General features: G+C 56.0%; 2 long non-coding RNA genes across 3 annotated transcripts; both read left to right on the top strand.

Moving 5' to 3' along the window:
* The first annotated feature begins 2,736 nt into the window (after positions 1–2,736).
* On the top strand, positions 2,737–8,165 carry LOC132426491 (uncharacterized). Its single transcript, XR_009519709.1, has 3 exons — positions 2,737–2,800; positions 5,967–6,031; positions 7,886–8,165. It is a non-coding gene; the product is annotated as an uncharacterized lncRNA (long non-coding RNA).
* An 11,519-nt stretch (positions 8,166–19,684) lies between these two features.
* LOC132426492 (uncharacterized) lies at positions 19,685–36,277 on the top strand. 2 transcript variants are annotated; one of them, XR_009519710.1, is made up of 4 exons: positions 19,685–19,712; positions 34,624–34,646; positions 35,394–35,623; positions 36,050–36,277. It is a non-coding gene; the product is annotated as an uncharacterized lncRNA (long non-coding RNA). The 2 variants fall into 2 exon arrangements; XR_009519711.1 differs by lacking the exon at positions 19,685–19,712 and adding an exon at positions 27,416–27,460.
* Positions 36,278–70,324: the final 34,047 nt, after the last annotated feature.

The raw sequence follows: 70,324 nt of genomic DNA on the forward strand, positions 1-70,324 counted from the left end.
TTCACTGGGCTCCACAGGTCAAGTAGGTGTTCGCCCTGTGAATGGTGGGGAGAAGGGAGGAGAGGCATCCCCGGCAGTGGGAATGGCTCAGAGCGATGGCTGAGGCCCCTCTTCCGGGAACCAGAGCAGGCCAAAGGCCCGAGATCTGGGGAGACCAGAGGGATAGATTTTCTCCTAAAGAGCTGGAGGCAGTACAGCCTAGTGGTCAGGACTCCCGGGTGAGCCCACCCTGGGTGAGACTCACACTACCGCCACCACTGTGAAGCTTGGGCAAGACTCTGAGCCCCATTTCCCCATCTGTCCAATGGGGAGAGCAACATATATATATATATATATATATATATATATATATATATATATATATATATATATATTTTTTTTTTTTTTTTTTGCTGGATTGTATTCAGATTAAGAGACACTTCCCGTAAAGCACCTAGCACAGTGCCTGGTGCTCCTACATGGGACAGTCTGTCCTCAAGGACAGAGGGAGGCCCCTGGGATAACTGTCCCCATATAGCCCAGAATGGGATTTAAGGCTCAGCCTGTGTCCCACAGTGGGGATGAGTTTGCTAAGGACAGTCTTCTGGGGCGAGTAGGGACAGGCTGAAGCCATCAGTCAGGGGAGGCTCAGGCTCTAGGTAACAGGAGGGTCTCCAAGCCCCACAGCCCCTGGCCTCACCTGTAGATCTCTGACAAGGTGCTGCCAGATGGCCCATCACTCAAATCGCCGGAAAGCCATGAGTCAGAGGTGGCCTGGACCCACCCATCCTGCCTCAGTCCGCTGCAGTCTTCTATGTCTCTGTCTCCCGGCTCTTTCCTTTGCAAATTTCTTTCTTTCTTTCTTTTTGGAATAGACATACCTGTACAGGCAAAAGAAAAATGTTTTTAAGGAAGTGCTGCAAAAGTTCACGCAGTACGTGCTCACTCGTCCTTCTAGTTTTTTTGCACGTATGTTTCCAGGACATTTCTCTGCCTACAGAACTGTCTTTCTCCAACTCCCGCAGGATCATACCCACCTCTGCTCAAAGACCTTCGGTGGCTCCCTACCTTTATACAGCAAAGGTAGCTTTTCTAAGGCTTTTAGCAACACCACCCCGAGTGTGTTACCTCCTCTCAGGCTGCCATGCCTTTGCCCTTGCAAAGAGCCTCCACCAAAATTCCTCTTCATTGCTGCAAACCAGGCTTCCCTGTTTCTGGGCCTCCTCCCCCAGCTCCTGCCCTCCCTGCCCCCGACCTCCCTCCTGGTGCCCTGCAGCCCCGGAGGTTCTTTTATGGTGGTGCTTTTCGCATTTAACTTTCACAAGGGTGTTATTGGAGTCGTGTGTTCTCACTCAACTATGAGTTTCTCGAAGGCTCTCCGGCCACCCCATTCTTAATTTTGTTGCCACCTACCTCGACATCTTACACATAGTAGGTGCTTCAAATGTTTTATCTTTGAAAACATTCAACTTGCTTTTTCTTTAGGGATTCAGGCTCCAAGCCAGCAGATCAGGGTTTGAATCCTGACTCTCTCATTTCCTAGCTGTGTGTCCTTGAGAAAGTGAATTGACCTCTCTGAGCCTCAGTTACTTCATCTGGAAAATAAAGTCAATAATAAAACCTCCCTCCAAGAGTAACAGTGAGATGACAATGTATGTAAAACACCCAACATCAGCCTGAAGCAGAGCGCTGCTGACACGTTCTACTCATTCGAGTTATTCAGTCTTATTCAGCCTCATTCAGACTTGCCCAAGGCCACCTGTCCAGTTGTGGGCAGCACAGGGACTCGACTCCCATCTCTTCCTACTGCAGTGCGCCCAACTTCCCGCTGATGAGTGAGGCTCACAGGCCACTGTCTGTTTTGCAGATAGAACAGGGTCCAGAGAGGCTGAATTGTGACCCCAGGTCACACAGCCCTGTGAGCAAAGCAAGGATCAGTCTGTCTGCCAGGTCCCTGGTGGGTTCCCCCGGCCACTTCCCCACAGCCCCAGCGAGACCCACCATCCTGATCAGAGCCTCTGGTCCTCCTGGTGGTCAAGGAATCAGCAAAGTGAGCCTCTTGGAGGCCCGGTGGCCCCTACAATTGGGACAGTCAATAAAGCAAAGAGCCCCCACTTGTGGGATGCTCACAGTGACCCCATTATCCCATCTTCCAGGGGCGCTCACTCAGACTCCTGCAGTACAGGGGCTTGCCAAAGGAGGGGTATGGCCAGCATTCTTCCTCCCCCAGCCCTCAGGACCAGCAGGACAGTGGGCTCTTGCCTGGGCTGTAACAGCACTGGGGCTGGAGCTGGGGGCCAGGCGCAGCCCAGGGTCGGGGGTGCTTCCCAGGTCTCGAAGATCATCTGGGGGCCCTTCCCCAGCCCTGGCCCCGCAGAGCCTGCCCAACTGCGTCTCTGAGCCGCACCCAAACTCTTCCCGGCTTTGCCAGGGAGACTGGAAATTTCTGCCCAGCAGCTTCTCTGGGAGGATTTCGACACGGCTCATGGGGGACGGGGAGGAGAAGCCAGGCTGCTGCGAGGCTCAGCATTCTCACGGCTCTGCTTAAGAGGACAGGGAGGGGGGCTTCGCTAGGCCTTGGTGAGTCCTTCAGAAATAACAGTAATAAACAACCAGCTCCAACAACAGCGACTGTGTATTGAGCGCTTACTGCCTGCCAGATCCTGTGCTAAGTCAAGACTGGCCTAACGGAACCTTCCAGAGCCCAGGCGAGGCTGGCACTGTTACTAACCCATCTCACAGGTGAGCGAGAGGATCCGAGTGGTGAAGGCGGCTGCCCCAGGCTACACAGCTGGAAGCTGAGGCCAAACTCTGGAACCCAGTAGGTGCAGGTCACTAACTGGCTGGGAGCGGGCAGGGCTGGAAGGGGCCCAGGGGAGGCTGGGGTGGGGGAAACACTAGGGCCCCCTAAAGGAAACTTCGATACACAGAAGTTAACCACGGCTCGACCGCGATCTGCAGTCCAGGGGAAGGCCTGCTTGGCCCTGGGGTCTCTGTTAGCACCTAAGAGTGTCCTCTTCCTACACTGAGTCCCCCTGGAGACCTCAAGGGGTCTGGAAACTTCTCCCTACAACCAGTCTTGGTAAACCAGTAATTCCAGACACCTCCCACCCCTGCCCGGCCCTGGAGCTGTGGGCGTCTGACACTGTGAGGTCAGATGCACGGGCCTGCTCACTGCGCTCCGGGGTCCCTGGAAAAGCACCCCAGTCAAATTCAGCCAGTGGCTAAGGTGCCCCTACAGTGTGCCTGGCCCTCAGACCCCAGGGCTGTCAGCAGACCCAAAGTCACAACCCGGGGAGAGGGGTGAAGGGAGAGTCTCAGGCCTTGGGCAAAGGAATGGGGCGGGGGGCGGGGGGCATCAGACACCCCGCAGTGATGACTCTCACTGGGCTCAGGTCCCCCACCCCTTAAATGGGCAAACCGATCCCTTCCCTCCCAGGCAGCTGAGGCTTCAGTGAGCTCCCAGGAACAGCGCAGGGAGGGAAAGGGGCCACCCCAGGCCTTGCTCCCCGCTCCCTCGTCTCCGCCACCACCACAACCCCCGCCCCCGGCCGGGCGCCGTTCCCCACCCGGGGCCAGGCCGCCGAGGGCGATGCGAGCAGGGCGCGGCAGCGGCGCGGGCCCAGGCGCCCAGTTCAGCGGAAAGGAATGTCTTGCTCGGCGGGGGAGGCCGCGGCCCCCGAGGCCGTGTAAACCCCGCCGCCCCTCCCCGGGCCTCATTTATTGCGGCTCTAAAGCCCGGCTCGTTCCGCCAGCCGGGCTGCTCCGCGGGTCCGCCGCATGACTCACCCCCGCGCCCCGCCGCCCACTCCCGCCCCCCTCCCGGCCGCCACCATCAGACCCTCTAACAACCTTTGCCCAAAGTAGGGGAGGGTCTCCCAATGGAGGTGCCCGCGCCCCTGCCCGGCGGAGCCCACCGCCCCGCCCCCACCCGCTGTGGCGCCCCCCCCACCTCCCCTCCCAGCACCGCCCGCCCGCTCCCTCCCCTCCCCTCCCCCCTCCATAACTCAAAAGCTTGTCAAGCTGGTTCCAGACTCCTGGCGCCGGGCTCCGCTCCAGGAAAGAAAAAAAGGAGAAAAGCAAAAGGGAAAAAGCCGGCGCGAGGGAGCGAGAGAGAAAGAGAAAGGCCCGCAGAGCGAAACCGTCCCCGGACCCGCTCAGCTCCGTGGTCCCCGTCCCCCCAGCCCACCCCGGCTCCCCTAATCCTGCTGGGGAACCCCCGCACCCTGGGGGCAGAGGGCGCGCCCGCAACACTGATCAATTATTTATGGGCGAATCAATTATTCAGCTGCCCCGGGAAGGGGAGGGGCGGGTAAGGCCGGGGAGGGGGAGAGCGGCTGCGGAGACCACCCCCCGGGAGGTCGCGGCTCTCCCGCTGGGCCTCGGGGATCGGCAGGCGTCCCCACGCCGGGGGTCCTGTTGTGAGAAAGCTGCCTCGGGGTGGGCTCCAGGAGGAGCGCGGGGGAATCCGCAGAAGCAAGATAGCTGAGATACCACCCAATTAGATTGGGGAGAGGGGTGGAGAGTGGGAGGCTTGGGTTGGAAAGAGCTGGCTGGGGATGGGGTGGGTGGCGTGGGAAGAGCCCGGCCTGTGAATTCTTTCCTTTCTTACTTCATTCATTCCCATGTTTATTGCGAGCCCACTGCATGCCACTGTGCCCAGAGCCTAGTGTGGCGGGTGGCAGGAGAGGGTTAAGGGCAGGAATTTGGAGTTAGAGCTGGGTCCAATTCCTGGTTTGTACTGTATTCTCTCCAACTGTGTGCCCTTTGGCAAGGGACTTGCCCTCTCTGCGTCTCCACTTCCTCATCTGCTGGATGGAGAAGAGCAGAATGAGGAATTGAAGGAGGTGGTGTGAGGTTTCAGTAAAATGGGGCACTTGGGCAGGGCCTGGCACAGAGTGGGGTCCTCTGTTCACATTGAGGGGAATATGCCAAGGCCCCCAATATCCTTCCCTCTCCCCTGTCCCCATCTGTGGGTCCTGGAGAACCTGCATCTTTCCCTGCTTTCAGACACTGAAAAGTTATTATCAAAGCCAAGGACTCTGCCCAGGGCTCTCACCTCTGGCAGGCTTCTTACTAGCCTGGCCCTTCGAAGGCTAGTGCATAAGGCAGCTAGAGGGGTCCGCGTGCGCCTCAGTGGAATCCGCTTTCTCCCCGCATCCTTCCCTCCTCCAAAGCCTCTTCCCTTCCCCATGTCCCCCATTCTCCTTCCGATCTGCTCCTCCCTGCTTCCCATCTGGGCTGGAAAGGTTTGGAGCCCTGAGGCCATGTGGACAAGGGACTGTCAGAATAGGCGTGGGGCTCAGACTCCCCTGTTCAGTGTGTCAGTATGTTTTCCGTCCAAGGCTCAGGAGCTAAGGAGGCTTCTGTTTTCAGACTCAGGCTTGCCAAGGGGTTTACTGTCTTCTCACCAAATCTTACAGCAGCTGTATCAGGTGGACCTGGATAGATTCCGGTTTTGTGGGGCCTGAAGCTTTTACAATCTTGGGGACCCTGTTTAAGAAACATAATGCAAAGTTATGAATACACAGTTAAACCCGGGGCCTTGACAAGAGTCCCTGAACCTGAAGCTTTATTAGCTTCTTGGTAAATTGCTACTGTAGGTGGGGGACACAATTATTCCTTCGCAGAGGTGGAAACAAAGCTTAAGAGAGGGAAGTCGCTGGCCCAAGGTCACACAGCTGAAAAGAACACCGCAGCTGGGATTCCAGCCCAGATCTTCTGCTACAGGCAACACCCTGAACTGCCTCAGTGCACTCACTTACCATCTTACTGCCTCATCCACTCTGTGTCATATCTCACCTGTCCCCACCATGGGTCCAGCCCAGGCAAGGTCAGGGAAAGCAGCCTTTGTCTCCAGACCAGCCCGTGCCCTCCGTCCCAAGGCCTTCATGCCCAGGGGCTCCAGCCTAGGAGACTTTCTGTCTTGTGACAACAACCACACAGTACCAGGAAGTAGGTCTCTTCTAACCTTTCCATTCCCACAGCTGTACCTGCTCATTCCAGAACCCAGGCTTCTCAACTGACGCCAAGGAACACCCGCTGTTAGGTGGTAAGCTCCCAGGGGCAGGGGCTGGTTCCTTCTCCTTCGGCAAAGTATTTCCAGCTCTCAGCACAGTGCAGGCTGTCAAAGTGAATTTAGTGGTAACGTCTATTCCCAGCTCAGGGAGGGGATGGGGTGTTAGGGACAGAGGAGAGTTTGTTAAATTGCAGATTCCTGGGTCCCTCCAGACCTACTGAATCAGGCTCTCTGAGCACACGGCCTGGCACTCTGCATTTTAAAACTCCCTCAGGTGCATCTCAAGCTCAGTAAAGTTTGAGACTCACTGACCCAGGGGCCAGAAAGCACAAAATGCTGTGTCTCGACCAAGCTCCTCTCACAAAGGGGATTCATCTTCCCTAATTCTGGACAGTTTTACCTGTGCACCAAGCTCACCTTCCAGCTGAGAGCTAATTGTTTCTAACACTTACTAAAGACCTATTGTGTGCCTGGGACTGGATCTTAGACTTCAGACAGTTGACCTGATTGGACACTCACAAAAGCCCTAAGAAGTAGGGACAATTATTGTCCCCATTTTACAGATGGAGAAACTGAGGCCAGGGAGGCAAAGTGACTTGCAGAGGGACAAAGCACTGGGGAACGAGGAGGTTGGAATAGGAGAGCCGTCTGCAGGACCACTGGCTTCAGTAATTTACAAGGGTCTCGTGAGAAAATCCTTAGATGAGAATTTATACACTGCCTATGAATGGCTTGGAGAAATCAAACACGCTACAGTCACTAAAGGGATCTCAGGCTAAGATGTGCAACAAAATTAGGTGACAGACCCCAAAGAAATCTAATCAAGTAGGCCTCTTCTCCCTGGTATCTTTGGAGTCAGTGTTCTGGGGAATGGGTGTTCGCAGAAGGATTTGCTTCAGGCAAATCTTTGCCTTTTCTCTGCTTGCAGTTCTGGTACAAAAGGGAAAGGGCCAGGCCAGCAAGAGGAGGGAACCAGGGCTGGTGGTAGGCAGGCAGGCTGGCACTGCAGGCCAGCATGGCTCCCTGGGCTATCTGTAGGACCGTATCATGTGATTCCCGCCCCCCCAACCCTGGGCCAGTGCTCTGTGCAAACACAGCCTAACCCTCTCCTGCTCCAGTAGGATGATCAAGGCACTGGGGAGGTGTCAGGTGGGGAGGAGCTGATTTAGTGGCCTCTGTTCCTGGTGCCTGAGGAGCTAGTTGGGGCAGAGGGTGTGGACTTATTCTGGGAAGACCCAGAAGGCAGAACTAAGGGAGGTCACCCAGAGGTCACCCAGAGGGGTCTGTTTTGCCTCACAAGATAAACTGTCTAATTGTCAGGGCAGACTTGTAGGTAGTGAGTGCCCCACCTGGGGAGGTATTCAAGGACAAGTAGGGCATATGTGTGTGTGTATGTACAGAGCCATGACTCAGGAAAAGGATTGGCTGAGGCAACCTTGAGATCTTTTTCAATGTTGAGACTTTGGGAATTTCCATTCTTAACATAACTGACCTGCCCAAGCGGGGCAGATGGGAAAAATTAACAGAGACAGAAGGTAGCCACAGGTTAAGGTGCCCAGAATGGGAACCCACAGATGCTGGAAAGGCACCCAGGGGCACGGAACCAAGCCCCCAGCCCTTGGCCTTCCAGCAGAGCTGCCATTTCTTTGACATTAAGGTGTGCTGCTTTCTCTTGCAGTCATCTGTAAATGCTCATTAGCTCTTCATGATAGTGATTAATAATAATAGTAGTGATAACTGACAATCAATAACCGTAATACCCATAGCATGAACTGAGCACTTACTGAGACAGACTCTATGCTAAGCACTTTCTATATAAACCTGTATAATTGACATGACAGTCATACACGCAATGTCCTTACTTTTACTATCATTCCCATTTTACAGATGAGGACACTGAGAGCTGACATGTGACCCAGGACTCAGAGCCAGGCTCAGGAAGTGAGCTGGGAAATGCCAGCAGAGGTCCAAGAAGAAACATGCTGCCCTCCCACTGTGGGGCTGCTTCTGCCCTCAGTGGCCAGGGACTCTGGCCTTTCCCAACCCCAGGGGTACACAGCAGCAGAAACTGGCATGGGAATAGGGAGAGGGGACCATCTCCTCCAATGCCCTCATTTTATACCAGGGGAAATGGGTATCGAAGAGAGGAAGAGACGTCTCAGTCCTCCACGTGGGCTTCTCCTGTGCACTCCCACCTCCTACTCCTCTTTAAAAGTGATATTTTAGAAGTTATTAGTGGTAGCTTATTAATAAGAAAACATTGTTAAAGGAATGAGAAGACCTGCCACGCGTCAAGTGGTTACCATGTGCAGGTGACGTGTGCGGGGATCGTTTGCTCACCTGTAATGGGGATGATAACGATGTTTCCCCGCTGACCTCACGGGAGGGGTTCACGGTTAAAGGTGACAGTGAACGTGACGCAGCTCTTTATAAACTGGAGGACACTGCCACCGTGACCATCTTTGGGCATAGAGATTAGAAGTAAGTGCTGAGGCTCCTATCAGGGAAACTGACCAGTATTTAGGGCCCAGAGCAATCAGTTCTTCCAGGGTTAGATCCTCCCTAGAAAGCCCCGCATTCATTTATGCATCTTTCTGCCTGAAAATCATGTACTGAGCACCTGCTATGTGCAACAGTATGTCCAGCCCAGCAGCTTTGAGCACAGGCTCAGGGTCAACCCTTTCCTGTCCTGAGTTCAGATCTCGGTTTCACCGCTCTCCAGCGCACGTGGCCCTCCCTCTGGGACCCTCCGTGTCTCCTGTTAGGATGCAACCCAGGGAACAGCAGCTGAAGGAGAGAGGAGCCTCACGTGTCAGTCTAGGGGGCTCTGTGCCGGGAGCCAGTCCAGGGTCTGGGCTCTCTCTGTCTCTTCCATCCCATCGGGGATTGCCTCCATCCACAAGGTAGAAGATGGCCACCACCTGCCCCTTCCCATTCTTTCCTGTGTGTGTTGGGGGGGACCCAGGAGGTGGAGATCAATCCTCCCTTTTAAGGGAGAGCTGGACAGTGCATAGATCACCTCTCTTGTATCCCATTGGCCATAACCGATCACATGACCGTGACTAGCTGCAAGGGAGACTGGGAAATGTAGTATTTAGCCTGGCAGCCCTGTGCCTCAGTAAACCCGGGAGAGGGTGTTCTGTTACTAAAGGGGAGATGGCAGAATGGGTACTGGGCAGCAGCCAGCAGCCGCTGCCACGTAGGATTCAGGGAGGTGCCCTGGGGGAAGCACTCAGCACAGGGCCAGGTACGTGGCTGGCGCTCAGGAAATGTGCGCTATCACTGGTGTCACAGGTGAGTGCTTTGCACTTTCCCAAGGGATACAGAGACCCGCTGAGAACCAAGCCCTGGAACTGCTCTGGCTGCCTCGTGGGGGCCTCCGTCCCATGCCCTGCATCCTCTAGGTGATGGAGAGAAGCACTGAGAGACAGCAATCCTCCACCCAACCCCTCAGGACCAGGCTGGGGAGTATCTCAGGCCTCCTCTTTCCTTTCAAAGAAAGAACAGGAACGTGGCCTTGTCTTCAGGGCTTGGGGACATGGAGAGATGGGTGACACTGGGGGCCTTGCAGCTCTGCTGCACGGCTGCCTCAACGGAGCATGGCAACCTCTGCCAGCCCAGGGCTGGAGGCTGGGGTCCGCCTTGCAACACTCAGGCTCTCAAAGCCTGGGCAGAAGACCTGGCAGGTGTCTTCGTTCCACACCCTCTGAATGCGGCACTGGCTGGTTTGAGCTTAGAGACATTTCCTGCCTAAATACTGCCCTCTGGACACGAAGCCCTTCTCAGCCCAAGGGGGGCTGGTAGGCGACACAGGAGGGGGAGCACGACCTCCGGTGGGCACTGTGCCCCCGCGGGTCCAGCTCACCCCTAGCCACGGATCAGGAGGCTGTCTTCTGCAGAGGCTGGGTCCACGCTCAGGAGCTGAGAGCCCCGGATCAGATCGGTCCTGGCTCTGCCTCTTAGCAGCTGCGTGAGCCTCTCTCTCCAATCAGTGGGGATGAGAAGGGCACCCATCTCTCCATCTTACTGTAAAGATGTATAAAGTAACCCATGCGAGGTGCTTGTGGAGAGGAGGAGCTCGATGAACGGTGCCTACCCCAGACCCGGATTATGACTATTATTTTCTTCCATCCGTTCCACACTTTGCCTGCCCCCCACCTGTCCACACCTCCCTGCTGGCGATGCCCTCCCATCCCGCAGTCTGCACGCTAAGCGTTTTCCGAGGCCCCCAGATTGGGCAGGTCCCCTGCGTGTCAGCTGGCTTTGCGTTGCATTCCAGCTTTCTCCTTCCCAGCACTTTCCAAATCATGATGCATTCATTGTTGGGTGAAGCACTGCCCTCCAGACGAGGAGTCCTGAGCCAGCAGGGAGTGTGCATATTTCATTCATTGGCATAGCCCTAGTGCCCAGCACAGGGTGTGGCAGCATGGTGAGGAGTCTAGTAATTGTTGGCGGAATGAGTGAATGAGTAAATGAATGAATGGCTGGATGAGCGAAGAGGGCGTTTTGCTGCCAGCCTAAGAATGTGTATTTAAGAGCAGAGTTCAGGGACTTCCCTGGCGGTGCAGTGGTTAAGAATCCACCTGCCAATGCCGGGGACACGGGTTCGATCCCTGGTCTGGGAAGGTCCCACATGCTGCGGAACAACTAAGCCCGTGCGCCACAAGTACTGAGGCTGCGTGCCATAACTACTGAAGCCCGCGCACCTAGATCCCGCGCTCTGCAACAAGAGAAGGTGGAATGCTTCTCATTCCAACGCAATGAGAAGTCCGTGCACCGCAACAAAGAGTAGCCCCGGCTCACCGCAACTAGAGAAGGCCCGCGTGCAGCAACGAAGACCCAGCGCAGCCATAAATAAATAAATAAAGAGCAGAGTTCAGAGACCTTGAAAGACTAATTTTAATTTCAGCTCTGTCACTGACTTGCTGGTGGCTCAGAACAGGATCCTGCGTCTTTTTTATTTTTTCCACTCCCACCTCCTCCCTGCTTCTTCTGGAGTTTCAGTTTCCTCATCTGGAAGCTAACAACACTTTATAGAGTATGGCAAAAGGAGTCACTGAGATCATGGGGAAATAATGCAGAGATACTGAGCTCCTAACATATAGTAACTGCTTGGTAAGCGCTGGCTGGAATAATAGCTATTGTTTTGTTTTTGTTTTTTTCTTGAAGTGTAGTTGATGTACAACATTATATAAAAGTGACAGATGTCCAGTACAGCGACTCACAATTTTTAAAAGTTATACTCCGGGCTTCCCTGGTGGCGCAGTGGTTGAGAGTCCGCCTGCCGATGCAGGGGACGCGGGTTCGTGCCCCGGTCCGGGAGGATCCCACATGCCGCGGAGCGGCTGGGCCCGTGAGCCGTGGCCGCTGAGCCTGCGCGTCCAGAGCCTGTGCTCCGCAGCAGGAGGGGCCACAGCAGTGAGAGGCCCGCGTACCGCAAAAAAAAAAAAAAAAAAGTTATACTCCATTTATAGTTATTTTAAAATATTGGCTAGTCATAACTACCGTTAATGTTCTTCTTGAAACAACAAGGGGTTTGCTCTGCACTTTTATGTCAAAATTCCCCGGACTGACCCACTCTCCTTGACTACTGGAAAGCTCAGGAAGAGCTGACAAAAACTTTCATTCATTCATTCATTCATTCATTCAATCATTCACGCATGCATGCACACGGTGATTCAGCAAACATTTTCTGCGTATTCTCTGGGTGCCAGGACCAGGGCTGGATGCTGCTGGCTGGGGGCAGAAAGGAGGGTCCTGCACGGAGGAGAAAACCATCGAGTTCATCCTCTGTGCAAAGGGAAGTGGCTGAGACCCTCTGTCCACATCCTGTCATTTACCCCCCCACCCCCACCCCATGGCTGGTCCATCTGTGTCCTCTTCCTGTGCCTCTTTCATCCCGGCCTGGGATGGCTCTGCATCCCCACCCCACCAGCAGCCATTTCCTGCCCTTCTCTCATCTGCTTCCTTTGATCCTTTTGTCAAGAGACTCTTAGAAGCCTCCGAACCGTTGGCAATACTGGCAACCTCCGCTGTTGGGCTGGTGACCCCACAGAGGTTGGAGCCAACGTGGGCTTCTCTTGGGATGCTGCCTTGGGAGACAGATGGATTCTGGCCTCATTCATTCATTCATTCACTCACTCACTCATTCAGCATTCCTCATTTGTTCACAGGCTCCAGGCCTGTGCGGGGCCCACAAAGTGACAAAGATAGCCGTGGTCCCTGGCCTCACGAAGCTCCCACCCCGAGGGATGACCGCCCATCCCACACCAAAGGGATTCTGAAGGGAGATGGAGGTGCGTTGTTGGGTAGAAAGAAAACAGGGCCTTGGCTTCCAAACACAGGCCTCTGCCCTTCGCCTGGCACGACCCCGAGGCCTGGCTCAGGGCAGGAACCTGTCGAGGGGGCAGATGCTGTCGAGGGGCTGCCGTTTACTGAGCACTTACCACACGCTGTGCACACCAGCTCAACCGTTTGTGCCGGGCGGGAATCTGCGGGCTCCTCACTCTGGCCCTGTGAGGGAGGTACGGTTATTCTCCCCATTTTATAGACAAGAAAACGGAGGCACGGAGAGATGAAGAAGCTTGCCCAGGGCCTGCGGCTTGAAGATGGCAGAGCTGGGGTCTGAACCTTGTTTGCCTGAGTTCAGGCACCACACGGTTCCACCTCTTGGTGAAGGAATGAGGGGTGGGGTGCTCCAGGCCTAAGGACCCTGGACTCACCTCTGCTGCACAAGGTGGGGGACCCGCCCTTTCTGTATTCTGGCTTCAGTAGTTCCAGCGGGTGGCTGGCCGGGTGGGAGGGTGGGAAACGGTCAGGAAGGCAGGTGGAGGCCCACCTCCAGGGGAGGCCCTTCAGAGGCAGCTGTGTGGATTCAGAGAGAGGCCTCCTTTCTTTCCCACCCCCTCCTGGGGCCTCCAGAATGAGGGAGGAGGGGGAAGGGGGCAGACAGTGGGGTGGACGGAGGGGTCATCTCTGCAACAGGCCGCGGCAGGGGCGGGGGCGAAGCGGGCAGGGCAGTATCTTCACAGCCCTGGGCCGCCACCTTTTCCTCCCGCAAGCAGAGGCGGCCGTTCCATCCATCCGTCCATCCGTCCATCCATCCATGCGCTCAGTCACTTATTCATTCACTCACTCTCTCAATCATTCATGCACTCCTTCACATGCTCACTCATTCACTCACTCAGATACCATGTGGACAACAGGGTACGCAGGTGAGCCCAGCGTCTGTCCACAGGGAGCTTCCTGCGGGGCAGCCGACGACACACACGGAGAGCGCGCACGCGAACGGGGTAGGTCCGGCTTGCTAAGCGCTGTGAATCTGTGCTGATGGGGAGGAAAGCAGTGGAGCGAATGCGGCTGGGCCCGTGCCTCCCTGAGGAGATGACCTGTGGGCTAAGGCTGGAAGAATCGATCTGAGGAGGCCCGGAAGGCCTGGGGACAGGGTCTCCGAGTGTCAGGAACGGCAAGTGTAAAGGCCTGGAGGAGGGGACGAGGGCAGCCTGTGTGTGAGATGGAGGGAGGGATGGGAGACGGGGACCGAGGAAGATGGGGACCGAGGCGGAGTCGTGCGTGGGCTGCTGCTGTGGGCACAGAGTCCGATGCCCTTCTGGGTACAATGCGAAGCCACCGGGGGTCAGACATGAACCCAGTCATGTCTTTGAAGGCGCTGTGGGCTTCCCTGGGGCTGCACTGCGTGGGAGGCCCCGGGGAAGGGGGAGGCAGAGGCAGGGAGGCCCTGAGGAGGCTGGTGTGCCTGGGGGGGGGGAGGGGGGATGGAGAGGCTGGACCTCGGGGTGGCTGTGTGGAGGGACAGGGGACAGATTTGGTGACAGAGCCAACAGGACTTGCTTATGCCTGGTGTCGGGGTCAGGGAGGACCCTGAGTTTGGGGACCTTCACTTTTCAGCACTTGGGACAGAGAGGGGCCTGAGGTTGGGGTGAGAAACTCCCCCCATAAGTGGGGCGACCCCCAGACGACAGGCTCCCTGGGACCCGCAGCCCCACCCCATGTCCTCGTTCTTTCTGATCAGTGGAGGCCCCGTGCAGTGTTTGCCCAGCCATCTGGGCCCTCAGGGGCTGGCGGCGAGTCTGTCCATCTGCATCTGTCTGTCTCAGCGAGGAGGAAACCGGAGGCAGAGGGAACATTCACCAGGGCTGGAGCCAGACCCTCCTCACTCCGCTGTGCCCTGGACACCTCATCCCGGGAAGCAACCCGGGACGCTCTGCTGGCTGCAGGTGGTGCCCCCTGTACCCTGGGATCGGCCCCCACGACTGCCGGCTGTTTACCCATGAGGCCCTCTACCTGCCAGAGACCCCTGGTTTCCATGAGGACAGCTCCCCTGGGGGCCGAGGAGGGCGGTTTTAGGGTCAGGGCTGTACCATGAGGCAGCGGGCGGCGCTGTGGGACCCAGGGCGCCGAAGATACCACCCTGCCTGCTTCTCCGCGTGGCCTCAGAGACCACCCCACCATCCCCCACATTGTGCACCCTCTTCTTCCCCCTCCCTCATCCCCTTGTCCAGCAAATCAACCCTTTAGGTCCTTCCCGTCAGTCTGCTCTGCCCCTCCCTCTGCTGCTCCAGTGTGGCCCCCCATTATTTCTTGCCTGGACGTCTGCAGCAGCCACCCTGCTGGTCTCCCTGCTTCTCCCTTTGTCCCTTCAGTCCCTTCCGCTCGGGGCAGCCAGAGCAATCTTTCTGGAAGGTTCTTCTGAATGTGTCACTCCTCTGCCTAAAACCTGCCATGGCTCCCCAGTACCCTCAGTATAACATTGAAACTAACACAAGCCCGGGAATGGCCCGACCCAGGCTGACCTCTCTACCGCCATCCTTCAGTGATACTTTCTGTAGCTCTCGGCTTCTGAAACTGAATATTTTTCAATTGTTTGAATTAGCTCTGTTTCATTCTCGCCCCTTGGGCCTTTGCACGTGCTCTGTGTCCTTTGCCGGGAGCATCCCCACAGCCTCTGCCTGGCTGACTGATACTCAAGCTTTGGGTTTCAGGTTAGCCCTCTTCTCCTCAGGCATCTCTAGACCCTGCCCCCTCCCCCATCACCCCCCTGGCCACACTGGACAGGTCCTCCTCTTCAGGGCCTCTCTATGCCCACACACAGTAGGTGTCTGGGAGAAGGTTCAAGGGAAGGCTGGGAGGATTGGTGGGTCGTGCTCAGGCCTCTGGGGTATGTGTGCCGGAGAGAGAAGGAGGCAGCTCCTGGGGCCATTGTCACAGCAAATGTAACCTCCCATCTCCAGGGCCCCAACATGGTCCCATGGAAGACCTTGGGCCACTGCCACAAATGCAAGAGCAGCTGGAGGGCTCTGCCCACAGACAATCATACCGGTGACGGTGTCGCGCTCTGTGCCGAGAGCCACCTTTGCTCGAGCTCATTCTGTCCCTTTATCAGCCCCAGGTCACAGATGAGGAAACTGAGGCTCTGAGGGGGTGCTGCGACTTGCTCAAGGTCACACAGTCACACCGGAGCTGGGGTGGGAGCCCCGGATTCTGGCTGTGCGTATCATCAGTCACCACCTGGTGGCTTTGGACACTTCACCTAGACCCCGCAGGCCTCGGCTCCTTCTCCAGAAAATGGGCTTCTTAACGGTAATGACTGCTTTTCGGGGTGTTTGTGGTACCAGCACCCTGCAGGTGAGTGATGCAGGCCCAGCTTTCAGAAGAGGTGGGTCAGAGAGGGAGGGACAGTGATGTGGCCGCGGTCACAGAGCATGTGGGGGGATTTGGGTTAGCCTCTGAGGCCAAGGCTAGTGCTACTTGGTGAGATTTTCTCCGTCAAGCTTCTCCCTGAGACCATAGCCATCGGGGCTGGGGGGGGTGGGTGCACCGCTCGGCCAAGTCGAAGGAGAGCCTGGGAGGCTCCATGGGGTCGGGACTGTGGCTTTGGGCTCCCTCTGGCCCTGGCTCTCCCTCAGCTCCCAGGGCAGGCGCAGGGGCTCAGGAGGTTTGAAAGGGGTGGTGGAAACGTGAGCCCCTCAGAGGCCAGAGCCCGCCTTCCTGGCAAACTCTGTGAGCGTCTCAACATAATGCTTTACTCCCCCGGCCCTGGTGCAAATCTGGGAAGCTCCGGTGTGAGCCTCGGTGGCCAGAAAGGATTCGGGCAGCTAGCCTGCAGCCTGGCCCAGCCCTGTGGGCAGAGCACTGGACGGTGAGTCCAAGGCAGGCTCTGGCATGGCCTCCCTGTGCACCTGGCCCAGGTCTGCCTCCTCTCTGGGCATGAGATGCCTGGTGGGAATCTCTCATGTCAACTCCATCCCCCTTGATGGTCTGGGCAGCTGGTCCAGGGTCAGGGTGGGTGTTCAGAACCTCGTCCTCTCCAGGGCCTCCTCAGGCGAGTAAAGGGGACAACCTGGCTGGTCAAAGTCATTCGCAGTCGAAGGGCCAAAACTAACCACAGCTCGGAACCCCAAGAAAACTGTCCCCACGCTTACTCTCAACTTGAGAGAAGTCCTCAGACCAAGGCTGAGGGTGGAGGGTAGTCTGTCTTTCAGCCAGAGCGTGGACCCTCTATCCTGCATGGGTGCCTTGATTATTCATATCCTGAGATATTTATTGGGTGCCTGCTCTGTGCCAGACACAGAGGCTCAGAGGGGAGGGGGCTGCACATGCAGCCCCCAGGAGCCCACAGCTGGGCCAGGCAAGCTATCCAGAGTCCAAGAATTAGAACACAGTGTGGCAAACCTGACGACAGAGTCAGCCACACCCCAGACCCCTAACCACTGAGCACTGGGCCAGGTCCCATAAGGGATCATCACTCCCATTTGCCAGATGGGGAATTCGAGGCTTAGAGAAAGGGGAGGTGAGCTGAGAGCTGGAATTTGCACGGAGGTGGAGGCAACACTACAGTCCCCTACAAGCCACACACAGGAGTGTGGCAGCCCTCAGGAGGCTTGCAAACTCCTTGCCAGGGCCTGCAAGAGGCCACAGGATGGGGCCTGTCTGTGCACCTCTTGCTGCCTGCATTTCAGCTTCTGGGACATACAGGGCTCCCACCAGCCACAGGGCCTTTGCAAGTGCCTGGACCTCTCTTCCTCGTGTTGTAACTGCCCCAGACTATGTACCCATGAGGATGGGGTTAGGGCTGGTTTCTCCCTTGTTTACCCAGGAAGTGGCCAGGCCCAGCATGGATCAGGGGCTCCCCTTCTCATTGCCAAGGCATGAGTGAGTGAGCGGGGGACAAACCGAAACAGGGAACTGTAGGCAGGTCCCCCAGTGCTACTCTTCTCTGCCCTGGATGGGGCCCCCTTGATTTGCTTGGGATGGAGCTGAGTGATGAGCTAACATTATGTAATTGAATCCTCATAACCATCCCGTGAGGGTACCACTATCATTATTCCATTTTCATAATTGAGGCTTGGAGAAGTGAGGTGACTCACCCAAGGTCACTCAGCCAGTGAGTGGCAGAGCAGGAAGTTTTTTCAATTTATTGAGGTAGAATGGACTTACAATAACTGCACACATTTAAACTGCATTTCGGGGAGTTCCCTGGTGGCCTAGTGGTTAGGATGCCAGGCTTTCCCTGCTGTGGCCCAGGTTCAATTCCTGGTTGGGGAACTGAGATCCTGCAACTGCGTGGCATGGCCAAAAAAAAAAAAAATTGCATTTCGGGATATGTATAAAACCGTCACTACCATCAAGACAGTGAACACGTCCACCCCCTCCAAGACTTTTCTTGTGACTTTTGTGGGAGCTCCTAGCACCCGGTGTCCCCTGAGTTGCTTTGTCACCATAGGTTAGTTGGCACTTTCTAGAATGTACTAGAAATGTATGCACTCTTTGTCTCCTGGCTCCTCTCACTCAGCATCACGACCTTGAGTTTCTTCCACGTTGCTGCAGTATCGGCAGTTCATTTCTTCTTATTGTTGTTTACGGAGTCCTGCCCCATCATAGGGATGTCCAGGACCTGCGGAGCCAGTCTTTTGCTGACGGACATTTGGGTTGGTTCCAGTTTTGCCTGTTACAAATGCAGCTGCTATGAACATTCGTGTCCAAGTCTGCGTGGACCTAAGTTTGCATTTCTCTGGGATAAATGCCTAGGAGGGCAATGGCCTGACCATATGGAAGGTGTATGCTTCACTTTTGAAAAAGCTGCCTGATGTTTTCCAAAGTGGTTGAACCACTTTACATTCCCACTAACAGTGGAGGAGGGTCCCAGAGGAGGGTGGGGACCGGCACCCAGGCCCAGCCCACTACAGAGCCTGCATCCGACACGTCCAGGACCCTCTGTCCCAGGTCTTGCGCCCTGGGCTTCTGAGCTGCAGGAGAAGGACCAAGCCACAGCAGGGCTTGGGACGCAATCCCCCCTCCCCCTCACGGGTCTGGCTTCCTTTCTGAGCAGAGTGCTGCCTTCCCCAGCCCGCGCCCCAGCTCCTGGAGGGCAGAGCTGGGCACACAGTGGGTGCCAGGCGGATGCCGCTGTGCTCAGGGAGCAGCGGGCCAGACCCTCTGTGGGTTCTTGTCTCTGGCTGTGCTGAGGAAGCCTGGAGCCTCCCAGGCCCATGGCACAGGCTGGGGATGGAGATGCTGAGGGTTTCACTGGTCTTCTTACCAAGCCGGTGAGAGATGAGTGTGTTCGTGTGTGTGCGCGCGCTCTCGCGTCTATGCGCGCGCGTGTGTGGGGAAGGGGCTTGTGCCTTTGAGCTCTGGGACAGAACGAGAAGGAAAGAAGCCATCAGAACCTAACAGAGGGGGAGAGACAGAGACCAGACGACCAGAGAGAAGCAGCCAAACCGAGGAGGGGGCGAACCTCTCCTTCCAGACCCCAGGGAGGTGGGAAGGAGGCGGGGAGGGGTGCGAGAGGGGAGCAGGAATTCTTCATTAAAAAACCCCGGAGCCGGGCCCGCGGCGGCCGAGAAGCTGGGCTGCCGGCAGCTTCCCGCTCGCAGGAGCACAGAGACCCGCGCCGGCTCCAGCCGCCCGCGGCCGACCTCACGCGTCCTCAAAGCCAGCCTGTCCCACTTCCCCCGCCGGTTGCTACAGCAACTGAGCTCTGAGTAATCAGCTGCACGGTGACCTTTCTTCCCCCGGAGAGAGGGAGGGAGGGAGAGCTCGGGAGGGAGGAAGGGGGGGGGAGGAGGAGAGAGGATAGAGGGAGGGAGGAAGGGGGAGGGAGGAAGGGGGAGGCGGAGGGGAGGAGGGGGAGAGGATGGAGAGGGGAGAACAGAGGGAGAAAGATGAAGAGGAGGAGGGGCAGAGGATGGATGAGAGCGGGGGAGAGATGGAGGCGGAGGGGAGGGAGAGGAGGGACTGAGCGGCTGGTCAAAGCTGTAAGAACACTGCAGCTGGGGTCTGGGGGCTTTGCGGGGAGGAGCTGGCAGTCAGAAGGCGGGGAGGGGAGGGGGCAGCTGGCAGCCCTGTGGTGGGGGGAGGGAGAAGCTGCAGAACTGGGGCGGGGGAGGACCGTGGAGGGGGCTGACCCGAACTGATTCTTTCCCAGAAGGAATCCCCTCCACCGCCCCCAGCCGCACTGCTGCCCCTCCCAAGTTGCCGGGCTTTAGGAGACAAGAACAAGTCCCCGTGTGCTCTCTGGCTCAAAAGATACTCTTTCCGAGCAGCCTTGACTCCCCCATTCCCCAGATGGGAAAAGTGAGGCCAGGAGGCTTGTTTACAGTTTCAGAGCCTTTCACCTCTGTGTCACTCCTCCCTCCCTCCCCCTTGCTGCTTCCGACTGCGAGGCAAAGCTGAAGCCAGGGCCAGGTCCGGGGTGAGTTCTGGTCTACCCCCAGCTCTCCCACTGCCCTGCTTTCTGGTCTGGGTTTTCCCGGTTGTAAAGCAAAGATGCCTGGGGCGGGATGCAGGCTGCCCAGGGAGGCAACCCTCGTTAGGGAGGGTCCATCAACGCTCTCAGACCCAGGTATTGATTTGAAATTCTCTAAACACAGCAGAAGCAAGGCGGGGGCGGATGTGAGCGATCCAGGCAGCTGGAGGAGCTCAGGGAAGGGGGTGGGTGCAGATGGGGGCCAGGGTCACTGAGGGACCCCTGGGGGGTAGGAGCACCGCTGCGGGAGGGCTTGGAGACCCCCTGGTACCTGGTATCCTGCCCGCCCACCCACGGGTTCCTCCCCAGCTCAGCAGCCCTGGGCCAGCATCAGGCCCATCACCCCCCTGGCCCTGGGGACCTGCCTGCCTCCTGTTTACAGGCAAGGAAGTCCCCGAGTCAGAGTCACAGCCAGCCCATGGAGTGGGGGAAGGATGACAGATGGTGGCATGCCATTTTAACCAGAGTCTGCAGCAGTTGGGGAAGGGGAGAGGGGACCCTAGGGCTGGTGGGGGCTGGGATCTTGCACTGCTGCCACCCCCAGGGGCCCTGGGTCCCCATTCCTGTCCCCTGGCACCAGGTCTGAGGGGGCACTGACCCAACAACCAGGTCACTTGGGCTGCCCAAACTCCCGTGGACTCTGTGGGTGCCCCTTGGGTCTGCGGGTGTTGGGGGAGGGTCCCCTGGGGGGCAGTCTCTCAAGGCTCCATGTCAAGGAGAGCCCCGTGACACCCCCCGCGCCCCCGCCCGCTCACAGCAAGGACTCCACCCTGGCCAGGAAGTGTCAGGCATTGGCCGGGAGTAGCAGTAGCAGGCGGGATGGGGGCCCCAGAGCCCAAAGTTCAGCCCAAGGCTTCAGCTAGAATACTTAGGGCAGGTTGGGTGCTCGGGAGGGGGCTGCATTCCTATCCTAGCTCCGCACTTAAGTCGATCTAGAACCTCTCTGGACCCCAGCATTTGCCTCTCCAGCAGTGAAGGGTGCTGGTCCCACCCCCTTGCTGGGAGGCAAATGAGAAAGCACAGCGGTAACTCCGAAACCCCCCTTTTACAGGTGAGGAAAACAAGACTCAGAGAGGGGAGGTCGCTTGCCCAGGGTCACCCAGCTGGCAAGGGGAAGCGCCAGGCTGTGGGCTGTCGAGAACGAGGTACACGTGAGGCCACAAAGCCGCCACACAGTTGTCCTCCGAGCTGGCTACTGTGGCTGTGAGCCTGCCTGTACCAGGGGGTACTTGACTCCCGGGAACTTCCCCGTTCCACAAGCCCGCGTGCAGCCAGACCTTCGCCCCCAGGAGGCTCATTCTACAGCAAGCCCTTCGGGCCAGCATTCGGTTCTGGTGAAGATAGTAGCAAGGGCAGCTCTGCCTCTCCGAGCCCAGCCCTGGGCCCCATGCTGGGCTGAACACCCACGTGTGTTGCGTCGTGGGGCCTCTTAGGCACCCTCCTTGGGTGGCTGCTGCTAGCCCTGTTTTCAGGTGGGGAAAGTGAGGCTCAGAGAGGGGTGTTGACCTGCCTCAGGTCCCACCGCACTGAGTGCCAGAGCTGCCGCTTCCTGATCTGAGAGATGGCCTCTTAACCCCAGCGCATAACAGCCAAGCTCGACCAGACTCAGGGCTGTGGGTGTTGCCCATGCTGGACTGTGGATGTTGCCCTGCTGGACTGGGCTGTGAACAGAATTCCCTTGACCTCTATTAAAAAGCGTTGATGGAAACTGCACAGAAGTGCCCTGGGCACGGGAAAGAGGAAGCTCAGCACAGGATGGGCACATGGGCAGGGTGACATTGGTCAGGAGGGCTGGAGAGGTCATGGTGCCAGGGAGTACTCACAGCCAGGGGTCTTTTCTGATCCCTGGGTAGTGGGTGAGGGCGGGGACTATTGCCCTTTTAGGCAGGTAAGGAAGCTGACGTCCAAGAAGGTCAGATGACCAGCACAAGGCCCGTAGGGCATAAGGGTGAGAATGGGGCAGTGGCAAGATTCCCTAACCCTCAACCAGTTTGCTCTTCACTCTACACCAACGCTACCTCTATCCACCCACTCACCCATCCACCTATCCCACTCCCCATCCATCTTCCTGTCCATCCTATGCTTCCTGTCCTATCATCTGCAGATCCCTCCACCCAGCCACCATCTGCCCATCCATCCACTCACCCACCTACCCACTCATTCATCCATCTTCCCATCTATCCACCCATCTATCCATGTACTTACACGCTTACCCACCCACCCATCCATGAACCCATTCACTTGTCCGTCTTCCCATCTACATCTCCATCCACCATCCATCCGTCCACTCATCCATCTACTCATCCATCCACCCATCTCCCATCTATCCATCCATCCGCCGATCCACTCACCTACCCACCCCTGCGTAAACCCATTTACGCATCCATCTTCCCCTCTTCACCCATCCACCCACCCACTCATCTATCCACCATCCATCCATCCATTTATCTACCCATCTATTCATCCATCAACTCATCCAGTCATCTAGCCATCACCCAGCCAACCACCACCCACCCGTGTATCCATCCATCCACCTACCACTCACCCACCATTCATTCGTCTATTCATTCTGTTTTTATTCTATAACCATTCTGAGTCCGGTTCCTTCACCTTTCAGTTTTTAAACATATGCTTATGTGAGCTGGGTGCTGATCCTGTCCTCTCTGTGGAAGTGTACCAATTCCCCATCCCCCAGTTCAGCACACCAGTTCCAACTGGTCCCCATCAAGACCGCAACTCCAGTGTAAGAGGTTCAGGCTGCTCTCCCCTGCTTGCCTCCCCTTGGGTGGGATCTGGCCTCTAGGTGCTTCTGAGTCACTTCACCTCCCCATCTGGGCATTTCAGTCTCAAGTGAAAGGCCTCAAAAATGTGGAAATAGACCAAGTCACCAATATGGAGGCCACTTCCATAGCCTTACCACTCTGCAAAGGGCATTGATCATCAGGGCACTGGGGAGTATGCCATGGGCACCAGTGGCGGCCATGGGATGGGCCGTGACCCACCAGTCCAGGGACCAAGGATCAGAAGAATGGTCTGGACCAGGCACCTTCCTCCAACCCGCCGTGTGACAAACGGCAACTGAAAACTGAGAATAATCATCCTTGTTCCGAGGATCCGAGAGAAACGTGGCATTTTGGGAAAAGGCAACAGCCTTTCACCAACACCATGGGGAGTTTTTTGAAGGTGTTAGCAGGGCTCAGCCTTTGAGGTGTACATTCTCTTATTACTAAAACCTTCCAGAAACGTCCCTTGATTCTGCCCACACCAACTAACTAGGCATTCATTCACTCATTCATTCATCCATTCTGCATCGGCTGTGTACTAGGACCTGTTTAAGACTCTAGAATCAATACAAATATTTTCTGCCCCCAAGAAACGTGCCGACCCTTGGCTTGGAACAGAAACCACAGTCACACTGCGTGGGTGTCAGGCGCGAACTCTGTCCTGGGAGACCTGAGGAGGAGTGTCAACTGTGCCTGGACTGGGCGGGTGAGGAGGGGTCCCAGAGCAGGGGCGTGCTCAGGATCTGGAAGGACAAGGGTGATTGGAGAAGGGCCTTCGTGGCAGAAGGAATAGCACCTGCAAAGCCATAGGGGCAGCGGAGGGGCAGAAAGGGGAAAGAGAGGAAGGGGACCGACTCCCTTGAGTCCCTACTATGTGCTGGCACTGTACCCAGTGTCCCCATATCATTAGCTCGTGGATCCTCCCAACAGCTACGTGGCTGGCATTCTATCCTCTTGCACATTTCATTGATGATAAAGCTGAGGCTCTGAGGGACCTCCCTGGTGGCGCAGTGGTTAAGAATCTGCCTGCCAATGCAGGGGACACAGGTTCGAGCCCTGGTCCGGGAAGATCCCACGTGCCGCGGAGCAACTAAGCCTGTGTGCCACAACTACTGAGCCTGCACTCTAGAGCCCGCGAGCCACAACTACTGAAGCCCGCGCGCCTAGAGCCCGTGCTCCACAACAAGAGAAGCCATGGCAATGAGAAAGCCCCGCACCACAAGGAAGAGTAGCCCCCGCTCGCCGCAACTAGAGAAAGCCGGTGCGCAGCAACGAGAAGACCCAACGCAGCCTTAAATAAATAAGTAAATAAATTTATTAAAAAGAAAAGCCAAGGCTCAGAGAGGGCCAGCAACTTTCCCAAAGTCACACAGCTCCCACATGCTGGATCTGTCGGTCTGACTCCAAAGGCTGGAGCCTTTGCTCGTCTCCCCTCACCCTGAGCATCTCACCCTCAAGGCGAAGGTGAGGGAGAAAGCACCCTATTCAGCATTCGCTCTTTGGGGCAGCTTAGGATGCTCGTGCGGTCATTTGATTAACAAATGTTTATCCCCTCCCCCTCAGGGTCAGTCCTCACGCTGGCCTTGGGGGTAGAGCAGTGACAACACCGGCCCCCTCTCCCTCCTGGGGCTCCCTGGTAGGGGGAGGCGATGGGGATCGAGCTCAACTCCTGGCAAAGCCCTGCTTCATCCAGACTTAAAAATAAACCCAAGTACTGTCCAGGTCCAAAGACTGGGGGGCCACAGGCTCCCAGAACTGCGGCTGGGAGGCAGCAGGCAGAGCTGTCAGCCCGGAGCCCGCTCCTCTCATCAGCATGGGGCCCCAGCCTCCCTGCTTAAAGATCGCCTCGGGCGCTCTCTTAAAGATGCTAACGTTGCAGCTGACATTTGGAAGATCCTGGCAGGCGATCAAACCCGAGCTGAAAATCGGAGCTGCCGGGCGGGGGCGGGCACCAGGCAGCAGGGACCGGGGCTGGTTGGGGCCGACGGCAACGGGGCTCAGGCAGCCGCTGCTGGCTAAGGCTGTGCTTGCAGACCGGCCCAGCACAGGTGGGTATTCGGCTCTGTGCTGCAAGGCCCCAGCAGAGGAGGAGGAGGGTGGAGAAGGCGAGGAAGGAAGCGGGAGGAAAATGGCTACGGAGAGACGGAAATCTCTTAGTTCATCCCCAGACGCAGGGCATTGTCAGTAATCAGACCAGCTGGGAAAAAATCCACAAGATGAAGAGTTATACAAAAGAGGGAAGGGCTGCCCTGGTGGCGCAGTGGTTGAGAGTCCGCCTGCCGATGCAGGGGACGCGGGTTCGTGCCCCGGTCCGGGAAGATCCCACATGCCGCGGAGCGGCTGGGCCCGTGAGCCATGGCCGCTGAGCCTGCGCGCGCGGAGCCTGTGCTCCGCAACGGGAGAGGCCACAACAGTGAGAGGCTCACGTACCGCAAAAAAAAAAAAAAAAAAAAGGGAAAATGGAAGAAGGTTCCTGGTGCCAGTTACATCTCTGACTGCAGTGCCCAGAGCTGGGTCCCTCCAATGTGGGAGCAGAATGGTCTGAGGAAGCCGAGGGGTCAGAGGAAGGAGTAAGGAGAACAAGATTCCGACTCCACTGCTGCCTTGGACACGCTGGGCCTTCCACAAATTTCCGCATGCCTGAGCCAGCCTCGTCTCCTTTCCCTTCCTTTACATCCAGTCTCCTTTCCACATGCCCGCCACTCTCCATCCACCTCCATCCGCTAACCCACCTACCTATTCACCTGTCCCACCTACCCTACCTCCCACCTAACCAGTTCACCCTCTGCTCTTCATCTACCCAACCATCCATCTACCTAGTTCACCAATCGTCCCCTTCACCCATCTATCCATTAGTTCATCTATGCAGCCATCCATCCCCCATCCATTCACCCATCTCCATTCATTCATCTCCCCCATTCATTCCTTCATTCATTCATCCACTCATCCAAATGTCCATTCATTCCCCATGCATCCACCCAAAGAATGTTTCTTCAGCACAGGAGAGGCACAATCAGCCCAGATTTAGGCGACAGGAAAGGCTTCCAGGACAAAGACCCTCTAAGCTGAGACATAAAGAATGGGTAGAAGCAATCCAGGTAAAATGTGGAACGGAGAGTGTTTCCCAGCCAGATGGGAGACGAGAGACAAAGGCCCCTTAGGGAAACACCGGGTCGCGTTTTGGTTTTAGCTTAAGAGAGAGTAGTTTACCAGAGAGCCAGGGAGAGGCCAGCTCTGAGGCTGGAGTGGGCAGCAGGGGGAGGGCATCAAGCGGGGACACCTTGCCTGGCATAGAGCCAGGCACACGGGCTCGTGGGAAGGGGTGTGAAGGATGTGGAAGGCCAAGTCGCGGTCCTGCAGCTGCTCATCACTGACCCCTCCAAATAGGCCCGTCCAGTTCCTGCAGCCCTCCCCCACCTCTCCATCCCCCGAAGTCCCAATGTCTCAGGGTTAGATCCCTACAGCCCCACCCTTACAGGCTTGCTCTTTCTTTCTTTCTTTCTTTCTTTCTTTCTTTCTTTCTTTCTTTCTTTATTTTATTTATTTTTGGCTGCGTTGGGTCTTCGTTGCGGTGGGTGGGCTTCTCATTGTTGTGGCTTCTCTTGCTGCAGAGCACGGGCCCTAGGCATGCGGGCCTCAGCAGCTGTGTCATGTGGGCTCAGTAGTTGTGGCTCGCTGACTCAGTAGCTGTGGCCCGCTGGCTCCAGAGCACAGGCTCAGTAATTGTGGCTCACGGGCCCAGCCGCTCCGCAGCATGTGGGATCCTCCTGGACCAGGGACCGAACCCGTGTCCCCCGCACCGGCAGGCGGACCCCCAACCACTGCACCACCAGGGAAGCCCAGGCTTTTTCTTGATATGTGTGAATTCTGGCTTCTCTGGGTCAGAGCTATGCCTTATCCTTCTTGGTGTCCTGTCCCGTGGTACTTGGTCAAAACTCAAAAAAATATTCAAGAAATAAAAATATGTATCCTGCTCCCAAATCCTCCCCTTCTTCCTCTGCGGAACCCCTTCCATACACCCAGTCACTCTGCCCAAAAGCCTGGGCGCCATCCTCTTCCCGTTCCTCTCTCCCCAGTGCCACCGCCGTGTGAGTCAGTCACCCAGACCTGTCATACCTCCCTCCTCTGACATACCCTGAATCTTCTCTCCACCTGCTCAGCCACCAACCTGGATCAGAGTGGCAGCCTCCTTGCTGCTCTCCCTTCCTCCAGGCTTGCTCTCCATGAGGCCACGTGCACGGTGCAATGAGAGAGATCTTTCCACATTAGACACTTGACCATTCGATTCTCCCACTTAAACCTTTCATGGCTTCTATCTGTCCTCTGGGTAAAGTCCTAAATCGCTCTCATTGCCTATAAGACCCTTCCCAAGTTGGCCAGCGCTGCCTTCTCTGGGTTCCAGGTTCATCCCTCTAAGATTAGAAATCCATCAAGTTCATTGCTAGTCATATTGGGTCTCCAAAACCATGGTCCTGGCTCCAGCCACTGGACTGTCTTGACCCAAAGCCTAGAAACATCCTGAGTCTTCACCTCCCTGCTCATCCCCACACTTGACTCCACTTAGACACCCCCCCCCCCATTCTGTCCCCAAAAGCCAGGGAGCCATCCTATGTTCTCAATCCCACGACCAACACCTGGTTGGCCCTCAGGTGAAAGAAGATATTGCTAAAAGCTACAAGGATATTCGAGTTTACCCCCAGACCCTCCCTCTCCAGGTCTGACCATTTCCATGTGTTATTTGTGCCTTGGCTTCTTCTCTGCCTACAAAACTTTTTTTTTTTTTCACTGATTTTATGGCTACAGAAAATTTCCTTCCTGTCTTCACATTCACAGGAAAGAGAAAGCCCTGGCCCTGACTCAGAATTGGATTTTAGCTGGAGGCGTCCTCTCCGTGGCTGGCTCCAGGGAAAGGTCTGTTCGTTCCTTGACCTTGAGCAGGAGCTGAGGCAGCCAGAAAGGGGAGAGACAGGAGCTGGGAGGGGAAGGGGGAGAGAAGCTGGGACTGTGGCCCCAGGAGCCTGCACTCTGCCCCAGGGGCCCAGCCAGGTGATGGGAAATTAGAAGAAAGGAAGGAGACAGGCCATGCCGCAGGCACAGCCAGCCACAGAGGCCCAGAGGGAGGGGAAGCAGGCGGCCTCTTCTGCCTGGTCTTCTGAGGTCCCCAGGCTGTCCCCATCCCTCGTCCCCTTGGAAACTGAACAGACCAGAGAACCGGAAGGAGAAGTAAACCACGCAGATAGATAGACTTTGCCATCCCCATGGGGGGCCAACGGTGGCTGTTACGGACCCAGCACTAGGTGGGGGGCATCAGTCCAGGCAACCTGGCCTTGCCCACGGTGAGCCTACAGACTAAGGACAGTGGTACCTACGGGCGCAAGAGATAAAGAAATAAAGAAAAGTGCCCTTCTCAGAAAGGGTCTCCTTCCTTCCGGTGCATGACTGAAATTTAAGCCAAACGCATTGAGCACCTCCCGTTTGCCTAGATCCTTACTCTCCGTGATCTGACCATCTTTTCTCCAATTGAACTGGGGGCACACTTAAAGTAGGGACTGTTTATTTCCTCCCAAATAACTTCATGTTTACTACAAAAGTAAGACATACTTGTTATAGATATTGTAGAAAATACAGATAAGCTCAATACAGACAATAAGACCACTTTTAATCCTATAATTTAATGATGGTCACTTTTGACATGTGGAGGGCTTGCTTCCCCTCCTGGTCCTCTATATCCAGCATTTTCTCTTGGAGTCTTGCACCCAATGGACTTGTAAGAAGGACTTTATGTCTGACCATTTACCTGTTTGTTCATTACTCATTCATTCCCAAAGTGCTCATTGAACCCTCAGTAGGTCACAACTTGGTGGTGGTTTAAATTCTTTGGGGGTGGAGAGAGATGTGCAGAGACCTAAGCTCATGTCGGTGTAACCCAAATAAAAGCCGAGGTTCCACATAGCTCAGTCTCAGCGCTGACTGACTTAATAGTCCAGCCGTCGAAAGTAATTTAAATGAGTTTTCTGAACTCACTTGTTCCCCAAAGAACATCAAAGAGGTCTAATTCACAACCCACGGCAATAGCTCTCAGCAGCCCTTTTATTCTCGCCCCAGTTCTCTCGATAGTAGCGCTGGAATTTTGCACAAACTCCTTAACACTTCTGATACCAACCTATAGGTTTTCAGTTACTCCGTGTTCTTTCTCTACTTTCTCAGATACTTATTACGATCTATACTCAATGGCCAAACCCTTCTCCATCCCTCCTGCTGACAGAGTGAGTGGTCAAGAGCTCGGATTCAGATCCAGATCCTGGCCCCATCGCTGACCAGCTGGATAACCATTGGCAAGCCACTCGATGCTGTGCAGCCCAAAGTGGGGTCCACAAGCTGGTGCTGGCCCACACACTGTTTGTTGACATGATAAGAGAAGCATAGAAACCGATCATTTAGAAACATCCACAGCAGTTTGGCACTGCCTACATCCAATTGCGACTGTCTAGATTACAAAAGCGTCACTTCCCACAGATTGGAATTTTTTTTTCTGAAAGTTCCTTCACCACAGATCGTTTGAGAAGCTCAGACTTAACCTACTCTGTGCCTCAATTTCCTCATAAGTAAAATGGGAATAATGATGTCCCCTAAGCTCATCAGGTCCCTGGGAAAAGTAAATGAAGTTAATCTATGGAGGGTTCTCAGGACCGTGGCTGGGCACTGCGAGCTCTCATTGGATGTCAAAGTCGCTATTATTTTTGCGCATTTTCCATATTCTGCATTAAAAGCACCCACTTTTCCCCTGAGGGCAGGGGAGGAAAGTGGATTCCGGTTAATGCATCCTACCTTAACTCTAGTTTCTAGACTTCTAGTCAACTCTTGAGATTGAAACACCCCTGTGACTGCGTCCAGAACCTCCCAGGTTGCCAAAGGAAACACCAAGTAGTTTATTTATCCACTTACTAAATATCCTAAATATCTGTAGACCACTTACAGACTGTGAGGCAGGAGACCCCAGTGGCTAAGAACTCGGGAGCAAAAGAGCCATGGGTTCAAATCCTGGCTCTGCTACTACTTCCTAGCTGAGTGACCTTGGGCAAGTCACATAACCTCTCTGAGCCACAGGGTTCCCATGTGAGGGTCCAGACGGGTCCAAGGTCAGGACTCAGCCCCGACAGGCAATGCCCCCACACTTGTGGAGAGCATGACTCAGGGGTTCACTGCATCTGAGCCCAACTGTGAAGACTAGGGTGACTTCCTAGGTTGGGTTGCCGCCCTCAGAGAGTTCCGCAGATGAGGAAGAATAGGTGGTGTTTTGAGGTGCCAGACTCACCAGGTATTACTTCTAGAAAAATGGATGCATTTAAGGACTTTGAATATCTGAGAATGGAGGGATGTAGAAATATAAAGGGCCCAAGGTGAGTAGACGTCTCACCAATTGGACTTGTATCGTATGGAACGTGGAGCTTGTGTAATGGCCCTTTCTAGAGCATGTGGGAGATTAAAGATGGCTGCAGGCTCTCTGTCATCCTCCCATCAAGACCTAGCTGGTGTTTTTTTCCCTCTCCCCTTGAATCCGGGCTGGCCCCAGGATTGGCTTTGAAGCCTCTGCACCCTTCCTGGAATGCTCCTTCTTGGAAGCCAGCCGCCATGTAAAAACCCACCATGCTGTGAGGAAGCCCTGGAGAGGGAGGGGGAGAGAGAGAGGGAGGGAGGGAGGGAGGGAGGGAGAGAAAAGAGAGGGGCCAGTGGGGGAGCACTGAGGTTCCGAACCTACAAAGTAAGACTTCTTGGACCTTCCAGCCCAGCTGCCGGCTAAATGCAACTGCGTCAATGCCACCCCACGCCCCATGCTTCTCTTGATGCGGAGCTCTGTATATGGGGTAACGTTTTCTGGTCTCACACACAGTTATAGACTGAATTGTGTCTCCCCAAAATTTGCATGTTGAAGTCCCAGCCATCAGTATCTCAGAATGTAACCATGTTTGGATGTATCTTATAAGAGGTAATTACTTTTGGGGTTTTGTTTGTTTGTTTTTTGGCCGTGCCACACGGCTTTCAGGAGCTTAGCTCCCTGACCAAGGATTGAACCTGGGCCCCGGCAGTGAAAGTGCAGAGTCCTAACCACTGGGCATCCAGGGAATTCCCAAGAGGTAATTAAGTTAAAATGAGGCCTTTACGGTGGGCCCTAACCTACCAGTGTCCTTGTAAGAAGAGGGACACACAGAAAGACACCAGACACGTGTGTGTGCACACAGAGAAAAGACCGTGTGAGGACACAATGAGAAGAAGGCCGTCTACAAGCCCAGGAGAGAGGCCTCAGAAGAAACCAACCCTGCTGACACCTTACTCTTGGACTTCCAGCCTCCAGAACTGGGAGAAAGTAAATCTCTGCTGTTTAAGCCTCCTAGTCTGGTACTTGTTATGGCGGCCCTAGCAATTCATCCACACGCCTGATACTCAGGGGTGGAAGAGGGACAGGGTAACCTGCAGACATGCTCCTTTAGAAGGGGGAGGGCTGGGAGGGAAGCCGCAGGCACTGTGCGTGGCGATCCTGAGTCCCGCTGGGTGGACACTGTGGGGGTCACCTCCCCCAGGTGAAGAAAACACTCTTCAATCTGTGCTCCCTCAGAACTGCTCCCAGCCCCCTGTTCCCTGTGGCCCCTGGGTCACCCTCTGGGAGGACTTCCTTTCCCATCACTCCTTGGCCACATCGATGGGGCTCATCAGCTTTCCTCCCTTTGGGGTCCAGATGCTGTTTGAAGTCGTGAACGGTCACAGCCTCTTTTAGTCCAGACTGGCAGCTCTTTTGACGGTGTGACCATCTTCAGAACTTAGTTACCCTTTCTCTATTTGTTGCCATTCAGCTTCTTATGCTGAAGATGCATCCACTTTTTCTAGACTTGCCTCTCTAGACTTTATCACAGGTATCTTGAGCTCACCAGAGGGTTTTTTGTTTTTTTTTTTTGCGGTACGCGGGCCTCTCACTGTTGCGGCCTCTCCCGTTGCGGAGCACAGGCTCCGGACGCGCAGACTCAGCTGCCATGGCTCACAGGCCCAGCCACTCCGCAGCATGTGGGATCTTCCCGGACCGGGGCACGAACCCATGTCCCCTGCATTGGCAGACGGACTCTCAATCACCGCGCCACCAGGGAAGCCCCTCACCAGAGGTTTTAACCAAGGGAGTGCTGGTCATATGCCTATGCAATCTTTACCCTGACACTGGGTCTTAACTAGACTCTATCACCCGAGACATTTCTTTTTTTAAAAAAATAAATTTATTTATATTTATTTATTTATTTTTGGCTGCATTGGGTCTTCGTTGCTGCGCACGGGCTCTCTCTATTTGCGGTGAGTGAGGGCTACTCTTCCTTGCGGTGTGCGGGCTTCTCATTGCGGTGGCTTCTCTTATTGCGGAGCACGGGCTCTAGGCACGCGGACTGCAGTAGCTGTGGCACGTGGGCTCTAGAGCGCAGGCTCAGTAGTTGTGGCGCACGGGCTTAGTTGCTCCGCGGCATGTGGGATCTTCCCAGACCAGGGTTCCAACCTGTGTCCCCTGCGTTAGCAGGCAGATTCTTAACCACTGCACCACCAGGGAAGTCCAGCAGGCAGATTCTTAACCGCTGCGCCACCGGGGAAGCCCCGGCATTTCTTAGTTTTATTATTTCTTCATAAGTCTAGAATATTCTTTATTGATTATTTGTGGATTACCCATTTTGCAGGCCTCTACGTAAAGATTCAAATTTACAATTAGACTTCTCAGACAATACATTTCTGGGGACACAGACAGTTAAAATTTAAACTCATTATCTGCTCCAAGGTCACATCATGTATTCCAAACACCCACGTATTAGAACTTTTACTAAAATGTCATTTCCGAATTTGCGGAATCTGCTAACTGCCGGAGGGGCAGGACCTGGGTCTGTTGCGCCCACTTGTCAGGCAAAGAGCAGGCTTTTCCCACAATGGGACTGGGTTTTCTCTCTAGGTTTTCTGGAAGACAAACTGCTAGGGTGGGGGTGGGGAATGCCACCTTTTTCCACTGGGGATGAGGTGTTTACACCCAAGCTCAGCACCCTACAGGGGCCCCCTTCCCCTAATGCCATCTCTGCATCCTCCCGTGGGCTCCAGGCCTCTGGGCACCGGGCCTGTGGAGCTCCTGCTTCCTTTCCCTTTCACTGGCTAGAGATGAGAAATCGTTGCATTTTTCAACCCTGCAAACCCACAATTTCTGAATTTTCCCTTTCCCTGTCTTTCCTGCTTGTAAGCAGGCTAATTCCTTTCAGAGGGCATCTCTGATGTGCTTGTGAAAGGCAGTGTATGAGTTTCTAGGGCTGCTGTAACAAAGTACAACAGAACTTTATTTTCTCACAATTCTGGAGGCTGGTTCTCACAATCAAGGTGTCAGTGGGCTCGTTCCTTCTGAAGACCCGGAAGGAAGGGTCTGTTCCAGGCCTCTCTCCTTGGTGTGTAGAGGGCCACATTCTCCCTGTCTTCGCAACGCCTTTCCTCTGTACACATTTGTATGTAAATTTCCTCTTCTTAGAAGGACACCAGTCATGTTGGATTAGGGCCCACCCTGAAGACTTCATTTTATCTTAATCACCTCTTTAAGGACCCTGTCTCCAAATACAGTCACATTCTGAGGTACTGGGGGTTAGGGCTTCAACATATGAATTGCGGGGACTTGATTCAGCCCATGACATGTAGCGAAAAGACATTCTAGACATTTCTGTTTCCCAAGCTCTTCAGCTAAAGCCACAAGTGCAGTATAGTATCAGCTTTGCAAGTTACTGTGGACAAGAATCTTCCCAAATGTTTCCCACTGTATAACATGGGTCACCATCTCTCCTACCCCCAATAACTGATTCCTTGTCACCTGTCATCTGTTACCTACTCTTAGAGCCAGTGCTACAAATTTTTGATGCTGCCAATTTCTGTATTGGTCAGATTTTGCTAGGTTATGCTACATAACAAGCATTCCCTAAATATAAGTACATTACCATAGCCAAGGTTTATCTTCCTTCAGGTTTAATGCTGCCCACAGTTTGCTTGCCCCTCCACTGCACCACTCTGCTTCACATGCTATCTTTATTTTGGGGTCCAGGCTGAAGATGCAGCCCCTATCTAGGACGTGTAAACCTGAGAGAAAAGAGCCAGAGAGCTGGCATAACCACAGGATAGATTTTCAGGCTTCTGCCAGGCACTGGCATGTGGTCACTTCTCACAGTTCATTGGTCAGAGCAATTCACGTGGCCAAGCCTGCTGCCAGTGGGTGTGGAAGTATGTTCTGCCCATAGGGAGGCACGGTGAGTCGCTGACCCCGGGGCAGGGAGGTGTCACCTTCTTAGGGTCCAGAATCACTGGGCACAATGGCCCCATCCACCACAAGAGTTAACACTGGTTCACATTTACCAGATGTGGGGCTTTGGGCCGGCAGCCTCACATCCTCAGCTCATTGACTCATCGTCATAGCCCCATTTTACAGATAAGAAAACTGAGGCCTTGAGAGAGGAAGAGACTTGTTCACTGTCTAGTATGATAAACAAGATCTACGAACATGCCTTGAAAAAGCCCTAAGGGTCTACACGCACATGGGGTCTTACTCCTGTCACTTCTCTTCTCGGCATCCGGGGTGAGAAAACACTTGGTGAGGAGGGGCTGGCTCAAGATATGGCCCATGGGGCACGCTCAGGAATGTTGGCCGTGGCAATGTTCTCAGGGTGTCAGAAGAGCCCATTCCTTGGGGAGCTCACACCCCACCTTTTAGCTCAGCTCCACCTGGCTCACCCTGCCCAGCAAATCTAGAAATACTGCCAGAGCCACTGAGGAGGGCAGGGGGCTTACAATAACACAACTCTTGGGGGAAAGGGAGAGGAAGAGTCTCGCTCCATCCCAGGAGCCTGTGTACTATGTGAGTCTGTGCGGATCGCCTGCTTGGACACACCTCTTCCTGCTCTCAGTGTCTCTGGGAACGTTGAGCATTTTCTGGTTCATTTGTTTTGTTTGTTCGCTTGTTTGTTTGTCTGTTGGGAGCAAATGAGGAGCTTAAACAATCTTAGGACCTTATTGTTCTTATCCTTGTTTTCCAGATGGGGAAACTGAGGCCCGAGAGGTAGAAGCAACTTCCCACAGCCAGTGGTGATGCTGACCTAAACCCCACCGAACATGAGGCCCACGTGGACCCGTGTTCAAAGAGACTGTGGGGTGGGGCCGGATGGGGACGTAGTTAGGGAAGGGGGGGCCTCTTAGGCTTCCCAGGGTTGTCCTCGGGTCTTCCCAGGCCACCAGGTCAACAGGCTTGTCCTTCAGTAACAAGGAAGATGTAGGTGTGACAGTGATTCCCGGGGAGAGGGACAGAGTCCAGGGGCCCGAGATAATGGAGAGAGTGCCTGGCAGGGGGCAGAGGGCACAAAAGATGGTGTGAGGACACCCTGACATACATAGGACACACATGCACACATGCATACCGCACACCGCATTCACATATGCTGCACACACCACACATACTGCATTCACACCTCTTCACACACATACCATATGTAACACACCCCACACACTCCATACTTAACACACATACCACACACACATCAAACATAACACCCTCACACGCACACCGTACATCACATACCACACACCACCCACAGCACACACACCACGGCAGACTTTTTCTTGGTTTTGACACCCAACTCAGAGGCGGTCTTTTTGTACTGCAGATTTTTGAAAACGTCATGATTAGGAATAATAACAAAAATAGTAATGACAATAGCGGGCGTTCATTGAGAACTTGTTGCGGGTCAGGAGACTCGTGAAGGCTTCGCATGGACCCCTTCACGGAGTTCCCACCACCCCTGTGAAGCAGGTGCTGTCGGTGCCCCCATGGGGAAGTTGGGTACCACAACTGGGAAACTGAGGCTCGAGGATTTGGAGCTTGGGACGGATGGAGCTGTCACTGAACACGGGTCAGCCTGTCTCCAGAAGCCACACTGAATGTTCCCTTCGATGCACAAACAACAAAATCATGAACAAAGGCCCACCTCGCTGCACACAGAGCCGCTCCTGGCTGACTTAGGCTCTCTCCGTGGATGCAAGGTTTGGGGTCCCCCTCTGGTGGGCGGGGGCAGTTTGGAGGGGAGAGGGAGGCAGGGACGGGGGGCCACAGAAGGTGCTAAAGGCGGAGGAGAGGGAGATGGCTACTGCCCCCCCCCCCCCCCCCCCCCCCCGCCCCGAGGGACACAGACGGCTCCACCTCCTCAGGGCAGGGAGGTGGGGAGGGGCTCGGCCGGAACAGCCCAGACTGGGTCCTCTCCGCACGGCTTCCACACCCCGGGGCCCCCAGGTGGCCGGGTGAGGGGTTTCCTTCCCCTGCAGGGTTGAGGGCTGGGACCCCAGGACCCTGCTTTCCCTGAGGCTATCTTCCCCACCCAGCCCTGGTCCTAGCAGGGCACCAACCAGCCTGTCCCTGGGGAAGGGTGGGGGGCTCCCCCAGACGCCCTTGTCCTCCCCGTGCACCCTCAGTACAGCGGCCCCTCCGATGCCAACAACGCTGCCTGCTGTGGAAGGCCAGCCCGTTCTCTGCAGCCCTGAGAGGGCAAGAGTGGACACAACCTCTGTGCCCATCCACCGGGGACTGGATCACCGCGCGCAGGGGCATGCGCACAAGGGAACACTATTCAGTCACGAGGAAGAGCGAGGTCACCACACGTATAGACCTGGAAAGGAGACTGTAATGTGTAAAGGAAAATAAATTGCCAAACAGGATGTAGAGCACTGCCCGACTTTTATCAAAAGAAGTATTTAGATGGGCTTCTATTGACAGAAGAAACTTAAGACAGAAGTCTTAATCTCTGGACGCTGGTTATCTAGGGAGTTGAATTGGGAGGTGTTGGGAGGGAGACGATTTTACTATTTTCTTTATACCTTCTGTGGTGTAACAATGAAGATGGCTCATTTTGCTAATTAAAAAAATCAGCAAATGGTGGGGGGGGGCGGGGAGTGGGGCATCCTGGGTGTCTGCAAAAGATACCAGAACTTACTTCCCAGCCTCAGTTCAGGCAAAGTGGGGGGTCCATCCACAGGGCCGGGGTTCTTTTCTCCCCTCCAGATGGCTTTCTCTCCATCTGCCTCAGCAGGGGGACTACTGGGCACCTTTCAGCATCACTCCCTTAAGTTGGGACCAAGAGGCATTCTGAGATGAACCGCAGGGTCTTGGCCTAGAGACGTCTGGAATCTTCAGAGTGAGACAGGTGGGCACATACTCATAAAGCTAAAAGTCATCATCACCATGGCGGTGGGAGGGCACCTCCCAGTGCTCTGTGTTCTGCCCAGGGCTTCACATGCATTAACTCATCGAAATACGACCGTAATTCTGTGGGTTTTCTCATTTCACCAGTGAGGAAACTGAGTCTCAGAAGGGAGCCCTGGGGAGCAGACCCAGGGGGGTTCTGTGCCCCAGCCTCTTCAAGGACAGAATCATCCAACCACCAAGTCATTCCCCAAGAGACACCAGGCAAGAACAGTGAGTGCGGTGGACACGGGAAGGATGCTGGTGACAGAGCCACCTCCGCAATGCAGTGCACACATTGACATGGTCCTCGTGGGAGGTACCATGGGCTCCGGCTGAAGGTCAGAGAGAAGGCCATGGCCAAGGTCACTGTGCTGGAAAGCATCACGGCTGGCTTTGGAGCCCTGGTTGGTCCATCTGATGGCAAAGACCTCCTTGCCCAGACCCCAGCTCCGCGTCCAGCGCCGATCAGAGCCCCGTACTTGGTGCTGCATAGCGCTTGGCATCCAGCATATGCTTAACACCCAGTTAGCCTCCCTCCTTGCCCTGGTCCTGCCAGGGTGTGACCTTGCCCGTGTCATTCTCCGCTTCCAGGCCTCAGTTCCCTATCTGTGCAGGGAGGGTGTTGCCCCGGGGGGTGTCCTAGCTCCCCTGGCAGCCTCAACATCCTACACTTCCACTGCAGAAGCCAGGAAGAGTTGGTGGGGTCCGCCGGGGCTGGGGCAAATTTGGGGGCCAGGGCTCCTTTCTGAAGGGACCCAGGAGAGCCCCGCCGACAGCCCCCAGCACCCCCCAAAACAGCAGCCCCGGCCAAGCCTGGCTCCCCACCTCCACCCCTTGTCCCCTTCCACCAGGCTTGGTCCTCCCCCCCACCCATCACACCGACACCCTTGCCTCTGACCGGGGCTGCCCCCCACACTGGCCGGTGCCCGAAGCGCCTTGAAAAATCTCTCTCTGGCATCCCTTCCCCAACACACAGCCCCAACTGGCAGCGAGGTGAGCAGAGAGTGAGGGGGAGAGAGGAGAGAGCAGAGAGGGAGGGAAATGCAAATGTTTTTTATCCTCCTTTTCTTTTAAACGCTGAAACCCGCCTCGACAGCCTCTGAAAATAAACGGCACCGACTTGCTGGGATTTCAAATTCCGTGATTAAGGGCTGAAGCAAATACTTCTTCCCTCCCTCCCTCCTGCCTCCCCCGCCCTCCCTCCGTGGGCTGATAGAGCGGCTCGCGGGGCCGAGGACAGCTTTTTGCGAGCCTGCCAGGAGCTCTGATACGCAGCCTCCCGCCGCCGGCAGCGCTTCGGCTCCGGGGTGTTTATCAGGAGCGCTCACGCCGGCAGCCGCGGAAGCAGCTTTAAATCCCCTCCCGAGCCCGGCGGGCCCCTCCTCGAGGCCTCACGCCGCTCACACAGGCACACACGCGAGCACACACACACACACGTGCACGTGTGCACACATGCATAGTGTACACATACACGAGCACCCATGCACAAGCATGTGCACAAAGGCACACACGTGCACGCGTGCACAAGGCACCACACACATACTTGCACCTGTGCACACGTGCACGTGTGCACACATGCGCACAGCACAATACACGCATGCACACACCTAGCCTGGGTGGGTCTCTGCCTGTTTTCTAACCAAAGCCTAGGAAGCCTGCGAAGTTGTGGGGATGAGAGGAAGGGGGGAAGGAGGGGGCTTGTGGAGAGTGGGGGGAGGGGCCAGGAGGAGAGGGGCCTCCTCCGGGTCCACGGTTCGCAGGGGCTGCCTTGGGGTGGCCTCGTGAGGGGGACAGCTTCGATGCAGCCACAAGCCAAGTGGCCCTTCTGATTAACTGCTTGCTGCCCGCCCCCCACCCAGCGGCTCTAAACTGCCTGTCGCCCCCCGCCCCCCCCCCCCCGGCCGCTCAGGTTCTGCCTCACTGCTGCCAGCTCCCCCCAGCCCCCCAGGTTTGGATTCTGGAAGAGGAGAGGCTTGCACAAGACAGGCCTTGTGGGGCGCAGGGCAGGGCGGCCCCACCACCCCCTGGGACCTCAACAGTGAGGAGGCTGCTGGGCCAGCCCCCCTTCTGTGGGTCTGAGAGCTGAGGCTCCGGGGCAGGGAGTCACCCACATGGAAAGCGGGACAGTCTGGGTGGACAATCTGGCGGGTCTGGGGAGGGGTGGGGACGGGGTAAAAGAGAAAAACAGAGAACCCTCCCCTGATTCTGCTAGGGCCACCCCTGCTCAGAGACAACTCCCGGAGGGACTCTCCTGGCTCACTCTGCCGTCGGGACACTGTGGACGGATGGGTGAAGGCAGGTGTCCCCAGGGGCCAGCAACAGGGGGCTGCACTCCCTAGGGGGTCATTCATGGGGTGCTAACAACTGGCTGGGAAGCAAGGCCTCCCTGGAGCTGGTGCCTCCCAGGAGAAGCCCCAAGCAGGAGATGGGGGTGGGGAGAAGCTGCTCCGGCTCCCAGGGCTCAGTTCTGCACTTGGTATGCATAGCTCATGGAATCCTCACTGTACACATACCCATTTTACAGATGGAGACAAGCTGAGGCTCAGGAAGGGGAAGTGACTTGCATGTGGGGTCTTAATTCCCCGACCAGGGATCGAACCCACGCCCCCTGCAGTGGGAGCGCGGAGTCTTAACCAATGGACCACCAGGGAATTCCCTCCATTTGTTCCAGCTGGGAGAAATAATGCAGGAGGGGCGGGCAGCTGCCCTTGCGAGGGGCCAGCAGCAGTTGGGGGGGTGCTGGATGCCCAGGGGCCACTGTTCCAGATGCCTGCACTTTGGGCCCCAAGGCCTGGCACAGGGAGAACGTTCCTAGCCTGCTTTGTGCCTCCCATGGCCGCCTCGCCACTCCCTGGAGGTGTCCCCTGAGGAGTGGGAACAGTTGTTACAGCTCCCCAGGAAGGTGGAGTCCCCAGCACACCGTGTTCCAGAGGCCAGTGAGGGCGTGTTCCGGGCTCGGGCCAGTGGACCGTGTGGGCACACCTGCTCCAAGGCCCAGTGACCTGGCAGGTTCCTGTCGGGGACAGCCACACTCAGCTGGAAGTCCAGCTCAGCAAACCTTGAGATGTCCAGGATAACAGGAACTCATGGGAGAGTCCAGGCCCCCCTAGGGGCCCTGCAAATGGTCTGGGAGACCCTGACAACCCACCTGTCGAGAGAGAGGGAGGACCCAGGAAAGAGCGGTGGCAGAAGCAGTGGGCTGGGAAATGGCTCAACCAGGGAGATGAAAGGCGAACAGTGTGCTCCACTCACAGTGTTCGAAGCCCTGCAGCTCCCACAGCTCGGCCCTAATGAGAAGCAGGAAGAATTGCAGCAGACAGGGAAGGGAGACCTCCAAGGGGATGGCAGGGCAGAGAGTTTAGCCAGGTAGGTCTCTGCTCCCTGCCACCCTGGGGACCATCCTGCCCCACACAGACCCCCGAAGAGCGTTTCCAAGCAACAGAGAGCAACCAGAATTCCTGGGCTGCATGTGGGGCGCACTCTCTTAATAGTGTAGACTGGAGGGCATGTGAGAATTAGACCACGCGCGGGAAATGCACGGGTGCAACTGTGCGTCATGACCACGGTCCCAAGAGGTCTTGCAGTAACAGCCACGAAAACCCAGCACCCCCTGTGCCAACCCCCAGACATGAAAACACACAGCTGGGAGATAGCAGAGGGGCATGTGGTTCTCTTCCTAGGTCTGCGGCCGGGCTTCATCCACTGCAAGGACATGCAGTCTCATCCTCCCCGCAGCCCCAGCTCCAGGCCCAGCCTGCGTTTAACAAGGCAGTGAAGAGTGTCAGATAAGTGTCTAGCTGGCATCAGACAGTGCTGAGTTCAAATCTCGACTGAGCCGAAAATTGCCTGGCTGGGTGGCCTTGAGCACATAGCTTGCCCTCTCTGAACTCCAGTTTCCTTTCGGTGATGGGGAAGGTGATGTCCGCTCCCAACAGCTACCATCAGAGTTCATGTCTGTGCTGATAACAGGCTCTAGACTACCAGTTAGAGAAATGGCCTGATTCTGTCCAGAAACTTCCAGTGTTTCCATGCTCACAGGGCTCCTGGGAGACGCCTCCAGCTCTCTTACTGTTCAGAGAAGCATGGGCTCCACTTGCATTAGGGGGGATTTATCTTATTTTTAAAGAAGTTGAGGCCAATTTGCAATCAGCGCCCTCGTGGTCGGATCGCAGAAGATCCTAGGAAGGGGTATTAATCAAGGTGCCTTAAGGACGTGCAAATCAGGAGAAAACGCAAGTGATTAGGGTGTGATGGGGCCTGGGGTCCAGGCTTTATCCCCGCCTGAGAAGAGAGAACCGAGGGGCCTCATGGAGACCGGGAAGGTAGACTGTGAACCAGCGGAGGCAGAGGGAGAGACAGACACACAGAGGCGGCCGCAGGGCCGTCAAGGTAGAGCTGACGTGGCGCCCGTGCCGGCTTCCCGCCTCTCCTGCAGCTGCAGAGCGAGGGGCTCCTCTGGCAGGACCCTTTGCCCAGCCTGGATGGGCCACTCTTTGAATGATCAGCGAATGGCACTTTGGGAGAGATGGGCCCAGGGCAGGGAATATGGCATTGGCAATCTGGCAGCATCTCCAGTGCGATGGAGGTACCCACCCCACGTAGACCTGGGGGTTCCAAATCTATGGACGTGCCCTAAGGGCATAGGCCGGCGTGTGCGCACGGATGCCGTCTCGGGGATCTACACAGTGAAAAGCTGTAATCAGATAATGGCCAACAAAGGGATTGTTTGAGCTGGTTACGTGTTTACACGGATTTCCCCGTCTCCCTGTAACACAAGGACGGAAGTGTGGGAAGATGGCTACAACATATTGTTCAGTGATGGGAAAAAGTGCAGGTTGCAAAACACTGGGTGGTGAAGCCCATCTCTGGGGGAAAAAAAAAGATCTATCTAGAAAAGTCTGGAAGGAAGGGTAGTCACAGAAATGTCCACAGTAGTTACTGTGGAGAGGGTAAGTTTCAGATTATGGTTACTTTCTTCTTTTCTATTAATTTTTTTTTGATGATGGTGGGCATATATTACATGCAAAATCAAAACTATTTTCTTTTCAAGAAAACCGCTCCAAAAAAGAAAAGAAAAGAAAAGAAAATCGCTCTGTTGCTTGACCTCACATCTTCTCCCCAACCCCTTCACTATGAAATAAAATATCCCAGTGGACCTTGAGAATGATACCCACCCAAGCCCTCTTGGGCATCAGATCAGCGAGCCCCCTTCCTAGCACAGAGCAGCTACCAAACACGCAAGGAACGGGCAGGCCAGGAACTGGGGTCATTGTCAGACCCTCATCTTCTTTGGATGGTGCAGAAAAAAATGGAATATACAAATATCTAATCATTATGCTGTAACTGAAACTAACATGTCATGTGTCAATTACACTAAAAAAAAAATGGAGCGCATGGCAATTGCTCTGTACAGGGCATAGATGACCGTCTTGTGTGATTCCAAATCCCTTCTCCTAAACACCGGGCCAGAGGTGTTCGGGGACTCAGAGTTGTCCCTTTAGAAGAGTAATATGGTGCATATGGTATATTTTAGGTAACACCCCAGCAGGGCCTGGGCAGCCCCCATAGTCAAACACATTAATAGCACTACAATGAAATGTACAAATGTTGGCATCAAGGGGAATAAATAAAGCTATAAATAGCTTCCTGTTGGTTGGGGTCAGGTTTTGCCTCCAAATGAGTTTGCCACCATCTTACAAAAGAACTTTGGATTTTCAGAACTTTTGTTAATTTCAGAATTCCAGATAAGGGGTGGGGGCCAGATCAGGATGGGGCTGGGGCTCGCCGGTTTGGCTGTCTCCCTGCAGGGCACCCTGCACAATCGCTCCAGGCCCCCACTTGCTTTAATGCTCTGGGGTCGCCATCTTCCAACTCTTGATACCTTTTGGAAAAGGGGCCCCTGTTTTCCTTTTGCACAGAACCCCGCAGATCACGTGGCTGGCCCTGCCTGTGTCCAGAACGAGGAGCTCTGGCTCGAGGCAGTCACTCAGTAAGTGCTGGTTGAATGAATGCATGAATGAAACGTCACCCTCATCTTGTCTGCTTTGCCCCTCCCTGATTTTCCATCAGCGTGGGGAACAGAGAACTAACCTTCATCAGGGTCCTGTGTGGCCCACTCACTGGAGAGCCAAACGTCCATGCTGATTCTTGGGGCGCCCAGACCCGCATTCCGAGTCTCAGGGGGAGGCATATGAGTTTCTAACTTGCGCCCTGAATGATTCAGACCCACATGACATTGCAAACCAACTGTGTGGTCGTCTTGAGGGCAGCCTTGCTCTCTCTCCCTCCTGTCCTGGCTGTGTGATCTTGGGCAGGTTGCCAGACCTCTCTGAACTGTCTAAAATGGGCAAAGGATTAACTCCTACCCTTGAGCCCTACCAGGCCAAATGTCTGGGAACCAGCCCCTTCCTGCCAGTATGGGGAGGTCCCCGGGGACAGGCAGTCCTGTCTGTGAGTCCGCCTTGTTCCCCATGTACCCCAGCACCCAGTCTGCGGAGGGCTCAGGGAATATGTCCTGTGTGTGTGTGGATGGGAAAGCAGCGTGGTCCCCCATCTCCCAGGGCTGCATGAGGGTGGGGGAGGGCGTGCAGGAGGCACACAGTAGGTGCTGTGTAAGTGGAGCTGTCTTTGTTGGTCTCACACCCTCCTCCTGGGGCTGTGAGCCCTGCTCGGGGTGGAGGCCTGCAGGCTGGAGGCAGCGGCAGGAGGGGAGGAAGGCGGGGGCCAGGAGGATGGAGTCCAGGCACGTCCTGATACCAATTAAGGCGGCTCTGGCGCAGGGGGGGCCTCGGTCGGCATTTATCAGCCTGCCGGGAGGGGCTGGCAAGCTGTCCTCCGGCTGACAGATTAGACAGCGGACAATTAGGTTTCAGGCAGGCGCTCTCTCGCTCGCTCGCTCTCTCTCACACGCACACGCATGCACGCACACACACACACACACACACATCCCTTTCTCCATCAGTCTGTAAGGCCCAGTGACAGAGCCCAGCTGGGTCCCTGCCCAGCCCCCAGTTGTGGGGACAAAACAGACACAGAGCCCCCACCCCCAAGGAGTTGAGAAATGCCCCTCAATGAGAATAACCAGGGAGCCTGTGACCCAACCCTACCCTCACGAGGACCACGGCTCAAGACCCCGTAGTCTCCACCCCAAGCATCCCTTCCCACTGGGTCGAGAACCCAACACACAGGATATGACAGCAGTGATGGTGCTTTTTAAAGCTGGGGGGGCGGTGGTGGTGAACCTGAGCTGCCCAGGAACCCCTTCCTTCCTGAGAGATAGCCTCTCCCCTTCCCCAGTCGGAACCTTTGATTGCTGGGTCCCAGTGGAAGGAACGTGAAGGCAAGGAAGGGGATTTTGAAGGACTTTGCCAACCCGGAGGAAAAATCTTCAAGATTCTAGAATGTTTTATACTGCAGACTCTCTGGGATGAGTCGGGAACACTGGAAGGGAAGGAGGATGGCCTGAGTTTTTCTTTGGTAAAGGCGGGATCTGGAGGGACTGTCGGGCAGCTCTGACCCATACCAGTAAGTGGCATCGTTGTTACCCCAAGGCCAGGTCCAGAAATCTGGGTTCAGCCTCATCTGCCCACATCCCTCCCCCTCCACAGCTGTAACCACCAAGCCCCTTCCCTTTACCTCCTAGAGAGCTTTCGCATCAGCCTTCTTCTCTCAGCCCCACGGCCACTACCCTTTGCCTGGAGACTCCCCTGACCCCTGGGCTCTGGTCTTTCCTTGTACTCCATTCTGCCCCCCAGCCGTACAGGACTCTTCTAGAACACTCTCCGACCATGCCTCTCCCTGCGTCAGGCCTCCCGGCTCCCAGCACCCCTGGGAGAGAGGCCAGCTCCCGGATGCACCCTCAGGCCGGGTTTCCCCCCCTCCCTGCTCTGTTGGCCTCATTCACTCTTCACCCTCAGCCATGATCTTGTTTATTTATTTGGTTACTGGGTTGATGTTTGCTCCCATCTGTCTCCCACTTGAATGTAATTCAGGGGGACAGAGACCAGCTCCCTTCTGTTCACCTTTGTCAGCACCTGTCACCCGGCAAGGATGCTGGGCAGGGCCACAGCCAATGACCGGCTGTTTCCCGAAGACCACACTTGCCTCACCCTCCACCCCTCTGCCAGAAATGCCCCTCAGCCGCCAGCTTCCACCCCCACTTCCAGCCTCGGCGTGGATGTCATTTCTTCCCGAAGGCTCCCGACTCTGCAGCTACATCAGTCTCCGCCCCTGGGCTGATCTGAGCCTGGATGACCATCGAGGCAGTGTGGCCAGTTCACTTGTCTGCCTCTCCCACCGCATGGTGGGCTTCCTGGAGGCTCACTCACAGTGCCTGGCACACAGTAGGTGCTCAATAAGTGTTGGTCTTCACAGGTGAAGGAGCCCAGAATGCTGGCTGTATCCCCAGCACAGCCCCTGCCTTCCTCTGGCCTGATCTCCCCTCTGCCTGGGGCTCTGAGGGTCCCGGGGCCAGAGTGGACATAACCAGGCTGAGCGACACAGACAGAAAGTGCTCTGGGGACCCTGTAACTAGGGACTCTTCCCTGGAAAGGGGGCAAAGCCTTCTGGGATGACTATGCTTTGAAGGACAGGAGGACGGGTTGGGGCAGAAAAGGGGAGAATATGACTTTTACTAATGAAAAATTGCAAGCCGGACACCGGTGCTTTAGATGGGTTCCCCTGCTTTTTCCGTGTTACGACCTTTTGGGTAAACAGTTTTGCCCCCAGTCTTCAGATAACAGGTGGCCAAAGAGACCTGAAGCCACTTGCCCAGGATCACACAGCTACATGCGGCAAATCCAGATTCAAAGCTGGTGTGGCTGGTTCCAGGGGCCATGTCCTTGCTCCACCTAGTGTGCCAGGGACGACTGTCCATCCATCGTGCCTGCGTCTGGGGACAGGTAATCTGCGTGAGCAAATGCCGGGCAGCTGGATGGAATCGTGGGGGCAGCAATTACCTAAGAAGCCTATGAGCACCAATTCCCCCACCCCAGAGGTCTGCAGTGAAAGCCAGAGGGAAGGTGGGTCAGTCACTTGCCCCCTCTGTGCCTCAGTTTTCTTCCCCAGAGGTCTGCAGTGAAAGCCAGAGGGAAGGTGGATCAGTCACTTGCCCCCTCTGTGCCTCAGTTTTCTTGTCTGTAAAATGGGGACATAACGGCACCTGCTTCATACTGAGGATAAACGTCTCTAAAGTGCTCAGAACAGTGCCTGGCGCAGAGAAAGCATCGTGTAAATGGTTTTAAATAAATAAATAGGGAACGTGGTAGGTCTGAGTCCAGGCAGAGGGGCAGAGAAGCCCCCGGGATGTCTCTGGACCGGGAGGGTCCACGGACCCTGGGGCAGCAGGAGGCAGGGATGCTGTGCTAGGGCTGGGGTGAGCGGTCATGGCTTTACTTTCCCCAGCCACAGACCAAGGCAGATCCTTGGACAGCCCTGGGAGGGCTCAGTGAGGCCACGAGATCTGAGGTCCATGGGCAGCCCCCTCCCCTGGACCTTGGAGGCTGAGCGGCAGGCAGGCTGCCCAGCACGGTGCCCTTCTGGATCCAGGCCAGGAGACGGAATAAGCGTTCTTCTCTCCTTCACCCAAATGGGCACATGAACACACAGGCTCCTGGGTCACACCCCAAGGAACTGAGAGGTGAGACAGTGCCCTGGAGATGAGTTATCTGGTCAGGGAGCGGGGCACGTCCCCCGTCAGCATCCATCACAATTAAAATATAAAATCATAAAGACACGCCGAGGCAGAGGGATGGCGACAGCTCGCAAGGCTTTCGCTTTTCAGTTCTGCAAAACTGTCTGTGAGGCTTCGGTACAACACTGCACCTCTCGGAGCCTCCGTCTCCACATTTTGTAAAGGGGGTGTCTTGTCATAGCCGGGGCACTACACAGCTCAGGGAACCTGATTCTACCAGATGAAAGAAAAGGAATTTATCCTTTAAGAGAGCCCTAGTGGGCTTACCCTGGTGGCACAGTGGTTAAGAATCCGCCTGCCAATGCAGGGGACAGGAGTTTGAGCCCTGGCCCGAGAAGATCCCACATGCCACGGAGCAACTAAGCCCGTGCGCCACAACTACTGAGCCTGCGCTCTAGAGCCCGCGAGCCACAACTACTGAGCCCACGCACCTAGAGCCCGTGCTCTGCAACAAGAGAAGCCAATGCAATGAGAAGCCCCCGCACCCCAACGAAGAGTAGCCCCCGCTCGCCGCAACTAGAGAAAGCCCTGCAGCAATAAAGTCCCAATGCGGCCAAAAATAAAAATTAACTAATTAATTAAAAAAATAAAAAAGAAAGCCCTACTGATCTACTCTCTTAATTCCTCAGATGGGGAGGGAGCATTGCTCAGGCCAGGAGGATCAGTGACCTGTACCCACTAGACCAAGGTCAGAGGCAGAATTTGAGGCTGTCAGACCCCGAGAGGCCTGTGGCCAAGCCACCTGGCCCTCTGGGTGTCCCCGGGCCCAGAGCCCTCCCCTCCCCCTGTCTCCAGACTCTGCTCCCAGTCTGGCAGGCCTGTCACCTCTGTCCTTCTCACCTCCCTGACCCTCACGACAGGCCCCCTCATTCCCTGAAAGCAGGAATTGCAGCCAGGAAGGCCAAGTTCCGTGGTACCTGAAAGCCCTCTCTTGGACTGTGGGTGTCATTCTTGCTTGATCACCAAACCCCCTTACACACCCCCCAAATATGGAGCCTCCACAGAGTCCCTTATTAAGAAATTGGTCAGTTTCCTGCTAATTAAAACAAATACGGTGCCACATTAGAGGCCAATTAATTTTCAGAGCTGCCAGGGAAACATCGCCTGGAAAACGTGCACCCCCGCCCCCTCAGCAAAGGGCAGCTGCGCAGCGCCAGCAGCAAGGGGAGGAGGCCGGGCATCACGGGCCTCCAGCGAGGGTGGGAAGGAAGGGATGGCCAGCTGTGGACCAGGCAGCAGGAGGGGCTGCCAGGTGGGGCTTCCCTGTCCTGCAGGGACCCCGCTCACCTAGCCCCGGAGCTTTGGACACCATCCCTCCCCAGGAAACATAATCCCTAAGACCAAGTCTCCCAAGCCCACAACCAAAGGCAAGCACTTTCTCCATAATGGGCATCCTTAGTTTGTGAAAACTATGGGATCTGGAAGGCTTGTGGTCACCAGGCCCTGTAGCCCTAAGTTACCTCACTGAGCCCCACAGCAGTCCTTGGAGGGAGGCGCCATTGTCCCCATTTTGAAGATGAGCAAGTTGAGGTCCAGAGTCAGCAAGTCCCTCTCCTGAGGTCACAGCTTCTAGAGGCAGAGCAGGATATCTGTCAGGTCCCCCATGACTATACCCAGACAAACCTGCAGTGGTTCCTTTTACAACATTGAGGATTTTCCCATAACATAAAAAAGGGCGGGCGAATGACCACGTCTGCAAAGAAACAAATTTCATCGGCTGCATGTGTTCAAGGTGAGGCTTACCTGCTCCTGAATCATAAGAAAGCACCGGTTTACTGAGAGCTTAGTCCATGCCAGGAGGCCTTTTAGGCCCTGTACAGTTGTCAGCTCACTGAATCCTCACTAGCACGTGAGGTTCAGAGAGGTTAGGTAATATGCCCAAGGTCACACAGCCTGCCCATGTCTTAGCCATGGAAATCTGTCTTTAAGGTCCAAGTTTTTCCATTTCCTCAAGGTCAAAGCCAAGGTCTGTAGGTCTTCTCCTCTCCTGGCAGGGCAGTGAGCTACAGAAAAAAAAAAAACACCGGGTTCACCCTGTCACCTCAGACACACCCCTTTCCCTCCCTGGGCCTCAGCTCTCTCGTCTGCCAAATGGACCTCGTTCAATTTGAGCATCCTGCAGAGGCCCTCGGTCTGGGGCAGGTGGCTGGGAGTAGAGCATCCAGCCAGACGGGAGAAGCAGCCGTCCCTCTGCCAGGATAGGGAGACCCGGCTGCCTTGCAGTGAGTGGCAGAAAGAGGCCTAGTGGCCAGACAGGGACACAGTGAGAACGGGGGACAAGAGCCCAGCCAGGGCTAGCCACAGAACACCCCCCGCCCGGCTGCCCCCACACTGCAGACAGCTCACGGGGCAGTGAGGGGCCATCCTCTGTGACCCCAGCAGCTCCAGTAGGACCTGGGTGGGTATCTGTTGCCCATCTACCCGCTGTTCTCCATTCCCCACTCAGTCCCGGAGATCAGTCGCTCTGCCCAGGCCAGGAGTAGAAGGCAGTGGAGATAAGCAGGGGCGGGGGGGCTAGGAGAGGTGCAGGGGCTGGGGTGGGAGGGCGGGGGGGGCCCTCTGACCCTCCCCCTTGTGCTGAGCTCTAACTTGGAGGCCCCAGCATTTCATAGAAACTTCTCCCATGGGAATCATCAGAGAGGCGCTCAGGCATCCTGCTTCTCTTTGATAAGGGAGAAGAGGTGCAGGAGCGGGGAGGGGTCTGCGTGTGCTGTGAGTGCTCACAGCTTGGGGATGGGCTGCAGCAGGAGAGTCAGGTGGGAGGGAAACACGGACGCCACATGGGCAATGGCCACGGGGCCGCGTGTGCACAAAACTCTGAATGCCTAGAGGATGCCGAGCAACTCGCCGGGAGGGTGGTTCGCAGAGCAACTGGCAACTGACTGGGGTCTGAAAGCAGCGTGGAGAGGAGAGGGCGCTCCTGACAGAGGGCACAGCACGAGCAAAGGCCCAGCGGCCTGACATGAAAGAACGTGGCGTGCTGGGAGGACAGAGCAGCTCGGTGTAGTCAGAGTGGAGTCCAATGGCTGGAGCTGATGAGACATGAGAGGCAGACCTGGCTTCACGTGGTCAAGGCCTTCTGTGTCGTGCTCTGCCAAGTCTTTGAGTCGATAGTGATAACGATGCTATCTGCTATCGGACAGTTATAATGTGTCCAGCACCACGCTAAGCCCATCGCAAGCACTGAGGTCCACCGGCTCCTCCAACAATCCCATTACGTGAATACTATTATCATCCCCATTGACAGATGAGGTAACTGAGACCCAGAGAGGTTAGGTGAGTGGCTGGTGGTCACACATCTGATAGTGGCTGGTCTGGGACTTGGATCCAGGCTCCCAGTTCTAACCCAGCAGCATGTGCGACCTCTAAGGAGTTCGTACTTCACCGTAACGCAGCTTGGAACCACGAGGGATTTTAAAGGGGATCGGGTGGCTCATAGAGTCTAGATGCTCCAAACCCCCGAGTCAGGCTTGTGGAGACTTGGCAGGTCTGTTTCCGAGGTCCACTGGTGGTTACAGGCCTTCCAGGGATCTGGCCCTGTCTTCCTTCTGCACTTTGCTAAACACCGGGGTTTGGCCTGAGTCTTCTGCCCCAGCTCACTATCCCTGGGGCTGGGGGGCCATCCCTGCCAGGGACACGGACTCCCACCAGTCAGGGGTCTCAGCCCCTCCAGCCCTTCCTAGGTCCCCACATTGCCCACTCTCTTCCCTCTTTCCTTCCTCGCTCAGGGATGGCATCTATAGGGTACACCTGGGAAGTGACCCACAGTGGAGCTGAACAGCCCTCAGAATGAACCCAGCAGAGGTGGCCTCCCCGCGGGTGCTGTAGCAGCCCCACGCCCCTTCCCCACTTCCTTCCCAGCCTCCAGCTGCCGTCGGAGGGGTAGGGTGTCGGACACTGCCAAGAGTACTGGAGAGTTCCTTTCCACCATCTTGCCTCCAGAGGTTCTCTTTCATTCTCTCCCTCACCCCACCCCGGCCAAGGACCTCAGCGTTACAGGCATCAGACGACAGCAGATTTGGGAAACGCTTCAGGATTTCCCCTGCCTGTCCTCCTCATTGTGCACGTGGAGAAGCTGAGTTTCAGACAAGGTCAGTCAGCAGAGCAGCTGGGGGCCGGCTTTGCTGGGCTCCTGGTCTCCCACCCGCCACACATTTACTGACAGCCCTGTGTTTTCACGTAGGGGAATCTCACATTTGATCCTCACGTCCACCCAGAGCAGGAGGAGATCAAACAGGAAGACTGGGCTGTCCTGCTCTAGCTCCTTCTGTCTCTAAAAATGCAGAGTCTCCTATCAGCATCTGTAAAAAGAGGCAGGCAGGGCTTCCCTTGTGGCACAGTGGTTAAGAATCTGCCTGCCGGGCTTCCCTGGTGGCGCAGTGGTTGAGAGTCCGCCTGCCGATGCAGGGGACACGGGTTCGTGCCCCGGTCCGGGAAGATCCCACATGCCACGGAGCGGCTGGGCCCGTGAGCCATGGCCGCTGAGCCTGCGCGTCCGGAGCCTGTGCTCCGCAGCGGGAGAGGCCACAACAGTGAGAGGCCCGCGTACCTCAAAAAAAAAAAAAAAGAATCTGCCTGCCGATGCAGGGGACACGGGTTCGGGCCCTGGTCCGGGAAGATCCCACATGCCGCGGAGCGGCTGGGCCCGTGAGCCATGGCTGCTGAGGCTGCACATCCGGAGCCTGTGCTCCGCAACGGGAGAGGCCACAACAGTGAGAGGCCCGCGTACCGCAAAAAAAAAAAGAGGCAGGCAGTAGGTCAATGACTTGCCCAAGTTTGTGTACCAGGCTAGTCACAGTCAAAAGGGTCTCCTGTCTGAGGTTCTTCCTGTTCTTCGGTGTTAAGACTGGCAAATACACTGGTCTTGCTTCCCTTTCTGTGCTCATGGCAGACATGACTAATTGATCACAGCACTCTTCCCCTATAAGCCTCAGAATCCTTCTCAACACAGGCTTCTCAACACAGGCTTTACCAAGTGTGGAGTTGGCAACCAAGGTGATACCTGTTCACCACTCTTCCCAGATTTTAGGTCTAGTCTGATCTTGTATCTGTCCCAGGACCTGGCCTGGGGCCCAGTACACGGCACAGGTCACAGTGATAAACATTTGTTGAGTGAGTGAGTGAATAAATGGTGACTGTTGAATGAATAACACCTCCCAAAGCCAGTCCCCCTAGACCAGCTCCCTTCATTGTAACAACATGACCTTAACAATAATAGCAATGACCCCAACATCTGAGGTTCCCTGAGTCCTCTAAGCCTCTTCAACTGAGGTGAGGGACCACCTGGGAAGTCATCTCCCTTGGCCACACGTCACCTGGTCTCCTGCCTCCTGGTCCACCACTCTGCCCCAGCCCCCCAGCCCCCCAGCCCCAGCTTGTCTTTCATTCTCTGGGTCAGTTAAAGTAGACCTGGGCCTCCATCTGGGGACTTGAAGGGTGTTGAGGGCAGGTCCTAGGGACTAGGGTGGGAACAAGTTAATTAGGAATTTCCTCATCCTGCTTGGAATTTTAGAATTGCAGAATAGGGGAGATCACAGGGCCCTTATCTGTACAGGTTGGGAGAGAGTGGCCCTCTTGGGGGGGTGACCTGCCCAAGGTCACCCAGAGAGTTTGGCTGAGGTGGGTCTGCAGAGCCCAGTGGCAGAGTACCCACGATGCCCTCTCATCTCCTGGCATCCTGTGCGTGCATAGTTAGTTGTTTATTTTATGTCTTTTTTAGAATTTGAGGCCCTTGGAGGGAGGGACCCTAGGCACCTAATGTGAGGTTTGGCTTAAGACGGGTGCTCAATAAACGATGGATGATGGGCTTCCCTGGTGGCGCAGTGGTTGAGAGTCTGCCTGCCGATGCAGGGGACACGGGTTCATGCCCCGGTCTGGGAAGATCCCACATGCCGTGGAGCGGCTGGGCCCCTGAGCCATGGCCGCTGAGCCTGCGTGTCCGCAGCCTGTGCTCCACAACGGGAGAGGCCACAACAGTGAGAGGCCCGCGTACCGCAAATAAATAAATAAATAAATAAAATTTAAAAATAAACAATGGATGTAAGGAAGGAGGAAAGGAAGGAACAAACGAACGAAGAGTGGGAGGGAGAGTGGGAGGGAGGAAGGAAGTGAGTGAATGAGTAGGTGGATGGATGGGTTGGTGGAAGGATGGAGAGAAGGATGGGAGGGAGGAAGGATATGTGGATGGATGGATGGAAGGGCAGGTGGATGGGTGGGTGGGTGACTGGATGGATAAAAGGAAGAAAGAAAGGGTGGAATGAGTGATGGGTGACTGTTCCTTCCATGGGAGGCAGCCAGTGACTCAGGGGGAGAGGACTGACTTTGACACAAGAGCAGGCAGTTCGCCACGGCCCCTCCCCGTCCCCAGCATTTTCATTAGGGCCAGTCTACTGCACCTGGCTCCTTGGTCCCTGCCCCGGGAAGATACAGATGCCTCTGCTGGCCTCATTAAGGACCTATTAACCCAGTGTCTCTCATGCCTGGGTTATAGAAGCAGCTCTGAGCAGGGCTAACGATGCTGTCACTGCAGACCTTGGTGGAGAGCCCCACAGGGGCTCCAGTGGGGAGGGCCAGGAACCTGGGGTTACATCAAGGGTTTTAGAGCCGCACAGACCTGCCTGGTTTAATCCCAGTTCCTCTGCTAATTGGCTATGTGGCCTTGGGCAACTCACTTCCCTTCTCCTGGGTGCGTGGAAGCTTTCTCACCTGTAAAATGGGGTAATAATGTGCTTGTTTGAAAATTCATTGAGCTAATGCATGACATCACCCAGCACGGAGTAAGTGCTCGCTACAACCAGTGACATCCTGAGGACCCTCTGGGAGCTGCGAGGGGAGGAGCGCTCATTACGCATCGGCCATCTGGTGGGACAGGCAGGTGCTGTGACCATCCTGAATTTATGGAATAGGAAACTGAGGGTACCGGGATGATTAAGTGCTTGGCCAAAGCCTCACTGCCTGGAAGGGACGGGGCCAGGATTCAAATGGAGGCAGTGGACGCCACAACTGGGCCATTTCCTGCCTGGCTACAGAGTGGGAACAAAGCCTGGGGCGGGTGGGCGGGGCTGGTGGGGTGCCTCTCCCACCAGTGCCTTGAAGTGACAGCACAGCAGAGGGGAGGAGGAGCTGGGACAATAACGGAGATTTATGGCTTCCAGCTCGATTAACTGCACCATCTGGATGCCACACGTCCACCTGGAAGTATAAGGGACCCCAACACTTTCGTATAAATATAGCAGGGAGAGACAAAAACAGTGGGAGAACTGGTGTGAGCTGCCAGGTTGACCGCAGGGCCTGTGTGGGGCCCACCTGGCTCTCCTAAAGCAGATGTACCCCTGACGGTATCTCCCACCGAAAGGGCTGGGTCCCTACCAGTCTCAGGAGAGCCAGGATGGCTGAAGCCCAGGGTGCAGATGCAGAAGGACGGCTGTGGTCCGAGCCACAGAAAAGGTCAGAGGATGAGCAGGAAGGTGGGGAGAACAGTAGTAATACAAACAACCTGAAGCTTGATCTCGGGGTGCAGGACAATCTGACCAACTTTGCGTTCCGGACCACCTTCTAGCTGGGTAATCCCCAGCAAGTGATTTCACCTCTCTAAGGCTCTGTCTGCTCACCTGTGAAACTGGGACCATCATGGTACTAACCTCTCAGGGTTGTCTGAAGGCTAAATTAGATAAGGAAATGCACAGACCTTGAGGTAGTGCCTGGCACAGAGTAAGTTCCCCGTCAGTGGTTGTGATTATTATCTTCCCATTTGCCAGATGGGAAGACTGAGGCCTCAAGAAGGTAAGTGACTTGCCTCAGATTGTATAGTTGGTTGGTGGCAGAGCTTGTGCCAAAGATGGACGTCAGGGCCCAAGGCGGCAATCCTGAGTCATACCAGGGAGACTGGTAAATCTCTTCCAGCTCCAATAAGAGCTGCCATGTCCTGAGCACCTACTCTGTGCCTGGCGCCGTGCTAAGAGCTTTTATGCTTAACTTAATGGAACCATCACAACTTTCAAGGTAGGCACTGCATTGTCCTTATTGTCCAGAGCTACAAGCTTTGTGGGGGGCCAAGGCAGTTCACCACCAGGACTGGTTCTGAAGCCCTGGTTCTCAGCACAAGCTACTGCCCTCTGAACAGAGGCGGCAGCTTGTCTTTATTGTACCAACTGCTCCTAGCTCCCTTCTGTGTATTTCTTTCCTCCTCCAAGAAGAAGAGGGATAAATATGATGGTAAGTCGGCCATGGTGGACCTGAAGTGTTTTGATCATCAATCAAGCTTCCCCTTTAGGGTTGGGGCCCCTCTCCCGCATATCAAAAGAGGGAGAGAAGAGGGGGCAAGGAACATCACTCCAGCCCCTCCCACTCTCCTTAGCTCTGCCCACGCTGAGTGGCCAGAAACCCATCAGCCTGCACAAGGCCACATGGGGAAGGAGGCTGGATGGTGGTGGGGTGGGGAGGAGATTTGAAGCAGCAAGTCCCCCTCTGCGTGCACACGCGCTCCCTACACTCCCATCTGGTCAGCCTGGATGCTGAAAATCTAAGTCAGCCCCATACAAAAAACATAAGCTTCTCATTTCCATTACAGAAAACCTCAGAGACCGGGGCTGCTCTGCTTGCCTTCTCTTTTGGCCAATGTGGCCAGGGCAGGGGCTGGAGAAATGACAGAGGTCCTGGCCAAGGGGAAACAGGTTCGAGTCCTTGGCCTGGGCCCTCGCTGGGGCCATACCCTGGGGAGCAGCCCAGAGAGCCCGGCACCCACTGACATCCCCCTGCCTGCCAGGAGCTGTGCCAGATGGGGAGGCTCTAGCTTCTGGCCTCCGCCCCGGCGCACAGGCCCCCCGACTTGTCCTCCTGGGACCTCCTGGCCTGTCCATCCGAGATGACCCTTCCTCCTTCCCCGCAGAAGCCCAGACCTCTGACCCTTATTAAAAACAAACAAAATCCGGAGAGAAAAAAATCCTGCACAAACAGCCTCAGAGATGTTCATGTCCCCTCCCTCCTCCCAACACACACACACACACACACACACACACACTGCCTCAGACGTGCAAGGCTGCAGCCAGGCTTCCACATAAACAAGTTGTTGCCGAGTGGTTTTTGTTTATGAAACATTTAGGTTTCCCTCAACTTTTTTTTTTTTTTTTTTGGTGGGGTGAAGGGCAGGGGGTGGGCTGTTTCATAGTTTTCTGGTGAACAGAGTGGAGAGGGAGCCTGGGGTTTGGCAGGATTTTATTTCTCCCTCTGTGATCTCTGCGGGTTAGAATCTGGGGAAGGTGATATGAGGGGAAAGGGAGCAGGCAACACAGAGGTGGGGGGACCTCTGGGCATCACCTGTAAGAAGTCCCCCCTCTCCCGATGGGGAGGTCTGGCTCAGAGAGGGCTTCAGGCCTTCAGGCCTCCCTCCGGGAGGGCAGGTCCGGTGTACCGCGTCCCCTAGGCATCCCGCACGCGACCCAGCGCCTAGCGCTCAGAAAACATTTGGGACCGCCGGCTGACGTGTCCCTCCCCCTCGGCACCCCGCCTTCAACGCCTGGAAACCAGCGAATCCGCCAGGAACAAAAGCGGGGCTGCTTTACAAAGGCAAACAGCAAATACTTTTGCTTTCTTTTTTTTTTTTCCACCCAAGTCGGCGGTCAGGCAGGTTTGGGGTCCGGGCGTCACCGGGACTGTGGCGGTTGCTCCCGCGTCCGTCACGCGGGGCCGGCCCAGGGCGCATGCGCGGGCCGGGGCGCAGGAGGCCGCCGCCGCCCGCGCAGCCTCGCTCCGGCCGGTCTCCGTGGCAACGGGCTCGCGGGGGGAGGGGCCGGGCGCACTGGCCGCGGCGGCTGCTATTTCTGCCGCTTCCTGTTCCTCGCGGCCACGTCGCCATGGCAACGGTGTTACTCACCGCGGCCGCTTCCCGGCTCGGCTGGCGCGCGTGACCCCGGTCGCCCGCGCCCCCTCGTCTCTCACTTGCTGTGCTCCCGCTCTCCCCACGGCGTTCTCCCCCTCCGGCACGGGGCCCCCTCCCGCGCGCCCCGGTTTCCCCTCCTCCCAGCCCCGCCCCGCCCTGCCGGTGCCCGCGGCCGGGGAGCTAGAGAGGGAGGGAGATTGATGGGGGACGCCTATTAAGAAACATTGTAACCGTTTCCGTTTTTATTACGTTGACAAGGGAGCGTTATTTAGTGTTATTGTTTGCAGAGCTGGCCGCGCCGGGGCGCGGGCAGCCTACCGGGAGCTCACCTTTCGGGCGGTCCCGGGGAAGTCGCGGGTGGGAACGGGAGGCGGGCGCTGGGCAAAGATCGGGGGCGGCGAGGGGGCGCCCCGGGCAGCCCCGGCCCGTGGGGTTCTCTCCTCGCTCCTTCCCCCAGCCAGCCCGGCTGACCCCCTCACGGGCCGTGTTTTCGCGAGGAGAGACTGCAGAGGCCGGGTAACTCGTGCTGAAGGAGAAAGGCAACAAAAAATAAAAAAGGAACAGATGACTTCATTTTCGGGAAGGCTCCGTCCTACGTGGACCAATTTCCTGGGGACTGTGGTGGAACGGCCCCGCTGCCGCTGGAAACACTCAAAACTAAACCAGATAAAGACCAGAAAATTCTCAGCCTTGTCTGAACCCAGCAAGGGCAGGCTGGCGGCGCGTGAGCCCTGGGTGTGCCCGGGAGGAGGGCCGAATTCGTCCACCGGCCTGGGGCTTGTCTTCCAACAAACCGCCCCATTTAGACTCCTGTACCCCGAGAGGGTGAGAACTGGCCCAAGGTCACACAGCCAGTTTTCATTCTGCTCAAACACCTGCGGGGACAAAACCAGCAGAGGCAGGGGAGCAGAGCCAGTGCTTGGACTCAGGGCCTTGGAAGAGGGTGAGGCTCAGCGAGGGGAGATTAACTCGGCGAGTGTAAACCCTGGCCGATCTGACTCCGGCTTACCCCACCGGGAGCCCTCAACTTGGGGGGTTTGTCTGGGGTGTGTCCAAGGGGATCAGATGGGCCTGAAGGATGCCTCACCCCCGAAGTCCCTGCTGGGATGTTAATCTCACCTGCTAATTAAAGTTTGCAATTCTGTCCCTAACTTAACTCCCCACTCTTGAATAATTATTAGCTGAAATGCACAGTTGTGCTCTGGACAGAGAAGCAGAGGAAAAAGCCAGAGGAAAAAGGCCTGAGTTCACACTATAAAAAGGACTTTAAAAAAGTGTTTATACTTATCAACAAACGACTAATGAACAGACCAGGTTTTGGAAACTGAACTTTCAGAGACTCTCCTCAGGCTGTTTTGTGTTTTTTTTTTTTCCCCTTCCAAGGGCAGGAGGCTTGGGGTTTGGTCACTGCAGCCTCTCCCAGTCTCTTGGCCTTAGATGATCAACAAGGGCTTTTTTGGCCCCAGGATGGTTTCTGCATACTCTCTGGAGTCTAGCATGAGGGCCAGTTCCCCATTAAGGCCTCTGGGTCTGGGGTGTGGCAGCAAAATCAAGTTATCTTCAGCTCTGTTCCCAGCATCCACGCAGAGCTCTGAGCTTCGGAGCCCTCCCTGAACGTATGAACCAGAAGTCCTGAGCTCCAACTGTACCCACACCGCCTAGTCCTTCCTCAGCAGCTTGTGCCAGCCTGGTGGTATGGGAAGGCAGAGGGAAAGGTGGGAAAACAGCACTGCCCTTCCCATCTCTATCCCCAGCACTTGCTGCCGGCCTTCCAAGCAAACCCATCTCTGGCAGTAGGTAGCAGGTTTAGAGAGTTGAGCTGGTGTGAGAGTCGTACCCATGGGCAGCGTTTGAATAGAACTGAGTTGTCAGATGACACCCAGCATCACAGAACTTCAGAGCTGGGAGGATCTTGGAGATTACCCACACCAACTGCTTTCCTGTTTTACAGATGGGCAAACTGAGGCCCAGAGAGGGGAAGAGACCTGACTACTACTAACTAGTGGCAGAACCTAGACCAGAACCCAGGGGCCTTGCCTCCCATTCCGGTGCTCATTGCCCCACTCTGATTCTTCTATGGAATTAACTGTACGATCAGAAGTTCAGGAACAGGGTGGGGGTGGGGCAGGACAACTATGGTGAGGCAGAAGGCACTGAAGTCAGACTGCCTGGGTTTTAAGGGAGACCTTAGACAAGCGAATTCTTCTCTCTGAGCCTCAGTTTCCTCATGTGTTAAATGGGGATAATAACAGTACCTGCCCTACCTTTGTCTTAAGGAATAAAAGAGATGGTACAGGAAAAGCACCTGGACTAGGGCCTGGTACATACTAGTACTTCACTGATGTTGGCAGTGATGCTGTTGGCAGTGGGGATGCTGGTGGTTGCAGTGGGTTGAATGGTGGCCCCCGCAAAACATATGTCCTCATCCTCATCCCTGGAGCCTGTGAATGTGACCTTATTTGGAGAAAGTTTCTTTGTAGATGTTAAGGATATTGAGATCTGATCATCCTAGGTTACCCAGGTGGGCCTCAATGTCATCACAAGTGTCCTTACAGGAGACAGAAGGCAAGGACACAGAAGAGGAAAAGGCCACGTGCAGGCTGAGGCGGAGATGCGACTGATGCAGCCACAAGCCGAGGAACGCCTGGAGCCACCAGACGCTGGAATAGAAAGGAAGGGTTCCTCCCGGAGTCTCGGGAGGGACCACAGCCCTGCTGGCACCTTGACTTTGGCTTTCTGGCTGCAGAACTCAGAATAACCTTGTTTTAAGCCACCAGGTTTGTGGTGACTTGTTATGCAGCCACAGGAAACTAATGCAGTGGTAATGCTGGCTTCGATGCCACAGCGATGCTAACGTTAGGGGGTGAGGGTGATGCTGGTAGTGAGTGCCTAACCAAGTATCACAAACTGGGTTCCAGGGAAGGAACCATTCCCGGCCTCTCTCCTGGCTTCTGGTAGCTCAGGCATCCCTTGGCTTGTGGACGCATCACCCCAGTCCTCCAGTCCTCTGTCTTCACATGGCATTCTCCCTTCACATTGTCTTCCCTCTGTGTGTATCTGTCTCTGTGTTGACATTTCCCCTTTTTATAAGGACAGCAGTCTTATTGGATTAGGTCCCACCCTACTGACCTCATCCTAATTTGATTACCTCTGAAAAGACCCTATCTCCAAATAAGGTCCCATTCTTAGGTACTGGGGAGTTGGGACTTCAACATATCTTTTGGGGAGACACAGTTCACCCCCTACCGGTGGTCGCAATGGAGCTGATGGTGGTGATGGAGATGAGAGTGATAGTGACGGTGAAGGTAACAGGCTCAGCCCCGGACCCCCAAAGTCTGCGGGAGCTCCTTAGGGAGCTGTGGTCAGTTCCCAAGGCTTTCTGGAGCTCAGGAGTCTCTTCTCTGCAGTGAAGAGCTGGGTTGGAGTGTCCAGCTGAAGGAGCAGAGAAATGAGAAAGATGATTCCAGGACATCACTGCCAAGTTAGCGCCGTGAGAAGAGCCAGACACCCTTCTCGAAGCGCTGCCATGCCTGCTGCGAGGCCTCCAGCAAACCCTTTAACCTCTTGGCCTCGGCCTCGGGTTGGGCTGTTATAGAAGCCGCTGCTTCGCTCCAGGGTGCTAAGCATCTGGGATTCCAGCGCTGCGGAAGTAGGAGCCCAGCCGCCTCAGGCCAGGGGGTTGCATCCGGGCGAGTGTGCAGCAGGGAGGAGCGAACTCCCACTGGCTCCCTGGGGGTCTGCGTCCTCCCTCCCGCGGTAGAGCGCGTGCTATTTTTATACACAGCTAAGCCGGTGCCGTCTCCTGGCCACTCCCAGCTGCCAGAGACCTCCCTGAGGGCAGGGACCGTGGGCTGCTGACTGTGAGTTGGTCCGCAACACGTGCGGATTGAGCAGGGACAGTTTTACAGGACCCCCAGCCTCTCCCTCCTCTCTCCCGCGGGCACAATGGAGCCAGGACAAGGTGGGGGCGGCCACCTGGGCCACTCAAGGAACATGTGTGACAAGCTGAGTAGAATAGCAGAGTCAGACTGGCCTTGCCTTTCTTCCGGAGCCCGTGGCGCCTGGTAACCATAGCAGCAGGCAGACTGAGCCCCGACCACAGAAAGCCCACTGGTCTCTGGCAGGAGACAGGCAGGGTCAGGCCACTGGATTTTCTCTTATGAGACACAATCACATTAACTCCCTCCTCAACTTCTCTCTCTCCAGCTTTTGCAGAGCAAGAATGATCATAATAGCGCCCACTCATTCATTTGTCCCATCATGGCAATCGGCAAGCACATGTTCTTGTCAGGCACTGTCCCAGGCATCGGGAGGCAGCGGGCAGCAAAGACACAGTTCCTGAGTTTGGGCGGCTCACGTGCTAGGGAAGAAAGAGACAAAGAAACAGGGCAATACAAGAGCCAGAGAGCTAGACAAGTCAGAGAGAAAACAGGGTGAGGGGCTACACAGAGAACAAAAGGGCTGGAATTTGGAAAGGGAGGTCAGGGCTGTGAGGAGGTGACAGTGGACTGAGACTTGGGTGAAGGGAGGGAGTGAGCCCTGTGCAAAGCCAGGAGGAGTGGTCCTGGGCAGAGGAACAGCAAGTGCAAAGGTCCTGAGGTGGTACATCCTGGTGCCCTGAGGGCTGGGGGGCACAGCACGTGCAGGTCTCATGGGAGGGGGGATGCTCAGATTTTCTCTAGGTATACCTGAAGCCAATGCGGGGAGGAGGGGGCAGTGGCGGGCAGAGCAAGCCAGGGGCTAATTTGCATTTTTAAAGAATCTCTCTGGTGTCTGAGTGGATCAGAGCCTGAAGGAGCCAGAGAGAAGCTGGAGAAGTTAGGAGCTGATGGAGTCCTGGTGAGAGACGGTGATGGCCTGGCTGTGGATAGCAACAGTGGGAGACAGAGAAATGGCTGGATTCAGGGTTTATTTCAAGTACAGCCATCAGGATTGGCCAAAGGACTGGATGTGGGCGTAGAAGAAAGAAAAACGTCAAGGATGACTGCAGTGTCACAAAAGGTGGGAGGTACCATTTCCTGAGATGGAGGAAGAATATAGGAGAGGTGCGGGGGGAGGGGGGGTGGCGGGGGGTGGAATCAAGAGTTGGCATTTGGACACGGTATGTCGGAAAAGCCTGTTTGATACTCACATATTGTGCACTTAGAGCTATCAGATGTTGTCTTTTAATCCACACAACAGAAGGAGACTCACAGACATAGAAAACAACTTTATGGTTACTAAAGGGGAAAGGGGCGGGGAGGGATAAATTAGGAGGTTAGGATTAACATATGCACACTACTATACATAACATAGATAACCAACAAGGACCTGCTGCATAGCACAGGGAACTCTACTCAATATTTTGTAATGAACTATAAGGGAAAAGAATCTGAAAAAGAATATATATATAATATATAACATATATATAATGTATATATATATTATATATAGGGCTTCCCTGGTGGCGCAGTGGTTAAGAATCTGCCTGCCAATGCAGGGGATACGGGTACGAGCCCTGGTCCGGGAAGATCCCACATGCCACGAAGCAACTAAGCCCGTGCACCACAACTGCTGAGCATGTGCTCTAGAGCCCACAAGCCACAAGTACTGAAGCCTGTGTGCCACAACTACTGAAGCCCACACACCTAGAGCCCGTGCTCCGCAACAAGAGGAGCCACTGCAATGAGAAGCCCGCGCACCACAGCAAAGAGTAGCTCCCGCTCGCCACAACTAGAGAAAGCCCGCGAGCAGCAATGAAGACCCAAGGCAGCCAAAAAATAATTTTAAAAAAAGAATATATATATATGTATTACTGAATCACTGTGCTGCTCACAGTGGACAAAGCCACTGTGCTCCTAAAACTAACAAGATATTGCAAATCAACTATACTTCAATAAAAAAATAATAAAAAATCCACACAACCATACTACAAGGTTATCACTACTGTTATCCCCATTTTACAGATGAGGAAACTAAGGCACAGAGAGGCGATTTGCCCAAGGGTGGGAGCTGATGAGGGTACAAACCCAGGCCGTCTCATTCCAAAGCCCATCCTCTTATTTGTCCCATTGTAAGCTCATCTGTTTGTCCATTCATTCACTGTTGTCTGCACTGCATGCGAAACGTCGCTCTAAGGTCTGGTAATGCAGTGATTCTTCCATGCTACGCACTGTGCAGGCACTGGGGAGGCAATGGCAAGCAAGCCAGACCCTGGCCCAACCAGCACGGAGCTGACTTTCTAAGGAGGAGACAGGCAGGTGACGAGCAAAGAGAAACACCATGACAAGATGCTCACAGATGGTGCTAAGTGCAACAGAGCGGAGCAGCAGTGTGCTTTTTCAAGACAGTCATCAGGCCACACACTGAAGAGTGGTTGGGGCTGACATCTCAGAAGCAGCCAAGCCATAGCACGAGGAATGGCATTCCCAGCAGAGGGAACAGCAGCTGCAAAGGCTCTTGTGGTGGGAGGGTGGGGAGGGGAGAGGGCTAGACCGGCAGCACTGAGTGCCCAGAGAAACCAGCCCCAAAGAGGAGGCAAGCTGGGCCGGAGGCAAGTGAAACGGGGAAATAAACCAAAGGAGGGAGTGAAGAGCCCTTGCCTCGCAGGGCGAGCAGCCCTGGGGACCCAGAAGCACATCAAGGTAGCAATGACCGGCAAACCTGAAAGGTGAGTGGAGGCTGTGACCCCAGTGGACACCAGGAGAGGGCTGGCCCAGGCCCACAAAGGGTGAGGAACAGCCCCCCAGCGCTTCCCCCTTTCTCTACCTTAAGTGTCAACACTTGAGCCCAGGGCTGACTCCACAGCTGTGCCCTAAAGCACCAGGCCGTTCCATGCCTCGCGGGGCTTCAAGGAGACCCAGGGCCCAGCAGCACCCGCCCTCTGGCACCACTGAGTCTAATCATCTAGAAAGAGCCAGGCTGACCCCTGGCCACCCAATGAGTCATTCTTTCACTCGCTCTCTCATTCATTCGACAACTATTAGTCACTCCTCAGCTCACCAGTACCAGGAACACAGCAGGGAATACGAGCAAGTGCCTTCCATTCAGAGGCTGAAGGTTTAGAAGCAAATGGAAAGTCAGGTAGAAGCACAGGTGTGATGGGGAGGAAGGAGGCACAGCCAGAGAAAGCAGGGTCTCACTGTCAGAGCTGGAGTGGTGACTTTGGGGACCAAGTCCTGATGGACGCTCCTTTAGTCTGGGAGTCCTCCGGCGCACCCCCTCCCCTGCTCACAGTGATATGATGGCTCCCCCATCATCAAGAGGGAAGAGCGAGCAGGGCTTCTGGGCTCCGGAACCATTGTTCCCCGTCCCTCTTCTCCCCCTCTTGGCCCTCCCTCGAACCCCTGTCCCTCCTTTCCTTGGTCAGCTGCCAATCTGGGGACAAAGCCAGACCCGCAAGCAGAACAACCTCCCAGTACCCAGGGACCTGTGTCTGAGCTGAGGAGGGGCTCAAAGCACCAGCCCTGCGGTGAGGGGCGCAGACTCAGCTCTTACAGGCCCCATCCCCCTGTCCCTCCACAATGCAACCTCTGCCCGGCACACAAAGGGTTGTGTGGGACAGGGCCCCTGAGCCCCAGGCCCCAGAGTGGACACTTCCTGCGGGCTGGAAGGCAGGAGGCAGGGCTGAATATTTAAAACAACAAGCAGCAGATAAAACAAAACAGCTGGGACTTCCCTGGTGGTGCAGTGGTTAAGAATCTGCCTGCCAATGCAGGGAACACGGGTTCAAGCCCTGGGTGGGGAAGATCCCACATGGCACAGAGCAACTAAGCCCGTGCGCCACAACTACTGAGCCCACGTGCCACAACTACTGAAGCCCGCACGCCTAGAGCCCGTGCTCCGCCACAAGAGAAGCCACCGTGATGAGAAGCCCGTGCGCCACAACTACTGAGCCTGTGCTCCAGAGCCCACGAGCCACAACTACTGAGCCCACATGCCACAACTACTGAAGCCCACGGGCCTAGAGCCCGTGCTCCGCCACAAGAGAAGCCACCGCGATGAGAAGCCCGCACACCGCAACGAAGAGTAGCCCCCGCTCACCGTAACTAGAGGAAGCCCGTGCGCAGCAATGAAGACCCAACGCGGCCAAAAATAAATAAATAAAATAAAATTTAAAAACAAAACAAAAATAACAAAACAGCCCTCGGCAGCCACTCCCGTTCGAACCCTCAACACTCACTGAACTAAGAGTATTCCCAGATGATCTCAGAGCAGCCAGGGAGGGTTGGACTATCATTAGCCCCATTTTATGGAGGAGAAAACTGAGGCTCCGTGGAGCTGATAACTTGCTCAGGTGCTAGAGCCAAGGAGCCAACTCAGGGCTAACGACACTCAGCTGGTGTTGGCAGGATGGTGGAGAAATCGGGGTTCGGGCGAATGGCAGCTCGCGAGGGTGCCCAAGCCCAGGGTGGGCCAGGTGCCTCCCACGGAGGCCCCCCCCCGGGTCCTCACAACGGTCCTGAGGGTGGGCAGCTGCATTAGCCCCACGTTACAGGTAAAAAAACCGAGGCCCTGAGGGAGGGAGTCAGTTACCCGCAAAGTTGCACAGCTAGTGAGAGGGGGTGAGATTCGAACCCAGGACTTTTGGACTCCAGGGCCCAGGCTCCCATGTACCTAGGAGAACAAGGGGAAGAGAAGGGGAGCAGGGGACCTGAGAACTCTGGTGTGCCAGGCCCTCGGTGCAGGCCTGCCGTGTCCACATGCGCTGGGTAGACCCAAGGCCTGGAGGACCAGGCGCCTCTGAGGCAGGCCTGGTGGCCACCTGGCTACTCTGTCCTTCACTGTTACCATCTCTGGGGTCCCAGCCCGGACCTAACCCTCTGCCCTCCGAGCTGCCCTCCCCTGCTGGGTCCCTGCAACGTGGTGACCACTGGCAGGGCACTCTGGGGATCCCGCCTTCCAGAAACTTCAGCCTGGTCAGGGGTAAACCTTGCCCCAGAGCCTCAGAAAATGCCGCTGCCAAGCCGCTGGAGCCTGGAACCCCAGCCCACCCCAGGCTTAGCTTCCTGGGGCCAGTCCTCACCCCATCACTACTGCAGTGATGATGGGCAGGGCTCTGTGTGTGTGTCTCCATGTGGCATGTGTGTGTATGTGTGTGTGTGTGTGTGTGTGTGTGTGTGTGTGTGTGTGTTGGGGCAGGCAGAAACAGCGGATGGGAGAGGGAGAGGGAGGGAGGGAGGGAGGGCGGGAGGGAGAGAGAGATCCAGACTGAGCAGAGGGCTGGGTGACAGGGAGAGGCAGCAACGCAAACACACAGGGAGGAGGACGCTTGAAAGCTGGGGAGAGGAGTTCAGAGAGAGGGGGAGGTGACAGAAGGGAAAGAGGGACACCAGCGAGGGGCCGGCCTGGCAGCGAGAATCAGAGAATCATGAAAGCAGAGCCCTGAAGGGCTGGATGGGGAGAGACCAAGATAAGGGAGAGGAGGTGGGGAACAGGGAGGGGGGGGTGGGAGCCGTGCCCGGAGTACAGCTGGGGGCCCTGAGCGGGGATGGGGGCTGAGACTGGGGGTCTTAGATGGGCCAGGGCTTTCTCCTCATGACATCCCTTGTCAGCCCTGGGATTGGGGGAGGCAGGGGGCCAAAGGGTGGCTCCCTCAGCCCCCACCCCCAGGCTGCCCTGGGGAGAGGACAGGCATGTGAGGGGTCCAGCCGAGGAGGCTGGTGGTAGGACCCCTCGGGGCCTCAGGCTCTCTGCCCTTGAGCCCCCAAACCCTGCTTCTCCCTGCATCAGCCTGGGCTGTGTGAGCTTGGGCAGGGACTTTGCCTCTCTGGGGCTCAGAGCCCCCCTGAAAGGTGCTGAGCTTAGTGTAGAAGGCAGCGCTCGGGGGATGCAAGGCCTGGGCTGCGGGCGTCAGACCCAGACTGGCCTGGTATCTGTGCCCCAGGCGCTTGGCCTCTCTGAGGCCCCGTGCCTCCTCTATCGCGAGGGATAATCAAATTGGGTCTGTGATGCACAGTTGCTGTGGCACTGAACAGAGAGCTATGGAAACTGTGAAGCGCTATGCACAAAGGGTTGCTTATCTTAAATGGTCATTTACAAAGGTACGCTTAGGTTTCTGAGAAGAGTTCCCTGCCCCGCCCCTCCACAGGACGACTCTGCCACCTGGACGGGACGCTCGGGGCCGTCCCAGGAGGAGCAGGGCTGTCTTGGGGGCTCCCAGCCGGTAGCAGCACGTCCCACTGGGGCCAGGCTGGACACTAGGGAGTCCTGGAAAGGCTTGGGCACCCAGGTGGGCCCCCATGAAGGTTGACCCTGGAGAAGGGGGCTCCAGGAACCCCCAAGCCCCAGGGTCCCTTCACAATCCCCCCATGCTGCGGTCCAGGAGGGACCTGCCAAGGGCGGAAGGGAACAGAGACAGGGAAGGAGGCTGGGGTCGGTGCTCTAACCCGGGAATCGGTTCCACTCCCTAAAGGCAGGGAGGAGGGGTTTGGGGAGAGGAGAGAAAGGGGGAGGTGGAAATGGAGGCAAGCAAGGAGAGGCACAAACGGAGAGGGATTGAACCTTGAGAGAAGCAGCCCAAGGAAAAGAGTAAATGAGGAGAGAAGGGAGGGAAGAGCGGCGGGGCCGCGGGAGCCCAACGTGCGGCGGCGGGCAGGCTCCGCGGCGGAGTCTTCCAGAGACAAAGGCCCGGAGGCCCGCGGAGGAGGCGGGGGGAGGGGAGCTGGGGAGGGAGGCGGCAGGGAGGGGGAGGTAGAGGAAAGCTCTCGGCCCGGACGCGGCGCGGGGGCTCCAAACCCAGCCGAGACCCTGCCCCCGCATCCAGCGGAGGCTCTGACCCGCGCGAGAGGGAGCGCGCTCCGAACTGAAGAGGGAGAAAAGTCTGCCAGCTGCCCTTGGGGCTGTCACAACAGATAAAGCCTCATGCAGGCTTCACCAGGAGCGCCGTGCACGCCGATGCACAGCAGCGAGCTAAAAATACTGGCTTGAGCTGGGGAGGGGCGGGGGAGGATGGAGGAAGGAGGAAGAGGAAGGAGGAGGGTGGGAGGTGGCAGGAGGATGGAGAGGAGGTTGGAGGGAGGAGGGACGGGAGCCGGGCTCAGGCAGCCCGGTTTTCCAGAGCGTCCTAATGACCCAGATGTGCAGCTGCAGAGATGGCTGCTTGGGGAACTGCAAATCACCGGCCCCTGGCGGCCCCTCCCTTGGAGGGGGTGAGGCGGGGAGGAAAGAACTGGAGAGAGAAAAGGAGAGAGGCAGGGAGTGAGAGAAACCTGAGAAAGAGGGAGATCTAGGCGAGCCGGGCCCTGAAGGGCAGGGATGGGGACGAAGGGGGAGCGTGAGGGGGGGAAGGGAGGACAAGGAGGGAGGAGGGAGGACCAGAGAGTGGAAGGGTAGGGGGGAGAGGGTGAGGACCGTCCCTGGGGCCCTGAGGGAGAGACCGCCAGCTCTCCGCCCTAACCTCTGGCCCTGGATACTGGGGGGTCTGGCTGGGGTTGTCTGGGTTGAGTAGCAGGCCTGTGCCAGGTGGCACCCCAGTGTTTGGTCAGGTCACGGGAAGGATGGGCCCAAGGTTAGGGTCTGGCTCCTTGGCGAAGACCCGCTAGTTATGTAACCAGGGCCTGAGCCCAGCCCCAGCTAAGCTTTGACATCCCGCTTAGTTTAACACTCAGAAGGTCCTGGAGAGGGAGAGACCCATGCTGTCCGCGTTAGTCAGATTGACTCATTCATTCACCAACATCCACTGAACACCTTCTCTGGTCTGGCCTGTGCTGGGGAGATCAAGACAGGAAAGGGCCTGCCCCACATGAGCAAAGATGTTCCTGGACCTGTGAGCAAATAAGGAAGAGAGAAATCAGCGGGGTAGGAGTTGGGAGAGGGCAGTCACGAGGGCCTCTCCCAGGAGATGACATGAGCCCAAAACCCAAGTGGTGAGGAACCACCAAAACTCTGAGGCGTGTTTCCCAAGAGGGAAACTGAGGCAACAGGATTGGCAGCAGCATAACAAGATTCAAACCCAGGCCCAGCTGACACCAGTCCAAGCAGGTACCCGGGGCTCTCCTGCGGCTCCTGGGCCAAGGGCAGGGTGGATGGAGGAGGCAGGGAGGCCGAGGGACCCCGGGGCCCAGGAGCTGTGGGGGTGAGAGCCACCCCTCCTTAGTTCCTTAGTAGCATGGGGGCCCGCAGTCCCAGCGCACTGCAACCTGCCGCCTGCAGGGCCATCCCCGTGGCAGTGGGCAGATGCGCCAGCATCTTGGACAGACAGTCAGGCCATGCAGGGCCCGGTGACACTGGGAAAAGCACCTCACGTCTCTGAGAAGCAAGGCCTCTTTTCTCTCATTCACCCATCTTTTTCATTCTGAGCCAGGAAGAGGCCACGACCTTGTGGGGGCAGGATGGCCAGGTGGGCTGGGGGCAGATTGAGGTCCTGAGAGCCCCAAGCTGTTCTCCCTGGCCTTGAGAACCTAGGCCCATCCCTTAACCTCTGTGCCTCAGTCTCCTAATCTCTAAAATGGGGCTCCGGTGAGGTCTTGGTGGGATGCCTGGTGCCCAGCCCAGAGTAAACACAGTCAGTCAGCCCCAGCTCAAAAGCCCCCTCCCCAGAGAGGGCCTCCTCGACCACCCTTCCCTGCAGCCTTGTTTGTCCACAGCAACTATAATCCAGTGAGAGGCCACCGCTTACAGCCCAGCTGCGATGTCTACAAGCAGGGAGCCCTGGGCGGTGACTTAACTGTCTGTGCCTCTATTTCCCCAGGCTGTAACGGGGATGGCAGCAGCCTCCGGAGGCTGTTGTATGAGGGGTCAGAAGTAACGCTGCCAGGGCTTCCCTGGTGGCGCAGTAGTTGAGAGTCCGCCTGCTGATGCAGGGGACACGGGTTCGTGCCCCAGTCTGGGAAGATCCCACATGCCATGGAGCGGCTGGGCCCGTGAGCCATGGCCGCTGAGCCTGCGCGTCCGGAATCTGTGCTCCGCAACGGGAGAGGCCACACAGTGAGAGGCCCGCGTACCGCAAAAAAATAAATAAATGAAATAAAATTAACTCTGCCAGCTGTTGGTACCACGCCCGGCACAGGGACTCTCCAGCAGGCCTTGGCCCGCGGCCCCCTCTGTCTCTGCAGCTGCCTCGTTCCCTCTGCGTCTCCGGCCCTGGATGGCAAGTCATCTGGAGCAGGGCCTGTCTGACCCGTGCACAGTGCACCAGGTGCCTGGCCCACGCCAGCTCCCGCTAAGTGCTGTGGCTGAAGAACCTGAGTCAACGGAGACCTCTGGAGCTCCCCCCACTGCTGAGGGATGCCTCTCTTGTTTTGCTTCACATTCTCTCCGCTGACACCAGGATCAAATAGAAGCGTGCCCAGCTCCTCCCTGCCCGCCCTTCCTGTCCCCTTCCCATCCATCGCCCCCTCCTCTGCCACCACATCCCTACCTGGGCACCAGGACGCCCTTCCTGGGGGTGGCCTCCCTCCCTCTCGGACCACCCTGGTCCCCAAGGGGGACACAGCCTGCAGCTGGGCGACCTCATGTGCAAAACACGGAGCAGGGGTGTCACCCAAAGAGGGACAGAAAGAAGGAGGAGGAGAAGGATTAGAGTGACCTGGAAATGAGTCCCAGGAGAATCGGACACTGGACTTCATTTTTATGTATCTGGCCTTTCCTTGTATTTCCTTGTATTTTTATCCTACAGTCTTGCTAACCGTGAGTGCAGCCCTTACTTCATAGGGTTTTCCCACCTTCCCTGTCCCCTTGGCTATCAAGCTCCCTCCTGTAGTTCCTGGTGTGTCTGTACACGCACGTGTGTGTTTGTTCATGTGTGAACGTGTGTGTGTGTCTCTAGGGCTGGGAAGTCCAGGGAGCAGAGCTTCCTCTGGGGGCTCAGAGGGAAATAGGCGTTTTCACCACAGCTGAGCCGGACAGGACAAGTGCCCGCAACTCTCAGCATCCCGGGCCCAGCCGGATTTTGCCGAAGGTGGCGCGGGCCGGCAGGGCCGTGTGCCTGTTTGTTTGATTTACCCCTACTTCCAAACT

Source organism: Delphinus delphis, chromosome 6 (genome assembly GCF_949987515.2).
Source record: "Delphinus delphis chromosome 6, mDelDel1.2, whole genome shotgun sequence".
Lineage (NCBI taxonomy): Eukaryota > Metazoa > Chordata > Mammalia > Artiodactyla > Delphinidae > Delphinus > Delphinus delphis.